Source organism: Coregonus clupeaformis, chromosome 7 (genome assembly GCF_020615455.1).
Source record: "Coregonus clupeaformis isolate EN_2021a chromosome 7, ASM2061545v1, whole genome shotgun sequence".
In the NCBI taxonomy this organism is placed as follows: Eukaryota; Metazoa; Chordata; class Actinopteri; order Salmoniformes; family Salmonidae; genus Coregonus; species Coregonus clupeaformis.
Window position 1 is genome coordinate 6,084,009 of NC_059198.1, and position 72,089 is coordinate 6,156,097.

At 44.5% G+C, this 72,089-nt stretch overlaps 2 protein-coding genes across 2 annotated transcripts; both read left to right on the top strand.

Annotated features, from left to right (window-relative positions):
* Positions 1 to 23,147: 23,147 nt before the first annotated feature.
* LOC121568857 (phospholipid phosphatase 3) lies at positions 23,148 to 48,207 on the top strand. Its single transcript, XM_041879315.2, has 6 exons — positions 23,148 to 23,960; positions 41,788 to 41,945; positions 43,496 to 43,782; positions 44,111 to 44,168; positions 45,763 to 45,939; positions 46,361 to 48,207. Exons 1-6 carry the CDS (start codon positions 23,756 to 23,758, stop codon positions 46,460 to 46,462), a joined length of 987 nt encoding a protein of 328 aa, XP_041735249.2. The 5' UTR covers positions 23,148 to 23,755; the 3' UTR covers positions 46,463 to 48,207.
* Positions 48,208 to 62,329: 14,122 nt separating this feature from the next.
* LOC121568854 lies at positions 62,330 to 69,651 on the top strand. The gene is made up of 14 exons (XM_041879311.2): positions 62,330 to 62,498; positions 63,134 to 63,264; positions 63,519 to 63,653; positions 64,228 to 64,270; positions 64,405 to 64,458; positions 64,593 to 64,661; positions 64,835 to 64,913; positions 65,194 to 65,247; positions 65,406 to 65,489; positions 65,846 to 65,974; positions 66,198 to 66,263; positions 66,364 to 66,474; positions 66,610 to 66,772; positions 66,889 to 69,651. The coding sequence occupies exons 1-14, from the start codon at positions 62,447 to 62,449 to the stop codon at positions 66,931 to 66,933; spliced, it is 1,215 nt and encodes a 404-aa protein (XP_041735245.1). The 5' UTR covers positions 62,330 to 62,446; the 3' UTR covers positions 66,934 to 69,651.
* The last annotated feature ends 2,438 nt before the right edge of the window (positions 69,652 to 72,089 follow it).

Here is a 72,089-nt window from a genome sequence, read left to right on the forward strand (position 1 = left end):
CAGTAGTTTATGTGTCGGGGGGCTGGGGTTAGTTGGTTATACCTGGAGTACTTCTCCTGTCTTATCCAGTGTCCTGTGTGAATTTAAGTATGCTCTCTCTAATTCTCTCGTTCTCTCTTTCTCTCTGAGAACCTGAGCCCTAGGACCATACGTCAGGACTACCGGGCATGCTGACACCTTGCTGTCCCCAGTCCGCCTGGCCTTGCTGCTATTCCAGTTTCAACTGTTCTGCCTGCGGTTACGAAACCCCTACCTGTCCCAGACCTGCTGTTTTCAACTCTTAATGATCGGCTATGAAAAGCCAACTGAGAGACCTGAGCCCTAGGACCATACGTCGGGACTACCGGCCGTGGTGACTCCTTGCTGTCCCCAGTCCGCCTGGCCTTGCTGCTATTCCAGTTTCAACTGTTCTGCCTGCGGTTATGGAACCCCTACCTGTCCCAGACCTGCTGTTTTCAACTCTTAATGATCGGCTATGAAAAGCCAACTGAGATTTATTCCTGATTATTATTTGACCATGCTTGTCACTTATGAACATTTTTGAACATCTTGGCATGGTTCTGTTATAATCTCCACCCGGCACAGCCAGAAGAGGACTGGCCACCCCTCATAGCCTGGTTCCTCTCTAGGTTTCTTCCTAGGTTTTGGCTTTTCTAGGGAGTTTTTCCTAGCCACCGTGCTTCTACACCTGCATTACTAGCTGTTTGGGGTTTTAGGCTGGGTTTCTGTACAGCACTTCGAGATATTAGCTGATGTACGAAGGGCTATATAAAATAAAATTGATTGATTGATTGATTGGAGAAGTATAGTATTGAAGAATCTGTCAATGGAAAATGTAACTGTGGTGGGGATCATTCTCCGGACTTCCTTGAGTTCCCTGTTAGGGTGAAGGAGGTCGAGGTGTCAAGGATCAGGGCTGTGCAGCAGATCTCTTATATGGAGGCGGTGAAGAGAGTCGAAGGAGCAAGAAGCAACAGTGTTGAAGATATGGCGGTGGATGCATTGCAACCAGTTGCTAGTGTTTTAAGTCAATTGAGTGATCTGGATCCACTCATTGTGAAGAAAGGGATTTTGTGGCATTTATAGCCACAGTGATTAATTGTACAGCACAAGTGTCTGAGAAGTCCAAGAAGCTGGACATCATTATATCTGCAGGCGAAGTTGTTGGGCTCCAAGACTTCACGGCAGAAGCACTGCAAGGACTTTTGTCGCTAGGAAATGTCCCACCCTCACAGGAGTCTTTTGAGCCTGTGTAGGGACCTGACTAGAATTTTGTTTTTTTTAAACAGAAAAGCAGGTGGATTATGTTTAGTTAATTTCTTTTTTGATAGTTTGTATGATATTTGATTTATTTTTACCCACATTATTTCATTTTTTGGGATCTTATTATTCACCCGCACAGTAGGTGGTGGAATGCACATCAAATTGTTGCGAACGCCATTATACCATAGAAGAAGAAGAATGGCCTGAGTAAACTATCTTCATTTATCCACCATTTTTGGTATCTGTTCAAGAGAGCTTTTTGTCCGTGAAGAGAATTTGGAGAGGTTGCACTGTATTAGTGCTGAGCAAGTTTATGTTCGAGGGCAACCATTTTGAGAACCATGCTGACTTTTTGAAGAAGTGTATAGGGTGTGGTCAAATGTGCTCTGAAGGTATGTTTGTTACATTATCTGTATCAATGTTGTTATATGTGTGACAATATTCCAAATGTTTTATTGTTCTGTGCTGCCACTGCAATAGTGGATTTATTTTTCAGTTGGTTGCAGACCATTCTGTGTTTGGAGAGGCTTTGGGGGTGCAACCAGTATAGTGACTCAGACTGACTCCATTAAGGTGATTGTTTATTCTGTTGTGCGTTTTATATTTCAGTGAATATTTACTGTTTATTTATGCAGTGTCCAACAAGCAAACCTAAACCTCTTAAGCTTAATAAATGTTGCTTATTTTTTTTTATATATCTGCCACTGTACTGTTTCCCTTTAATGGGCATAGTAGAACCTGTAGTTATTGTATTACTTACGTCTAGATGTTACATAGCCCTACCAAGTTTGCTGTCACTTGTACAGTTATTTTAACAGTAATGTTCCGTCTAGGGCAAGGATGGGCAACTTTGATGGGGATAGGGGCCAAAAACAATCTGAACTCATCATGAGGGGCTGCAGTGGCTCGCAGGTCTGTATACCCACATCCATATCCACACATGCAGACAGAGCTGGCCCGACCCATTTGGGGGCCCTAAGTGAAATGTAGTTGGGGTGGCCTCTTGACAGCAGCACTAATGTTTTAGTTTTAGAGTACATTTCCTGCAATTCTACAAATTTTGCCATAGGGTGCAGAGAAATGTTTGCAGTTTAAGCAAATTTCCTGAAATTCTATGTTAATATGATATCTGAGTGAGAGTGATTTACAAAATCATTGGGGGTCCCCCAATGACCGATGGCTAGACAAATGTAGCCATCTAAATCGTTAGACAGTTCTGATGGAAAGCTTGTAGTTTGCGTCACTGAGCAGTGCCCAAGAAAGTATAAAATCCAGTTGTTTTATGCTACCCCCACCCCCAATCTAATTCAAAGATGGATTCCACAACTGTGCGCTCGCATAGCACACACTCGCCTCTAGACAAGTAAACCGACTGTTCGAAGTCATGCCACTTCCTGCCTGTGGTTCACGCTCAATAGCCCACCCACTGGTCAACATAAGGACATTGATGTGTATTGCAGCCTCTGGCTAGTGCTCGTGAACCGACAGGAAATGTAATGATTGCAGACAGTCTGTGTTTATCTGTCTAGAGGCGAGAGCATGCCATGTGAGTGCTCAGTTAGGGAATTCATATTTTAATTAAATTGGAGGGGGTGGGGTTTGCATCAAACGATTGGATTGAATACTTTCTTGGGCACTGCTCAGCGACGCAAACAACAAAGTTTCCATCAGAAATGATTACGGACCCCATCCAACACCGGACACATGCTGCTAAAACATGTACAGCAACGGGTTGGGCGATTTCTCGCAAGATGTATGGAATGCCCTTAGACCCGGCTTATTAATAAATACAATAATTAATATAGGTGTCTAAATTTGGGCTAGATGTTGGATGACTACCACATTTAGGAATGAATTTGAACTAGTTACCGCCCTTAACACTTACTAATGGAGTATGCCACACGTTCATGATCGTAAAACAGAGATTGAAATCTGATTTCAGAGAAGGAAAATCATGAAAAAAGAGAAAGTCGAGAAGACAAGTGGCACAGTGGTATTTCCCTGCCTGAGGTTATGATGTTAAGACATGTCACCCTTCCCTGCAGTGCGGTGAGGCTGGTGGTTGAGTCCTCTACTGTCAGAGAGCCTGGAGGATGATGAGTCAGACAGAGAAAGCAGGACTGACGAGGTATGACCTAGCCTAGGCTCAGGTCCTTCCATGATGCATTCAAGTGTTAGGATTCTATTCAAAATGATCTATTGCAGGGTTTCCCAACTCGGTCCTGGGGCCTCCCAGGGGTGCATGTTTTGGTTTTTGCCCTAGCACTACAGCACTACAGCTATGTAGTGCTAGGGCAAAAACCAAAACGTGCACCCCTGGGAGGCCCCAGGACCGATTTTGGGAAACCCTGGTCTATTGTATATCCTGTCATCATTGGCAGGCCAAGAATATCATGATGACGTTATGACTACTCTCGGTCTTGGAGGAGGCAAAAATGAACAAAATGTTTGCATGGGACAAAACTTGTTTTGAGGTTGGAAAACATGTTTAAACCCATCTTGTGGTTAGCCTACCGGAGATGAGTCTGCTGTGGGTTTTGGAGCTGAAACTATTTCTGACAGAGGCTGGGGGAGGGAGAGAGGACAATCGTTGTGATATTTCCCATCAGTAACTATGTTGTAAGTAACAACATTTTGCCTGAGCAAAACATTTGTATTAAGTGCTACTCTAGGCTATATGAAACAGTGTTAATGTAATACACACATTGATAATTCAGTAGCACACACCCAGCCCTTTCATATTGGAGAACAGGGTTCTGATGTCACCAGTACTATACCACACATAGTGATTCGTTTCCCCCACCAGCTGTGATGCTACTGAAACCACTTCAGAGGCTTGTACTCAACAGGTGCAACAGGCAGGTGTTACCACAGCTACAATACACCGCTCTATTGACACACATTGATCCAACTTCATGATCTCATCTTATATTTACACCGTGAGCTACAGTACATATCTCAGATTTAATTCAACTTGATTTCACTAACTATGACCCTCCCTAAGTCGTGATGGTCAGGGGCTCTTTGTCAAAAAAAAATCTAGTATAACTGCACATGACAAACTTCTCACTGTCAACTATCAGCTAATTTACAACTGTCAATAAATTCATAGGTGATAACCTCACTTTCTAGCAACAGCATTAAATATTTAACACACACCAGAGAGTGAGTATGTGTAAGTGTGTGTGTGTGTCTATGCAGGTTAGCAGTCTTACCGGTACGTGTGGCCTGGTGATGATGAGCAGGGTGATGGAGACCACGTGGCTGACGGTGAGGAGACAGACCCAGAGAAGGAGTCCACTGACCAGGCGCCGCTGGCTCCCCTGGGCCCCGGGGCCATGATGGTGGCAGTTCTCTGAAACCTCACAGCGGTCCATCGACTGCTGCGGCATCATCAGTCTGCAACGTCCGGCCGTGGGGGAGAGAGAGGCTCGGGGCAGAGCAACCTCAGTCCCCTGAGATGCAGCAGAGGGAATGCAGGAAGACCGAGAGATGGAGCCGCTGTGTGTTTGTCCTCTTGGCTTCCTCTGCTGTGAAACCTCAGAACACTGCTGTGTGTGTGTTGTGTCTGTATCCGAGGACGTCTTTATGTCTGTGTTCGGCTCTGTGTTCCTCTGCAGCTGTCCAGGACAGGAGGCAGGTTGGGCTGGTACTTTCCCCCTGAGTGACTGAAGGAAAACAAAGAGACTAGATAACTCTTCACGTAGGGGAATGGCCCTCCTACTATTCACACTACTCTCATAGAGAAAGAGGAACACCACTCACAACCAATGAGAAAGTGAGGGCGTGATAAACATTGACCTTTTAATCAAGTGAAAATGAGTCATTCACTTCCTTCCCCTACATAGATTTTACAATATGATTTGTCAGCTACTACTATAAACCAAATCAAACCAATTGATTTTGATAGTGTTATGGCACTGTTCAATGTTTACATGTCCATTCACTTTTCTGACGTGTCAGTGCGCATTTCACATTATTTTTCTATTATTTTCCTCTTTCTGCTCAAAAGTACTGTAGTAAAATACAGGTCAAGTCAACATATTCAAAACCCCACTCATCAGCACATTAATAAGATGACAGGTTTCAGATGTTTGCATCTCTAAAATCTCCCAGTCTCAAGTGGGAGATGGATCCTACTATCCATTTCTAACGTTGTTTAGGTCGTAATGGAAATAACTGACCTTTCCTTTCTTGTGGCTGGAATGCGGGTAAAATAACCATGTTTATCTGATATCATGGGTCAAGTGCAAAGTACAGATGATCACATGTAGGAATTAGTAACAGCGCCACCCTCGGGCACTCCAGGTAAGTACATGTAAATTATTGACATCTCCCTTTCTTTAGATAATTTTCATCTCAAAACAATGTTTTCAACAATATGCAAACAATAAACTATTTTTTTTCTTAATAACATAACATAGACATTTCAATTGTCATCACATTGTTATTATCAATGTCTTGTCAATGTTTAATTTTTTTCTTCTATTTTTTTGTTCAACAGTCTCTGTTTAAACTATAAACACTGACAGATTTCTTATTTTATTTTTGGGGGTCTTTTCACTATAGTCTTTTCAGTACTGGTAGCATTTTGGCATTCTGATATGTCTTCCATAACGAGTTGAATTCACATTACATTGTTGCTTTACCCAGTATTTCAAGGCCTACCTTCAAACCTCAAAACTTTGTTTTGTTTTACCCCATATGTAACTCTGTGTTGTTGTTTTTATCGCACTGCTTTGCTTTATCTTGGCCAGGTCGCAGTTGTAAATGAGAACTTGTTCTCAACTGGTTTACCTGGTTAAATAAAGGTGAAATAAAAATTAAAAAAACTCAGTGCCTCTTTGCTTGACATCATGGGAAAATCAAAAGAAATCAGCCAAGACCTCAGAAGAAGAATTGTAGACCTCCACAAGTCTGGTTCATCCTTGGGAGCAATTTCCAAACGCCTGAAGGTACCACGTTCATTTGTGCAAACAATAGTACGCAAGTATAAACACCATGGGACCACGCAGCCATCATACCGCTCAGGAAGGAGATGCGTTTTGTCTCCTTGAGATTAACGTACTTTGGTGCGAAAAGTGCAAATCAATCCCAGAACAACAGCAAAGGATCTTGTGAAGATGCTGGAAGAAACAGGTACAAAAGTATCTATATCCACAGTCAAATGAGTCCTATATCGACATAACCTGAAAGGTCGCTCAGCAAGGAAGAAGCCACTGCTCCAAAACTGCCATAAAAAAAGCCAGACTACGGTTTGCAACTGCACATGGGGTCAAAGATCGTACTTTCTGGAGAAATGTCCTCTGGTCTGATGAATCAAAAATATAACTGTTTAGCCATAACGACCATCGTTATGTTTGGAGGAAAAAGGGGGTTGCTTGCAAGCCGAAGAACACCATCCTAACCGTGAAGCACGGGGGTGGCAGCATCATGCTGTGGGGGTGCTTTGCTGCGGGAGGGACTGGTGTACTTCACAAAATAGATGGCATCATGAGGAAGGAAAATTATGTGGATATATTGAAGCAACATCTCAAGACATCAGTCAGGAAGTTAAAGCTTGGTCGCAAATGTGTCTTCCAAATGGACAATGTATACTTCCAAAATTGTGGCAAAATGGCTTAAGGACAACAAAGTCAAGGTATTGGAATGGCCATCACAAATCCCTGACCTCAATCCTATAGAAAATGTGTGGGCAGAACTGAAAAAGCGTGTGCGAGCAAGGAGACCTACAAACCTGACTCAGTTACACCAGCTCTGTCAGGAGGAATGGGCCAAAATTCACCCAACCTATTGTGGGAATCTTGTGGAAGGCTACCTAAAACGTTTGACCCAAGTTAAACAATTTAAAGGCAATGCTACCAAATACTAATTGAGTGTATGTAAACTTCTGACCCACTGGGAATGTGATGAAAGAAATAAAAGCTGAAATAATCATTCTCTCTACTATTATTCTGACATTTCACATTCTTAAAATAAAGTGGTGATCCTAACTGCCCTAAGACAGGGAATTTTTACTAGGATTAAATGTCAGGAATTGTGAAAAACTGAGTTTAAATGTATTTGGCTAAGGTGTATGTAAACTTCCGACTTCAACTGTAGATTTCTGGGTATTTTGAGTAGTAATCCACACATCGTAGATATTCTGTGTCATTGAAATGGAGGGTTCCACTCCAACTTTAGCCCAAGCTCTCTCTGGTATTGTGTGTGCTGCAGACTGCACATTTTGTTACAACATCTTCAATCTGCCATGCCTGGCCAGAACAGAACATCCCTTGCTCGTTCCTTACATTTTACGATTCCATGTGTGCTTCATGGATTTTTTCAATTTCTTTTCATTTTCTGAGGAACGACAAGTTTTCAACTTTTGAACAGCAGTCGATCTGAGTATTTCAAGTCCTCTCTGAAGGTGCAGTGGTGCTGTATTTTCTTTGCAACTTTCCCTCTCGTGTCTGGCCATCCTTTTTTAACGGTTTCTGTGACCAGTCTTAACTTTTCATCTTCTGCTGTTTTGAATTGCTGCAGTTTCTCTTCTGAAACAGGAGGTTGTTGAGCGTTGTAGTTTACATCCAGCTCAGCATCCAGCAATTTATCTCCCTGTTCCTTCAGGTATGCTCGGCTCAGTGCATCAGCGATGTGTATCTCCTTTCCTGGTTTGTATGTCACATGTAGACTGTGTCTCAGTAGTCTCATCAGCATTCTCTGCAGTCCGGCTGGTACTTTCTGGAGCGACGACTTGAAGATTGTTTCCAAGGGCTTGTGGTCTGACTCCACCTGGATCTGTTTTCCATACAGGTATTGATGAAACTTCTCGCAGCCATACAATATAGCCAGTAGCTCTTTTTCAATTTGACCGTATCTCTTTTGACAGTCTGTGAGGGATCTTGAACCATATGCGATTGGCTGACCATGTTGCAGGATCACAGCTCCCATGTAACGATCCCGGCAGTCTGAGTCGGGTCCTGTCTGTGGACTAGTTGTTATGTTCGTGATCTCCAGTTTCCCGAGGGTTCTGGAACGCTCCGGGGAGCTCTCTTGATTTCCGCACCTGCATCCCATCAGCAATCTGCACACCTGGTCCTGATCATCACCCTTCTTAGGCTCTGGCCTAACATCCATTCCCCTGCCGGATCGTTAGCCATGAACAGTAGGTTTACCAGAGTATCAGTCTTAGAGCCTAGCGTTAGTTTTGTTGTTTTTGCACCTTGTTGGTTTGTTGCTTACTTACCCCCGTTTTGTTCCATCTGCAGTCACCCGTCCGGAACCTTCATCCAACCTCTGCCTGGTGGTCGGCGGCTGCCGACCCAGGATGGGATCAACCACTGCACCCCCAACAACTAATCAACGCCGCCCGCTCTGTTCCCTGGATTATTCAGCATCACTCTTGAACTTGTAAATAAACACTCACCTTCGTTTCAACTTACCTTGTCCTGGTCTGCTTCTGGGTTCTGGCTTAGCAACTCGTGACAGAACGATCCGGCCAGTAATGAACCCAGCGGACCTGGACTCTGTTCGCCATGCCATTACCCAGCAGGAGAAGATGTTGGGCCATCATAGCACGGTACTACAGGAGATCGCGTTGTCAGTTCGGAACCTTTCTACCGGTCTGACGGAGGTCCAGAACCAACGCAAGTGTCCGGTGGAAGATCCACTACCGGTTTCACCCATCTCGCCTGCCGCTTCTGAAGCTGTGTCCTTCCGTGAGCCCAAGGTTCCGACACCGGATAAATATGAGGGGGAGCTGGGAAGATGCCGTTCCTTCCTTATGCAGTGTGGATTAGTGTTCGATCTACAGCCCTACTCTTATGCCACAGACAAGGCTAGGATAGCCTTTGTGATTGAGTTGCTGCGTGGTCGAGCGCTGGAGTGGGCTTCAGCCGTTTGGGAACGACAGGATCCCTGCATGGCTTCATACCAGGGGTTCACGGCCGAGATGAGGAAGCTCTTCGACCATTCCGTCCGAGGGGGAGGGACGCAGCTAGGCGCCTGTTTTCGCTTCGCCAAGGAACTCGCGCGTGGCCGACTTCGTGATCGAGTTCAAGACGTTGGCTGTGGAGAGTGGGTGGAATGAGGAGGCTCTGCAAGCGGCCTTTTACCAGGGTCTGTCGGAGCAGCTCAAGGATGAGTTGATCTCCTATCCGGAGTCTAGTGACCTGGACAGCTTGGTAGCCTTGTCTATTCGGGTGGATAATCGAGTCCGAGAGCGAAGGAGGGAGAAGCAATGGGCTCCGTCCAACCGATCAGCTTCTCAGGTTCCAGTCGGGTCGTCAAACTGCGCGGCTCGCTAAAGTTGGGAGGACTTTTAGCGAGCCAGTTTCGACCTCTCAATACCTCTGTCAGACCCCGTTTCCCGGCTACCCTTATGAACAGGAATCAGAGCTTAGCGATTAACGCTTTTATCGATTCAGGTGCCGATGGAAGCTTTCTAGATGCCGAGTTGGTGGAACAGCTGGGGCTTTCCAAGGAGCAATTGCCGGAAGCCATTGAAGCTACCACTCTGGACGGCAGTAGTCTGGCACGTATCACGATGAGGACTGAACCGGTTAAGATGCGGTTGTCGGGAATCATTCTGAGATGATTTCATTCTTCATTCTGCCGTCTTCCCAGGTTCCTCTGGTCCTTGGATACCCCTGGCTGAAGGAACACAATCCCACGTTCGATTGGGTGACGGGCAAGGTAACGAGTTGGAGCCTTGATTGTCATGCTAACTGTCTCAAGACTGCCTGCCCCCATTCGGTTCCCAGTCAGGTGATTGAGGCTAAACCCCCAGATTTGTCCCTGGTTCCCGAGACATATCACGATTTGGGGAAGTTTTCAGTAAGCAGAAGGCTCTGTCACTCCCTCCCCACCGACCATATGATTGTGCCATCAACCTGTTCCCTGGAGCTGTCTACCCCAAGGGGAAGGTTATACAGTATCTCCCGACCTGAACGTGAGGCTTTGGAGACCTACATCAAGGAGTCCCTAGCTGCTGGTCTCGTTCGTCCCTCGTCATCACCCCTGGGGGCAGGATTCTTCTTTGTGGGTAAGAAGGATGGCTCTCTTCGACCGTGTATTGATTATCGGGGGTTGAATGACATCACGGTCAAGAACAAGTATCCCCTGCCCTTGATGAGTTCTGCCTTCGACTCCTTACAGGGTGCTACGGTGTTCACCAAGCTAGACCTACGCAATGCGTATCACATGGTCCGGATCAGAGAGGGGGACGAGTGGTTGACGGGTTTCAATACACCGATGGGTCACTTCGAGTATCAGGTGATGCCGTTTGGACTGACCAATGCTCCAGCGGTATTCCAGAGTATGGTGAACGACGTCCTGAGAGATATGATCGGTCTCTTTGTGTTTGTTTACCTGGATGACATTCTGATCTTCTCGAAGGAACCTTCCGACCACGTCCAGCATGTCCGGCAGGTTCTGCAGCGATTGTTGGAGAATCGCCTGTTCGTGAAGGCCGAGAAGTGCGAGTTTCACGCCCACACGACATCCTTTCTCGGGTACATCATCTCCAGGGGAGAGATTAGGATGGACCAGGAGAAGGTTAGAGCGGTTCTGGAATGGGCCCAGCCCGGTACGAGATTGCAGCTCCAGAGATTTTTGGGGTTTGCGAATTTCTACCGCAGATTCATCCGGGATTACAGCCGTGTGGCCGCTCCGTTAACTGCCTTGACTTCCAGTATCAGGACCTTCAAGTGGAATCCGGAGGCGGATCGAGCGTTTCTGGATTTGAAGAGGCGATTCACCAACGCACCGATTCTCTCTCAACCGGACACGGCCCGTCAGTTCGTCGTTGAAGTGGACGCGTCTGATGTGGGGAGTTGGCGCCATCCTGTCGCAGCGATGCTCCACGGACAGTAAACTCCATCCCTGCGCCTACTACTCTCGTCGCCTTTCGCCTGCGGAGAGGAATTACGATGTGGGTAACCGGGAGCTTCTCGCGGTGAAACTTGCCTTGGAGGAGTGGCGCCACTGGTTGGAGGGGCGGAGCAACCGTTTATTGTCTGGACTGACCACAAGAATCTTGCTTACGTGCAATCGGCTAAACGTCTCAACTCCCGTCAGGCCAGGTGGGCGTTGTTTTTGGACGATTCAAGTTTTCCCTGACGTTCCGACCTGGATCTAAGAACGGCAAGGCGGACGCCTTGTCCCGGATGTTCTCCAAGACGGAGGAGAGTGGGTCCAAGACCGAGACAATTCTCCCCCCGGAACTGCGTCGTGGGAGCAGTTATGTGGAAGATTGAGGAGGAGGTGCTGGCGGCCCTTCGGACTCAGCCCGGTCCCGTAACGGTCCACCCGGTCGGTTGTTTGTGCCTGAGTCGGTTCGTCCTGCTGTCCTCAAATGGTCCCACGCCAGCAAGATGGCTTGTCACCCTGACGTGGCTCGGACAATGGCGTTTCTTCGCAGACGTTTTTGGTGGCCTGCCATGGCCGAGGATACTCGGGGTTATGTTGCTGCCTGTCCAGTGTGTGCGCAGAATAAGAGTACCAATCGGCCCAGCTCTGGACTACTTCACCCCCTTCCTATTCCCCGGCGACCATGGTCGCATCTGGCCCTGGACTTTGTCACTGGGTTGCCCGCTTCTGAGGGGAACACGGTCGTTCTGACTATCGTGGACAGATTCAGCAAGTTCGCCCACTTTGTGCCTATTGCCAAGCTTCCCTCTGCCTCGGAGACGTCCGAGATCCTGGTTAGGGAGGTTTTCAGGGTCCACGGGTTGCCCAGTGATATCGTTTCCGACCGTGGCCCTCAGTTTACCTCTGCTGTCTGGAAGTCCTTCTGTTTGGCCATTGGAGCTACAGTCAGTCTCACATCTGGTTTTCACCCCCAATCTAATGGTCAGGCGGAGAGAGCCAACCAGAAGATGGAATCCACGCTACGCTGTCTGGCCTCTTCCAACCCCACCTCCTGGGTCTCTCAGTTGCCTTGGGTTGAGTATGCCCACAATACTCTCCCTACATCTGCCACTGGGATGTCTCCCTTCCAGTGCCTGTATGGCTACCAACCTCCCTTGTTCCCTTCTCAGGAGAAGGAGCTCTCAGTGCCTTCTGTTCAGGTCCATATTCGTCGTTGCCACCGGACCTGGCATCGGGCCAGAAAAGCACTCCTTAGAGTTTCGGACCGGTATCAGCTCCAGGCGAATCGTCGCCGGATCCCCGCTCCCACCTACACCATCGGAGATAGGGTCTGGTTGGCCACACGGGATCTTCCTTTACGGACTGAGTCTAGGAAGTTGTTACCGAAGTTCATTGGTCCGTTTGTGGTGGAGAAGGTGATCAATCCGGTGGCAGTTCGACTCAAACTCCCGAGGACGCTCAGAGTCCATCCCACCTTTCATGTCTCCTGCCTCAAGCCTGTTTTCCTCAGTCCTCTGTTGCCTCCTCCGCCTCCTCCTCCTCCTCCTCGGATGATCGGAGGTGGTCCTGCCTACACGGTGCGTCGTATCATGGATTCCAGACGGCGGGGCCGGGGTTTCCAGTATCTCGTGGACTGGGAGGGGTATGGTCCTGAAGAGAGGAGTTGGATTCCGCGGCGACAGGTCCTAGATGCTGACCTCATCAGTGACTTCTACCGCCTCCATCCTGGCGCTCCGGGAGTCCGCCCGGTGGCGTTCGTCGGAGGGGGGGTACTGTAACGATCCCGGCAGTCTGAGTCGGGTCCTGTCTGTGGACTAGTTGTTATGTTCGTGATCTCCAGTTTCCCGAGGGTTCTGGAACGCTCCGGGGAGCTCTCTTGATTTCCGCACCTGCATCCCATCAGCAATCTGCACACCTGGTCCTGATCATCACCCTTCTTAGGCTCTGGCCTAACATCCATTCCCTGCCGGATCGTTAGCCATGAACAGTAGGTTTACCAGAGTATCAGTCTTAGAGCCTAGCGTTAGTTTTGTTGTTTTTGCACCTTGTTGGTTTGTTGCTTACTTACCCCCGTTTTGTTCCATCTGCAGTCACCCGTCCGGAACCTTCATCCAACCTCTGCCTGGTGGTCGGCGGCTGCCGACCCAGGATGGGATCAACCACTGCACCCCCAACAACTAATCAACGCCGCCCGCTCTGTTCCCTGGATTATTCAGCATCACTCTTGAACTTGTAAATAAACACTCACCTTCGTTTCAATTTACCTTGTCCTGGTCTGCTTCTGGGTTCTGGCTTAGCAACTCGTGACATCCCAAGCCTTCTGAGCTTGCATCCACAGATAGTGTCACTGTTTTTTTTCACATCGTAGTACTTTAACACTGGCGCATTGCTGACAAGTTTTTTTTCAAGCTTTTCAAGCTCTGTCCCTGTGCAGACTCACAGTCCCACTGAATGTCTCCTTCCAGCAGTTGTCTCTGGTGTGCTGACATTTGAGAGATTTGGGATGAACTTTGCGAGATACAGCAACGTTCCCATGAACCTCTGAAGCGCTGCTTTGTCCTCTGGCTCTGGCATTTCTTGTATTGCTCTGATCTTTTCGGAGACTGGTTTTAGGCCTTCTTTGCTTAACACATGTCCAATGTAGTGAATTTCTGTCATTCTAATTTTGCACTTGTCCTTATTCAGTTTCAAGTTGATGCTTCTCAGTCTGTCTAGTAGCTGTCTTAGTCTCCGGTCGTGCTGCTCTGTGTCATCACCCCAGACAAGAATGTCATCCATGATGTTTACAACACCTTCCAGACCTTCCAAATGATGGGCAAGGCACCTCTGGAGTGGACGCGATTCCAAACAGCAGTGTCTTGAATGAATACCTCCAAAACTGCATATTTAACGTGCAGTCGGGAGCTCTCTTCATCCAGTTGGATTTGCCAGAATCCTTGGTTTGCATCAAACACTGAAAATACCTTGGCGTTAGGCATTTCAGCAACTACCTCTTCTCTTCAATGGTACGTAAAGGATAATGTTCTCTCTTGATGGCTTTGTTAAGATCCTGTTGGTCCATGCATATCCGTATTTTGTTTGGCTTCACGATTGTCACCAAGCTGTTTACCCATTCAGAAGGCTCAGTTTGTCTGACAACAACATACATGTTTTCCATGCGGTTCAGTTCCTTTTCAAGTTTTTATTTTAGTGCTACAGGCAATTTTCTGGGTGAGTGAACCACTGGTGTGACGTCTGGGTCTATTTGTATTTGATGAACTCCTGGAACACATCCAAGTCCTACAATACAAAATGTATAAAACCACCTTACAACAATATTACAATGTACGTGTGTGTAGAGTGCGTGTGCTAGCATGTGTCTGTGCCTGTGTGTGTGTGTCTTCACAGTCCCCGCTATTCCATAAGGTGATTTTGATCTTTTTTAAATCCGATACTACTGCTTGCATCAGTTACCTGATGTGGAATAGAGGTCCACATACTGTAGTCATGGCTCTATGTAGTACTATGTGTCTCCCATAGCTTGTTCTTGACTTGGGGATTGTGAAGAAACCTCTGGTGGCATGTCTTATGGAGTATGCATGGGTGTCCGAGCTGTGTGCTAGTAGTTTAAACAGACACCTCGGTGCATTCAGCATGTCAACACTTCTTACAAAAACAAGTAGTGATGAAGTCAATCTGTCCTCCACTTTGAGCCATTTAAGATTTACATGCATATTATTGTTAGCTCTCCGTGTACATGTAATGGCCAGCCGTGCTCCCTGTTCTGGGCCAATTGTAATTTTCCGAGGTGCCTCTTTGTGGCACATGACCACACTACTGAATAGTAAGTAGTCCAGGTGCGACAAATCTAGGGCCTGTAGGACCTGCCTTGTTGATAGTGTTGTTAAGAAGGCAGAGCAGCGCTTTATTATGGACAGACTTCTCCCCATCTTAGCTACTGTTGTATCAACATGTTTTGACCATGACAGTTTAAAATCCAGGGTTACTCCAAGCAGTTTAGTCACCAACTTTGTTCAATTTCCACAATATTCATTACAAGATTTAGTTGAGGTTTAGGGTTTAGTGAATGATTTGTCCCAAATACAATGCTTTTAGTTTTTGAAATATTTAGGACTAACTTATTTCTTGCCACCCATTCTGAAACTAACTGCAGGTCTTTGTTAAGTGTTGCAGTGATTTCACTCGCTGTGGTAGCTGACGTGTATAGTGTTGAGTCATCCGCATACATAGACACACTGGCTTTACTCAAAGCCAGTGGCATGTCATTAGTAAAGATTGAAAAAAGTAAGGGGCCTAGACAGCTGCCCTGGGGAATTCCTGATTTTACCTGGATTATGTTGGATAGGGTTACATTAAAGAACACCCTTTGTGTTCTGTTAGACAGGTAACTCTTTATCCACAATATAGTAGGGGGTGTAAAGCCATAATACAAGTCTTTCCAGCAGCAGACTGTGTCAAAAGCCACACTGAAGTCTAACAAAATAGCTCCCACAATCTTTTTATTATCAATTTTTCTCAGCCAATCATCAGTAATTTGTGTAAGTGCCGTGCTTGTTGAATGTCCTTCCTTATAGGCATGCTGAAAGTCTGTCGGTTTGTTTACAGTAAAATAGCATTGTATCTGGTCAAACAATATTTTCCAAAAGTTTGCTAAGTGTTGGTAACAGGCTGATTGGTCGGCTATTTGAGCCAGTAAAGGGGGCTTTACTATTCTTGGGTAGCGGAATGACTTTTGCTTCCCTCCAGGCCTGAGGTTACACACTTTCTAGTAGGCTTAGATTGAAGACATGGCAAATAAGTGTGGCAATATTGTCCGCTACTATCTTCAGTAATCTTCCATCCAAGTTCTCAGATCCCGGTGGCTTGTCATTGTTGATAGGCAACCATTTTTTCACCTCTTCCACACTCACTTTACGGATTTCAAAATTACAATGTTTGTCTTTCATAATTTGGTCAGTTATACTTGGATGTGTATTATCAGCGTTTGTTGCTGGCATGTCATGCCTAAGTTTGCTAATCTTGCCAATGAAAAAAATAATTAAAGTAATTGGCAATATCAGTGGGTTTTGTGATGAATGAGCCATCTGATTCAATGAATGATGGAGCTGAGTGTGCCTTTTTGCCCAAAATTTCATTTAAGGTGCTCCAAAGCATTTTATCATTCTTTATATCATTTATCTTTGTTTCATACTATAGGTTATTTTTATTCAGTTGGATAGGAAGAAAATTATGAGATATTAGAAATGTGAGTTGGAGAATGAGGAAGTGAGAATGGTATAAGTATACTTTTCTCAGGAGTAAGAATAAGATTGGCTTTGAGTCTTTGAAAAGGACAGGGGAAATCTTGGAGCTACAGTGGGGAAAAAAAGTATTTAGTCAGCCACCAATTGTGCAAGTTCTCCCACTTAAAAAGATGAAAGAGGCCTGTAATTTTCATCATAGGTACACGTCAACTATGACAGACAAAATTAGAAAAAAATTCCAGAAAATCACATTGTAGGATTTTTAATGAATTTATTGGCATATGATGGTGGAAAATAAGTATTTGGTCAATAACAAAAGTTTCTCAATACTTTGTTATATACCCTTTGTTGGCAATGACACAGGTCAAACGTTTTCTGTAAGTCTTCACAAGGTTTTCACACACTGTTGCTGGTATTTTGGCCCATTCCTCCATGCAGATCTCCTCTAGAGCAGTGATGTTTTGGGGCTGTCGCTGGGCAACACAGACTTTCAACTCCTCCAAAGATTTTCTATGGGGTTGAGATCTGGAGACTGGCTAGGCCACTCCAGGACCTTGAAATGCTTCTTACGAAGCCACTCCTTCGTTGCCAGGGCGGTGTGTTTGGGATCATTGTCATGCTGAAAGACCCAGCCACGTTTCATCTTCAATGCCCTTGCTGATGGAAGGAGGGTTTCACTCAAAATCTCACGATACATGGCCCCATTCATTCTTTCCTTTACACGGATCAGTCGTCCTGGTCCCTTTGCAGAAAAACAGCCCCAAAGCATGATGTTTCCAACCCCATGCTTCACAGTAGGTATGGTGTTCTTTGGATGCAACTCAGCATTCTTTGTCCTCCAAACATGACGAGTTGAGTTTTTACCAAAAAAGTTATATTTTGGTTTCATCTGACCATATGATATTCTCCCAATCCTCTTCTGGATCATCCAAATGCACTTCAGACGGGCCTGGACATGTACTGGCTTAAGCAGGGGGACACGTCTCGCACTGCAGGATTTGAGTCCCTGGCGGCGTAGTGTGTTACTGATGGTTGGCTTTGTTACTTTGGTCCCAGCTCTCAGCAGGTCATTCACTAGGTCCCCCCCGTGTGGTTCTGGGATTTTTGCTCACCGTTCTTGTGATCATTTTGACCCCACGGGGTGAGATCTTGCATGGAGCCCCAGATCGAGGGAGATTATCAGTGGTCTTGTATGTCTTCCATTTCCTAATAATTGCTCCCACAGTTGATTTCTTCAAACCAAGCTGCTTACCTGTTGCAGATTCAGTCTTCCCAGCCTGGTGCAGGTCTACAATTTTGTTTCTGGTGTCCTTTGACAGCTCTTTGGTCTTGGCCATTGTGAAGTTTGGAGTGTGACTGTTTGAGGTTGTGGACAGGTGTCTTTTATACTGATAACAAGTTCAAACAGGTGCCATTAATACAGGTAACGAGTGGAGGACAGAGGAGCCTCTTAAAGAAGAAGTTACAGGTCTGTGAGAGCCAGAAATCTTGCTTGTTTGTAGGTGAACAAATACTTATTTTCCACCATAATTTGCAAATAAATTCATTAAAAATCCTACAATGGGATTTTCTGGATTTTTTTTTCTCAATTTGTCTGTCATAGTTGACGTGTACCTATGATGAAAATTACAGGCCTCTCTCATCTTTTTAAGTGGGAGAACTTGCACAATTGGTGGCTGACTAAATACTTTTTTGCCCCACTGTATGTCTTAGTTTATGAGGATACCAAACGTGATGGAAAGATAAGAGGAACCAGAGCAGTTTGATTGGTTACATAATCATACCGTAGTTCTGTATTCATGGTTGATGTACTACACAGCAACAGATTGCTGGCATGGAAGCTTCAAACGTCATGAATTGGAAATAAAATGCTAGGTTTCCATGCAATTGGCACAGATTTTCATGCAGATATTCTAAACTCTGCATAAAAACAATAGGGTAGTAGTGGGTAACTAGCACCCAGGGGTAACTGCCCCCCTCCCCGTAATTCACATAAAGACCACAAGATATCACAATTATTTCCCCAACACTCCCTGGCTGTCACTGTTCTTGCTGAACAAAAAATGTCCTCTGTATCATCACAACTTCTGGAGATATTTCAACAAAATGATTTTGTAGTCAGTTGATCTAATTTTTGTAAATTTTGAAAAAGTTGTAGAGGGGAGGGGGGCATTTTTTCCCCTTTATAGTTTATTCGCCTAAGCATGACCTTCATCCACATACCAATTTGTGTCAGCAATTAGACATTGTTCTTAGGGGGGGTCTAGTTACCCCCTAGTACCCTATGCGCATTTTCCAACCAGAGATGTTTCCATCAAATTGACTTGTTGCAGATAAGTCTCTGTGTCCTGATGTATTGCACACATAAATACCTTTTGCGATTAAATTCCCATGTACCCAATAAAAAAATTAAAGTTAAATGGGTTTCCTTTCAACTCTACTGATGGTTTTCTCACACAAAAAATTGCGTTATATAGCAAGTGTGCCACTCTGGTATTGGCACCTGCGCTCTAGCCAACAGCGCTATCTACACGCTGTTGGCTAGAGCGCACGTATAGACTATGATGAGATTATTATTATTATTATTATTATTATTATTATTATGGACAAAAGAGTGAGGTTATTTGTCAAATGGCAGCCAAGCATCGATTATCATGTCACCCTCAATATTTATTGGAAAGGAGCACCAAACTCATCACTTTGCACTTTCACCACCCTGTGAAATTCATCATAATTTGTTTAATCCGTAGCCTAATAAACTGCATGCTTTCCCGACGAGTCGTAGTGGGAGGACCACACAACATGTCATCGCGTGACTCCAAGTTTACTTTGATATGATGGTTATTATATCAATATTTGCGCATAAAAGCGTTTCCACCGACCTGTATCGCATAATACATTTTTACTGACACACAAAGATCCCACCTTGTCTAGAATATTCTGTTTTGTGGACATTTACAAAGTTTACAGAAAAATGTTCTGTTTCCATTAAAATGTTTTATCTGACATGTACTTTACTCGCATAAAAAGGTTAATGAGTGTGGCCTACGCAACGTGCGGTAAATTTTCCCTCGTTCCCTTCTTTTTTATAACTACTCTACATGCTGTGGCCATAGTTTATCATGTTGCCATGGTGAGCAGGCCCATTGGGAGTTGGGGCAGAGAGTTCCGTGTAAAAGACAGTTAGCTAATTATCGATGTCAGTTGGTGCTGAGCTCAAACGTGACCTTTGGTAGGACATGGTTACCTGTACAAGGCCAGAGTACCTTTATTGGTCCGTGCTATCTGGTTGGGACGTCCCTACCCCATTGAAATTTACATTTTAAATGGGTAAGGGTTATGGTTAAGTTTAGGCTAGGGGTTAGGTTTAGGGTTTATGGTAGGGACGTTCCAAGGATCCCAGATAGCAATGACCCTCTCTTAGTGGGGTGGGCTGACAGTTGATCAGTGTCATCTGATGTGTGCTGGACTCAGGGTTGGGTAGGTTACTTTCTAAATGTAATCCGTTACAGTTACCTGTCCCGAATTGTAATCCGAAATGTAACTTTTGGATTACCCAAACTCAGTAACGTAATCTGATTACTTTCAGTTACTTTTGGATTACTTTCACTTTAGAGGCAATAGAAGAAGTCAAAAAGGTGTGTCATCAAAGTGGTCTCTGACTTGTGGTCAGACTCGCTCAGGTAGAACGAACTTAAACTTGTACTTTTTGTCAATGCTCAATTTAATATAATTGAGAAAACAAAGGTGTCATAATGTATGTTTTTGCAAACATATTTTCTGAATTTAAAGGTAATCCAAGTAGTAATCATCTAGTTCTTCAAAAGTATCTGTAATCTGATTACAATATTTTTGCTGCTAACGTAACTGATTAGAATTTTTTGTAATCAGTTTACATGTAGTCAGTTACTCCCCAACCCTGGCTGTACTGAGTAGCCTGTGTTAGGTGTATAGTGGTTGTCACTAGGGAGTGCCAATGTCACTGGACGCAATTAGAAAACTTGTTTTGGGGGGAAACTCATTTCTCTCTTAGTTTTGTTCTCAGACATGTAAGCCTGGCAAGCAAGCTTAACTTTAATCACTGCTAAAGCAGTGGAGGCTGGTGGGAGGCGCTATAGGAGGACAGGCTCATTGTAATGTCTGGAATGGAATAAATGGAACACATCTAACATATGGAAACCACAAGTTTGACTCTGTTCCATTAATTCCATTCTAGCCATTCGAATGAGCCCGTCCTCCTATAGCTCCTCCCACCAGCCTCCACTGTGCTGCAGGCTTCTCATCTCTCCTGGCCCACCTATCACACAGTAAATTACTTTCTGCAGCCATCTAGTGGCCATCAAAATTACTGCTAACTGCTTTAGGCTCTTCTATTGAAGACACAGTGAATTTATTAACCTTTCTATCTAGTCCACTTGCTGGGGTCAGGAATCATCCCATGACCTTTGAGTCTGACATTTGAACAGAAAAAGAGAAGTAAAGGTAGACCTAGAGGGGTGGACTGGCGGGCTGGTCCATTTTTTGCCTATTGGGCCTGTCTAACTTCGTTTTATTTTTGTATTTTTATTTTCGAAATGATGATTATCTGGCTAATAATGGGGGGCCTCAAGGAATAAAATGGGCCAGTGTGGGGGCCCCAAGGAAAAAAATGGGCTGTTGTGGGGCCCTCCAAGGGAGAAAAAATAGTCTGGTGTGTTAGAAATGCAAGAGTTTATTTCTGGTCCCAGTCTGCCCCTGTAGACACGTACTCTGTAGGTGAGGCAGGGGACACTGTATGTTCTTCCAAAAGGAGGTGTCATTCCTGTGGATCATTGAGCGGCGGGGATGATGATGCATTGGTGCATGATACACTGTCATATCACCTCTACAGATCGATGGTTGAGGGTTTGATGCTTTTTTCAATAGGCCAAGAAGGAGGTAATGGCACAGACCTGTCAGCCTAAATAATTTGCTGTTAGTTCCTTATTTTTATTTTGTTTGATCATCTCTTCTCTCAATTTTGTTCTATCATCTTTTCTTCTCTCACAATACTGTAGTATTGCTGAGAATGTTACGCGAGAGGAAGTACCCTTGCATGCCATCAGGCACCTAGCCACGGCTGACTGGAGTATTGCTGAGAATGTTGCGTGAGAAGAAGTAACCTTGTACGCCAGGCTCCTACCCACAACTGGTGAGGGACTTGAGAAACATATTGGCCTGTGTGTGAGTAAATGTGTTTGATTCATGAACATAGCTTCCTGGTTTGATGTTTCCTGTGCAAGCAGTTGTAGACCAATCATGTAAAACTACTGCACGAATTTGAGTTATTTTACCTTGTGATTATAGCACTGTAGTCTGTCTCTAATAAACCTTAATATACAGTCCTGAAAAGAAAGAGGTGACCATTTCTGTACTTCTCACCAGGTGGTGGCACTCTCCTCCCTCTTGTACCTGCTATTCCATACTGAGTAAGGAAAAATCTGCGACTGATCAGAAAGTATACATTTGAAATAATTATCATCTACAAGCCAGTCATGAGATATGCTAATAACTGTGTTGCTAGAGATACATCCATTTATTTGATCAAAGGAAGGATTAGATATTGCTGGGCAAATGATGACATTTGAAGTGTAAGGCAAAGGGCAAATTTTTTTTATTTATTAAGTAGGCCTGGGAAACGTAATGGAATCTCTCATTACACATTACACACATCTACTCACACACTCACACATACTTAGACTGACACCCCAACACACACACTACATACACCCACACACATACCATGCACACACATGCATACTGACACCATACACACATACTCACACACATACATTGGTGCTACTGTCTAATCTATCCTGTTGCCTAGTCACTTTACCCCATACCTATATGTACAGTACAAACAGTACCTGTCTCAATTACCTCGTACCCCTGCACATCGACTAGTACTGGTACTCCCTGTATATAGCCATGTTATTTTCTACTCCCTATATATAGCCATGTTATCTTTACTTGTTATTTTTATTTGTTATTCACTGTGTATTTATATCTCGTGCCATTGTTTCTATTTAATTTGATATTATATTTAACTCTGCATTGTTGGAAAAGGACCCTTAAGTAAACATTTCACTGTTAGTTTACACCGTTGTCTAAAAAGCATGTGCCAAATAACATTAATTTGATTACAAACCTCATTTAATACACATACCACCGTTCATCAAAGCAAACTGAAATAAAAATGAATGCAATAAAATAAACCTTCATATATTTCTCTATATTCTTAATTATCTATCAATAATAGTATTGATTCTAGCATGCCATAGATATTGGCAAATAAAACAAACAAACAAAGCTATTAGTGTAAAAAAAAAAAAACCCCGAAGAGAATCAAATAAAATTGTATTCGTCACATGCTTCGTAAACAGCAGTTGTGGACTATCAGTGAAATGCTTACTTACGGGCACTTCCAAAGAATGCAGATAGATGGGGGAAAAAATATAAATAATATAAAAGTAAAACACGTAATAATAGATACACAATGAGTAACGATAACTTGGCAATATACAAGGGATACCAGTACCGAGTCGATGTGCAGGGTACGAGGTAATTGAGGTAGATATGTACTGTACATAAAGTGACAGATAGTAAACAGTAGCAGCAGTGTATGTGATGAGTCAAAGTTAGTGCAAAAAAGGTCAATGCAGATAGTCCGGGTAGTTATTTGGTTAACTACTGTATTTAACTAACAAGTGGGGGTGGGTTGTCAGATGGTGCGACTGGAGCAAAAGGAGATTTAAACATTTTGCAAATCAAAACAAACTCCTGGGGGTCTGCCTAGTTTTGGGGAGGGACAAAATGCGAGGGAACAGGAGGATAGAACAGAAAATAGTCCAACACATGGAGAAGGCATTTGGAATAGTTGAATGAATTACATATGGGCAAGTTTGAAAGTTGACAGACGAATTGAGCAATGCGTATTTGCAAGTTATTCTTTTAAATATTGATTTGGTTGGTTTCAGGGTAACTTATCTCATGATGTAACGTGGCTAGCCAGCTAGCTGAAGACTTTGAACAGAGGAAACACGATACAGTGTGAAAGTTAGCTAGCGCTTTAGTGAACTGCCAGCTTTGCTAGACTAGCAATAACTTTTCTCTTTCAGTTTATCTTTACTCTGTTGAACTTGTCTTGAATTTCACGGACAAGCGTGTTGCTCACGGTTTGATACCTGTCACGTTTTACTTTTGTGGTTTTTGGACATGGTTTTCAGTAACAGCTAGCTAGCTAAAGTTAGTCAGTCATCAATCATTTGTATTTTTCAACCTTGGACGGACTGAATGTTCACCTTTGGGATACTTAACGTTACTGTCAGTAAACAGCAGCAAGACAACATCAACGTTGTATTTTAAAAACAAGAGACAAGATGCAAAAGTTCAACTCGACACACACCAATACTCTTCCTCGGGACGCTGAACTTCAGCAGCGGTTAGCCGACAACGGGGGAGCCGGGGAGGCGATGAAGGAAAACGGCGCTGGGAAGAATCACATCCTCGCAGAACCTGCAGACAGTTCTCTCTGTACCAAGAGAAAGATGCTGGTCGGCTTGGATGTTTTCTGTCTGTTTGTAGGTAAGAATGATGTTGAACCCTCTCTTTGCGTGTTATTTCACCCTTTCACCCGTTTTATTTGACTGAAACTGCAAAGTAGTAGCATGACATGATTGTCTGCATTGCATTAATTTAATTAATAGCCTGTCTCAGTATTTCCATCTTATTTTCGAGGAAAAATGCAGAGGTCAATGACATTCCAATGAATATCACTAATAGTATGCATGCCACAGGATGGGCAATTATTGCACATAAATCAATGACTGCTCACTCTCACTTGTCACGTTGTCCAAGAGATGATATACGACCATTTAATTAAACATTGCATTACATTTATTAGCACCAGTAGTTAAGGAGAAGAACCAACGGCAAAGTGCAACAGGTCTAGCTGTTCAACAGGTCACAATACAAGAATAAGTTATTTCAAAAGCCAATTCAGCACTTTACAAAAATGGCAAAAAGTAGTCTAAGCTAAGCACTGAAGAAAAGCTGGCAGGAGAGTTATCCCGGGAATTCTTGAGTTCCCATGACAACCATCCATGGGGTTCTCAAGAAAAGAACATGGGAATAAAACATGTTGCTGCCCCCTCCCTGCTTGTGTTCTAATGCCAAAATTACATTTGTTAATTGTTTGCCTTGATTCGCTACAGCATTATCCCCTGCCAAGTACCTCAACTCCTGAGTTGAGCACAGACTAGAGCTTTTGAAATGAACCTCTGACTCCTTCTGGTCTCTATGCCTCGATACTTAAAAAAAAAATCTTAAACCCTTACCTCGTAGGCCTACATATGTTTGTCCTTTGTTGAGTGCATTTCATAGCTGAAATCCATGAATTTGAATAAAACGTTAATCAAATACAACCACCGACTGTTTCCTTGTTGATATTCTATTGGCATTCGCGCTGAGTTGCCATCTTAGAGCACCAGCAATGAGGAAACAGTCAGTGGTTGTATTTGATTAACATTTTATTAAAAAGTATGGATTTCAGCATACGAAGAAAGGCATGCAACAACAGAGGACAAACATAGGTACATGGTAAGGGTTTAAGAATTTACATTTTTTAAAGTATCGTCATATAGCGAGTCTTGGAGGTTCATTTAAGAAACTCTAGTCGAGTTGGAGGAGTTGAGGTATTTGGCAACAATATCCCTAATGTGTGCAACAAAGTTACTCTGCCAAATTAGGAGGCTATTATATAATTCAGTAAAGCATCAGAGAATGGCCCTACAGTTTGAATGCTGATAGGGTTAGCAGTGTTAAGCCATAATGTGGAACATGAGGCAATCTGACAATCACGCACAAACACAGAGGGACTATTGGGTTGCTACTTTGTGGTAGTTATCGTTGGTTACTCAACTAACATGAGTGAAACAACAATTGTGTGCCTAACGACACCCCTGAAATGAAATGGGGGATGTCGATCAGCCTCTCTGATGCTGCCTAGCTGGCACCATGTGAGGGCAGGGAAAAGTGGTTTGTTTTGGAGTCGTTATCTTGACACAAACAGGAGTATAAGGCGGAACCCGTCCAGGCAGACAGACAGGTCTGCCAGCGCACAGTTGGCGGTTACAAGCTGCCTGCTGCTGCCCTGACAGACACACTGACAGACAGGTTCACTCTCAACACACAGCCTGTTATTCCTCCTTGCCTGCAGGTACCATATTGCCACCTCCTCTGCTAGCTAGCATGCTTGACACTCACCTAAATGTTTTGGAAGTGGCTGGCCCAGAGTCAGAAGATGGGAAGGAAATAGACTTTCTCAGTTCTTCTTAGCTCAGCCCAATGAGAACACGTGGGCTGGTGTTGACTTTCCTTATCCCTGACTGCTTGTTGCATTGCAACACTGGGAATGACTCGATCACCGGGTTGCATGCTTGAAAGAACATGAGTGAGAGGAAGTGAGAGATTTAGAAAGTGACTTATTAAAGTCTCTCAAGACAAAGGGCAAAGGGACATTACTATCATCTGGCATCAACATCTTCCCCCATTCACCTCTGGCATCATCATCTTCCCCCATTCACCACCATCACATATGACATCAGCCTTGTTAATTTACTGGTGGGTCTTTCTTGATGGATGTGATTGGTGTCACTATCATCAGCTGTATTGTGAATTAACAGTATGCCTTGTCTCTAGTTGTCTCTGTCTCCTCTCCAACAGTATGCCTTGTCTCAGGGAGTTCAAACCTAATTTTCCCTAAATGTCAGCAGCAGATTCCTTAGGCTGTTGACCCCTCGTTATCTGCCCCGTCAAGGGACTCATTCATTACTGTCGTTCTGGAATTCCCCCAAGGCATCGCAGTCTAATGGCCTTAAGTTAAGAGTGAATCCACTTCTTTGCTCAGTGTGGTCCCCTCTGTCTCAGACAGTATTTTCCTTCAAAGTGTTTACTGCTATAAATTGAAGTAAACACTTTAACACAGTGGTATGGCATTATGAATTACTGTTATTAACACGGTGTATGGCATTATGAATGACTGTTAACACGGTGGTATGGCATTATGAATGACTGTTATTAACACGGTGGTATGGCATTATGAATGACTGTTGTTAACACGGTGGTATGGAATTATGAATGACTGTTAATCAGAGCCTAAAGCCAGGATCACGTCATAACGAAGGCTTTCACTGTGGCTTTGACTTAAATACGTATACAGTGGGGAAAAACAGTATTTAGTCAGCCACCAATTGTGCAAGTTCTCCCACTTAAAAAGATGAGAGAGGCCTGTAATTTTCATCATAGGTACACGTCAACTATGACAGACAAATTGAGAATTTTTTTCCAGAAAATCACATTGTAGGATTTTTAATGAATTTATTTGCAAATTATGGTGGAAAATAAGTATTTGGTCACCTACAAACAAGCAAGATATCTGGCTCTCACAGACCTGTAACTTCTTCTTTAAGAGGCTCCTCTGTCCTCCACTCGTTACCTGTATTAATGGCACCTGTTTGAACTTGTTATCAGTATAAAAGACACCTGTCCACAACCTCAAACAGTCACACTCCAAACTCCACTATGGCCAAGACCAAAGAGCTGTCAAAGGACACCAGAAACAAAATTGTAGACCTGCACCAGGCTGGGAAGACTGAATCTGCAATAGGTAAGCAGCTTGGTTTGAAGAAATCAACTGTGGGAGCAATTATTAGGAAATGGAAGACATACAAGACCACTGATAATCTCCCTCGATCTGGGGCTCCACGCAAGATCTCACCCCGTGGGGTCAAAATGATCACAAGAACGGTGAGCAAAAATCCCAGAACCACACGGGGGGACCTAGTGAATGACCTGCAGAGAGCTGGGACCAAAGTAACAAAGCCTACCATCACTAACACACTACGCCGCCAGGGACTCAAATCCTGCAGTGCCAGACGTGTCCCCCTGCTTAAGCCAGTACATGTCCAGGCCCGTCTGAAGTTTGCTAGAGTGCATTTGGATGATCCAAAAGAGGATTGGGAGAATGTCATATGGTCAGATGAAACCAAAATAGAACTTTTTGGTAAAAACTCAACTCGTCGTGTTTGGAAGACAAAGAATGCTGAGTTGCATCCAAAGAACACCATACCTACTGTGAAGCATGGGGGTGGAAACATCATGCTTTGGGGCTGTTTTTCTGCAAAGGGACTAGGACGACTGATCCGTGTAAAGGAAAGAATGAATGGGGCCATGTATCGTGAGATTTTGAGTGAAAACCTCCTTCCATCAGCAAGGGCATTGAAGATGAAACGTGGCTGGGTCTTTCAGCATGACAATGATCCCAAACACACCGCCCGGGCAACGAAGGAGTGGCTTCGTAAGAAGCATTTCAAGGTCCTGTAGTGGTCTAGCCAGTCTCCAGATCTCAACCCCATAGAAAATCTTTGGAGGGAGTTGAAAGTCCGTGTTGCCCAGCGACAGCCCCAAAACATCACCGCTCTAGAGGAGATCTGCATGGAGGAATGGGCCAAAATACCAGCAACAGTGTGTGAAAACCTTGTGAAGACTAACAGAAAACGTTTGACCCTTTTTTATTGCCAACAAAGGGTATATAACAAAGTATTGAGAAACTTTTGTTATTGACCAAATACTTATTTTCCACCATAATTTGCAAATAAATTCATTAAAAATCCTACAATGTGATTTTCTGGATTTTTTTTTCTCATTTTGTCGGTCATAGTTGAAGTGTACCTATGATGAAAATGACAGGCCTCTCTCATCTTTTTAAGTGGGAGAACTTGCACAATTCGTGGCTGACTAAATACTTTTTTCCCCCACTGTATGTGTGTCACCGTGTGTGTGTGTGTGACCAGGTAATACTCTCTCCCAGATCAAAAACAAGTCAAAGTTGTTTATGGAGGCACTCTGACACACTGGGATGGTTGATGTTTCACAGAGAGAGCATTTTTGTACTGTGTCTGAATGCCTCTCAAGCATACGGATGTCTCAATCTGTGTGTGTGTGTGCATTCCTCCGGCCCGCATTATTGAGCTATCTAAAGACGAGCTCAGGTCTGAATAGAATCCATGCCCTGTGGCCATGCTATGCTAGAGACATAGCGTCCAGCAGCATAGGCAGGGTCAGAGGTGAGAGGTCAGTCTTTGACATACCTGTGGGCAGGCTGAGACAAGTCTGCTTGACTGCCTCCTGCACGGCTGCCTGTCTCTCTCCAGCACAGGTGGTCCTCCCTCTGTCATCACCATTATAAAGGACAGTTATTTGGGCCCTTAAAGGTAATCGGAAGGTGATCTGAAGTCTTGAGTGGTTTGTGAAAACCTTCAATTACAGTGACCACACAGTCCATTCATATTTGCTCAGGATAACATTTCCTAGATGAAAATCAGACCCAAATCAATAGCAAAATTAGAGCATGGATTTGAACTTCATTGCCTCGTCTAGGCTAGGTCAAACGTTTTTGAATAGCGCTTAAGCTTTCCCTGAGAGACAGCTTAATTCAAGGCTTTATTGTGAAGTAAAAGTGCCTGGACTCTGGAGTAGACAGCTCCAAAACACCGCATGAGTGACCAGTAGACACCACAGAGACGATTACTAGTTGTGTGTGGGACTGAGTGTGTGTGTGTGTGTAGGGGGGTAAGAAGACGTGAGGTAGCTTGCCAGAGAGGAGGGCCTGTATCTCCCAGAGTGATCAGAGAAAGGGTCCTTGCTATCTGGGATCCATGGGACATCCCTACCCCATTGAAGTTTACATTTAAAAGGGTTAGGGTTAGATTAAGGATGGGGATTAAGGTTAGGGTTTAGGGTAGGGATAGCACTAACCTCAGAGAGAGCTCAAAGGGCCACCTCTTTCCTGCTTATCTCCGCTCTCTTTCCCGTCTCTTTCTTCTCCTTACCATTTTGGGATGGAAGGTGTCCCAGAAGAGGGGAGGACACATGTTGAGGCGCGTGCGTTTGCGTGTGTGTTTTCTTGGGCATACAGTATGTTTGTGTAAGTGGGTTTGTGTTTCTGTTCAGCTGGCAGGGAAAGCTGTCGAGTGAGACAGTGAGAGGGCCAGCATGCTGTAGCATGCCACTGGGTCAGGAATATTTTAAGCAATCCTCTCGCTCTGGGCCTGTGTGTGTGAGTGAGTTTGTCTCTGTTTTTTGTGCTCTTGCATGGTCATGTTGAACAGTATGCGCTTGTGTGCATGTGCCTCTGTTCACAAATTCACTGGTGCATTTTCATTCAGTGTTTTTAGCCCTAATCAAATACATGATGAAGTCATTACATGGAAACATGGCAGTATTCTGACATTGACAGATGCAGCACCCAATAAAAGAAATGCAATCAAACGATTAGCTAAAGGAAAAAGCAATGCTTAACCCAGTTACTGAAGGGCATTTCCATCTAAAATGACTTATGAGCACCAACATGTGAAGTTCATAGGAGCATGTCAAATTGGGTGTCAAATCAAAACTTAGTGTCTATATATTTTTTTAAAAAATTTTCCAACTATTTTCCATCCCAAAAATTAGGAATAAGCATCAAAACACAATATTGAAGTAAAGATCCCTGTCAACTAATATCAACACTCATATTTAGTTTTGTAGAAATTATTTGCCTCCTGTAAGTTGAAGAAACATTGTCTTGTGCCTTGTAATTCCGTTACCAAAAACCCACATTATCTTTAAGATATTTTCTAATTTCTCTCCCTCGTGAGGAGGGAGGATAATGAAAGGTCACAGAAGTAACAAGTAAAGGTAGACCTACCAGTTAGTTATAGTGTTTTTACTGATATCAAGTTTATGAATTATTAAGTGATTAAAACTAATAATTCTCATAATTCTGTTATTGAGTTGGCTACAATGGGAAATCATAGTAGTCACAAACCACAGTTGGGTCACCTGCTACTGTCTTCCCTTCCACTGGCGTACTGTTATGTTCAACTCATAACTGTTTTTTTTACTCTTTCTGTCTGGTGGTCAAAGCAAGACTGTGAAAACAGTCAGGACAACCCCTCCCTCTCACTCTCCCTCTCTCTCTGCCACACTCTCTTCTCTCTCTCTCTCTCTGCCACACTCTCTTCTCTCCCTCTCTCTCTGCCACACTCTCTTCTCTCCCTCTCTCTCTGCCACACTCTCTTCTCTCCCTCTCTCTCTGCCACACTCTCTTCTCTCCCTCTCTCTCTGCCACACTCTCTTCTCTCCCTCTCTCTCTGCCACACTCTCTTCTCTCCCTCTCTCTCTGCCACTCTCTTCTCTCCCTCTCTCTCTGCCACACTCTCTTCTCTCCCCTCTCTCTGCCACACTCTCTTCTCTCCCTCTCTCTCTGCCACACTCTCTTCTCTCCCTCTCTCTCTGCCACACTCTCTTCTCTCCCTCTCTCTCTCCCACCTCTCTTCTCTCCCTCTCTCTCTGCCACACTCTCTTCTCTCCCTCTCTCTCTGCCACACTCTCTTCTCTCTCTCTCTCTCTCTGCCACACTCTCTTCTCTCTCTCTCTCTCTCTGCCACACTCTCTTCTCTCTCTCTCTCTCTCTGCCACACTCTCTTCTCTCCCTCTCTCTCTGCCACACTCTCTTCTCTCCCTCTCTCTCTGCCACACTCTCTTCTCTCCCTCTCTCTCTGCCACACTCTCTTCTCTCTCTCCAGTTAATGTCACCTCTCCCGGCTCTTACTGACACCTACCCTCTTTCCATTTACTGTAACGGGCATCCTCACCCACTGAACATCGACTGACACCGGATGTCCATTGACGTTGAAAAAGAGTAGAAATTTGGTCAGTCCGCCCTGGTCGGACCACATCTGAACAAATCATAGGTCTAAATCTATGCTTCGCAAGTTTGGACAGAACAGTGAAGCGTAGAGTACAGTAGTTACTGTACAGTAGAGTAGAGTTCCGTACAGTAGAGTAGAGCACACTAGAGTACAGTGCAGTATAATGTATTGCCGCATAGACGTCTATGATTGTTTCTGATTTGGTCTGGTCCAAACCAACCAAATGTGGTCTTGTTTGGGGGCGGAGCTCATTGCAATAATAGCCAGTGTGTAGAATAATACCCAAATATGCAAAATAAGGATATTGCATATTTCTACCTTAGTGTACCTATTCAGGATACATCACCATGAAGATAATTATCTTCGTGTCCATAAATATGCATTTCTGTAAAGTCCAGATCAGACCCCCATGATGTAATTCCGTTACTGTAATATCCAAAATATATTTTTTCATACTCAAGGTGGCATGTCATAGCTGACACCCCAATCTTTCTGCAGACAGCTTTGAATCTTCATTTGGAGTAGATATTAGATTTTTTTGAAAACGTGGTCGCATAAAAAACTTCTGTTACCAAACTTTGCATCTGCACAGTTCTTCCAGTAAATGTGTTTTTGAAATTGTCTGTGTAAATTGTTCAGAGCAGTCCTTGTTCGTGGAGTTGTATGGTCTGTTAAACTTTGAAATCAATGGTTTTTGTTTGACATACATTTTAAAGTGAAACCGTAATTACATTACCATGGAATTCGGGAATTTTTCTACCATTGAAATTATTGGGTGGGCCACAAGTTTTTTTTTCGGTAAGAAAAATATATTTTCAGGATGGAGAAACGCTTTCAGTGTAAACTTAAATGACTAAAGCTGTATGTAGAAAATACAATGGAGCTATATATTTTTAAATACCCTAAAACTTCAATGAATAGCTTAAATCACTGAACACAACAGGTGCTTTTAGAGATGGGCATCTATTTGAGTCAGGTGTCAGCTTTTGCTAATTTACATAGTTAATTGTTTAATTCCAGCATTCACTTCCATAATTGTAATACATTTCTCATTTCCTGCACAAATGTGTTATCATTTACACACTGTCACGTTTATTTTGTCTTAGTATGCCTCTCTCTCTCCCCCAAAAATATTTTCCTTGACAATAATTATTCTCCTTTGACTGTGCATTTTAGGCAGTTCTTACTTTCGCCACTAGAGGCAGTTTGTCTGATTTTTCTAGGGTTCTGTATTCTCAAAGTTGTTGACTGTTTTTGTGCTTGCCAGTTAGCTAGCAGTTCTCAGCTGTTAGCAGCCAATGGCTATAAGTAAACAATTCATTTAGACTCGCAGTGTCTTGAAATGGGCGTTCATTTGCTGAAATGTGTGCCGTTGCCCGGCTATTAAAAGGGACAGGTGGCTATTTGAGACTCAGCGTTTTAATTGAAGTTTTACGGTACTATAATCTTTGAGAACTAACAATCACCAAAAGAAAAGCTAGACAATCATGGAGAATTGAAAATTCCAAAAACAATGAATTTATCAGTATTCATTTTGTTATTATGTTTAAGCAAAAGAACACAGCATTAGTTATGACGAAATGCATAGAATTAGATTCAAAACGGCAAACAATTCTCTACACCGCCAAGATGGGGGCCTCTAAAATTGTATCTGAAATTCAGCCGTGGGCCGGTCGTGGCCATTGCCACGCCCCCCTGCCACGCCCACCACCTAAGCTCCTTTTTGATCCAGAAAACCCCCAGGAATTGCCCTGTATCAACCATTTATTTTATGTCAGTAAGTGATATTTCAGTGCTCCATTAGTACAACCCCATCCTGGGTAGCATTAGCCCAGATACTGTACCCTGCAGTCGGTCCCACTCACCCCTCTCACTCTTTCTCACTCCCTCTCACACCAAGTCCATTAGTGTTATCTAGAGCCAGCCCTGACCTGAGAGGGGCTGGGCAGGGGGGTGGGGCAGGGTGGGGAGTGGGAGCAGTGGCTGAGGGCTATCTCCTCTAGAGGTAAGGATCCACAGTAGGGGTCAGAGGTCAGCCTGGGGTATCTCCCACACCCAAATTGCTACAAATTCTCCCTTTGGTGAAGGTCCTGTAAGTACTTGATTGAGTCTTTCCATACAATCGGTGTTAACAGTGAAGTGTAAAGCCTAGGCCCATTGTGTGTCTGTTTTGCGGTCTCTGGCTCTTTTTGCAATGGTAAATGTGTCAGTAGACAGTCCAACATACCGGTCGGATCGCCCCCTCCTGCCCTCACCCCCCAATTCCCTGTCTGTCAAAACTAATGAGTCCTCCTTCTGCCCCCTGCTCCTCCATGTTTGCTTTTAGACATCCCCCCTCCTGCGCCCTACGAGCATGGCCCCCTATCTACCCTATCATCCTATCCTCCTGACACATTTCACCTGCCGGATCCCCCTTTATCCACCTCAGCCCCTGCCCTCGTCTGTCTGTCTGGCTGTCTGAAGCTCTTTAAACCACAGACAAAACCACTAAACCAAACAGTCTGACAGCCCAGTCCTCACTGTACATATCTTACATTCATTAACCCCCCCCATACTATTGCACTGCAGACAGACAGCCGCCTCTCCAGCCACCCAGCCTGAACCACACACACCCTTACCTTCACGCTACGCCACAGACCACCAAACCCCTTTACATACATACCACAGAGACCGCCAGGCAGGCAGGCCCCTTTATGTTCCCCTACTCTCCCAGTCAGCCATCCCTCGCCACACATGCCCTTAACTCCAGAGCACGGCTGCAGTGCTGCAGGAAGAAGTCAGTGGAGAGAACAGAGAGGCTAGGGGAAGCGTGTCTGGACCTGGCGACAGCTACAGTAACAGTTACACAGCCTGGAGACTGGAGACAGCACTACCGATGGTGGGAGGGGGATTGAGGGGGAGGGGGGTTGAGAGGGGAACAAGCACCTATGGCTTGGAAATTGGAAGTAGGCTATAGCTACAGTCTCATCTCTACCTCCTGACTTGTTTTTCGAGTTAGCTCTGTTGTTTCGTAGGAACTATGGACAGATAGTGTTGCTGCCTATGGATAGACTGTGTATCGAGTGATTATGTTAGTGATTATGTGTACAGTAAATAACATTCTGGTTGTGTGTGTATGTGAGTCCAGCTGCAGCAGATGCTGCTGATATCAGATAGTCAGTGAGATGCCGCAGGGCTGTTTTGGTTTCCCAGGCTTTGTCCCTCGATGATCAGTCTTTTTGTGTAGCCATCAGGGCAGACAAAACAGTGAACAGTGCACCCAGTTAGAACAATCCAGACAATTTAGGAGAGGGGGCGGCAACGTTCCCACCACCGTTCCCCCCTATCCTGTACCACCTGGATTGGCCACCAAGTAAAAGCTGGGAGAAAGGACACTGTAGTGCTCATCCACACACACATTCGCACAGGGCAGACACACACACACACACACACACACACACACACACACACACACACACAATACCTATAATTAGGAGGATGGTGGTTTACTAATCATAATCACAGCCCTGGTGCCAATGACTTCATTTCCTCCTGTCTGAGGTGTACCTGGCTCACCCCTGTATAGTGTCCGTGTGTGTGTGTGTGTGTGTGTGTGTGTTGTACACCCAGCTACTATTTTATACAAAGACTCTTTGTCTTTAAATGTTAGGTGAAACACAAAAGACGTCTGGGTCTACTCTGTGACTCTCACTGACTCAACCCAGATAGATATCACACACACTATGTTGTGGCCAGGACACATTGTCTAAGAACAGGGAATAAAAGTCCAGCTCTGTATAGTAGACACAACTACCAGTTACAATATAGTAAGACAAACTCTCCTACGGTGCTATTATTAGGGATTACAGCAGGGCTTACTAAAATTAGAATAACAGCACCTCTCCATGTAATGATTCACTACACCAGTAGCATATTCGTTTCTCTGCAAGATTGACTGCTGGATAAACAAGCAGCTTAGACCTGAGGTTGAGAACCAGAGGCCCTGGCACTGCTCCTAGAGGCCTGCCTGGCTGAAGAGAGACGGACCACCCCTGGAGGGTAGTAGGGTAGCGTTCTCCTCTCTGCCCCAGTGACTGTCCCCTCCCCTGCCCCAGCCCATGACAGCAGACCAAGTGGGTGGTTGGTTGGGGTCACCCCTCAAGAGATCAAGTGGTCACTGGTCACTCAGCACCCATGGAGGGGGTTTGGAGTATCCTATAGTGACTGTCACCTAAAACGTTGGTTGATGCGTTGTTGAGTAGTAGGCTATGTTACAGTCTAGTATTGATATTCATGTGTTAATAATATACTAGTACTGTTTAGTGAAGCTATTCGTTTGGGTCTATCTGTGTGTTGGTTCAGTGCCTGTCTAGGTTGTTTGGTTTGCTGTGGTTTCTCTGGCTCCAGGGTGCTTTATTTGGTTGGCTATGGTTGATTTAGGTTTTTGTGGGTTGTTTGGGTTTTTGTGTGGCTTGTTTGGTTGCGTGTTAGTCGGTGTGGTGTTTTGTGGGTTGTTTGTGTGTGTGTAAGTGTGGTTTGTGTGTGTATTCTGCTGGACGAGGCGAGGTCTTGTTTACAGATCAGATCCCAACAGAGCCCAGTTCTCTGACCCTCACATTCCAGAACCACCGCTAATCGTCTCCGTCTGTGAAACACTTCACCACATCTCTCAATTCTCAATCTCTCTCTCCCTCTCTAGAGCACCCCAACCCCTTATCCACCCTCCTCTCTCTCCCTTTCTCTGTTTGTCAATTTTCCGTACCCCCTCTAACCATGTTTTCTACTCTTTTGAGTTTGACGCTGTTTTATTGACTGGTACACATTATGAGCAATATGCCCACAAAGCATCCGCATAAATAACTGACATAATAACTAACATGTAACATCTGCCCCCCCCTCCTCCCTCCTGCTCTCTGCTCTCTCTCTTTCTGTCTTTATTCTTGTTCTCTTCTCACAGTGAGCTCATTCTGGGCTGTGGTCATAGAAGTGTAAATTACAACCAGAAGAGTTTCTTAAGAGTGAGGCACATTTCCCCTCTCCTCTCATTCCCTCTCTCTCTTCCTGTTTCTCCTCCCTCTCTCGGTCTCTCCCTTTGACTATTTGAAAGCATTCCCTCTTTGAGAACTCCGTCCAACAGCACATTTGGCCCGTGTGTGTGTGTTTCTCTCTCCTCTCTGGTTCTCTCTCTCCCTCCCCCTCTCTCTGCTCCGCTCTGCTCTGCTGCTGTGTCCTCTGAGGCTGCTCTTGGCCAGGTGCAGCGGTTTGCTCACAGCTGCCTGACAGTTGAGGTGAGGGGCTCTGGAGTGTCTTTTGTGTCTTGTTGTGAAACCATTTAGAGCCCGTGTAAACCCCAGTGTAAAGACTGGACCTCTACTGGGACTGGCTGATACCTCTCAGACCTCTGAGGTTGTATAGGCTAGGTGCAGGCTCGGTTGACGGTGTGTGTTCTGCTGCAAAACATATCACATACGTGTTCTGTGTGTTCTCCCTGGTTTCACAGTGGTGTGCATTTGGGAAGTTTGTATAAGATGTGTTTTGTGGATTGAGGTCAGTATGTGGCAAACTGGCAGCCTCTTTTTTTGTGGACTGTGTTGTTTGAGAGTAGCATTTTGAGGAGCTCTGTAAGCAAGGAGTGTTGTTGGGTCCCGGCCATGTGAGCCGAGACTGTTTATGGACTTTAACACACATGTGGAAATGACAACGCACACATTTACAGAGCGGTCAATACATCATTGACAGGGTCGCGGTCATAAACCATTAAGTTTGCCTACTGAGTGGTTGATGGCTCCCATTACTGTGAGAAAGTATTGAAAATGGCCATCTAAAGGATCCGGCGCTAACGGCTCAACCAGCCAGCCCCACACTTTTATTATGGCAGTAATGGAGACACTGTCCATTAGCAGACTGACAACCCAGAATAGCATTGATTATTCTCAGAAGACCCATTATAACCATAACTCTGCCCCAGATACAGAGGGAGAGGGAGAGAGATAATTGTGGTAAAAAAGTAGCCTATTGTGGTAGATGGACAGAGCGTAGACACCACCATGACCATGTGTTTTCAGAGTAAAGCTATAAACCCTATATAGGGTTTCAGCCCCCTGACCTTGTCAGTGTGTGGTTGAGTCAAGAGAACCACATCTCTCTTCTGGGTCGTTCCATATGATTTCAATCACTTTCTGACTGCATCCCTTTTGATTTGAACAAAACCTTCCATACTTGTTTGCCCATGTTGGAAGTGGTCAGAAAGTGACTTTTTGGACCTGAATGCCAAAACATTAAGAAGATAACGGTGCTCAAAGTTGACCCATTTTGCATACCATACCATGAGACATCCATGTCTTCATCACTGGAAAAGATAAACGGTTGAGTTTGATATAATTTAAAAGCTTACAAACAGGGTTGTCAAACTGTTTTATGATTTATAGATTTGTTTTTTGTCGTCAATTATCTAAAAACGCGTCAACTCCAATTTTTTTGGGGTAGCTTACACCCTATTTTCCATCATCTTGTACCTGCCATTGGTTGACACACAGCACAGTCTTATGTTTTGGCTGATACATATACTAAAATGTGAGTAAAGTTTAGTTTTCAACTTTCAAATGGTACCACAAAGATTGTGGGAGGTCCACACGTTAGAGAATGTTGACTTGACAGTTTATTTTATAACAACGGATAAGGAAATCTATTGAAATCATAGAACTATAGGAAATAGAATATACATTCCCATTCAAGTTGACGTTAAATGGTGGGTGGACTGGCGGCCATCTTTCTGGTAGTAATTGGAAGTTAAAGTTTCAATGTCAATGGTGTACCAGTTAAATTGCAGGGGTCTGAAGGGATAGGTCCATTCTATTAATTATATTTCTATGATTTGAAATGACACCCAGCCTGTATTCAAGAGTAGGCTGTCTCAACCGATGACGGGCACAACACAAAATCCACAGATGTAAAATAGGTCTAAGCTACAACATTTGTGGAAAGAAAGAAAAGTCTGAGTTTACCAATTACCAAGTCATTGGTTCATTCTGGACCTTAACAGGTGTGATTGGTTCATTCTACAGGTATGTGACAGCCAGGGTTAAGATGAGTTTAGGCAGAGAGGAAGAGGTGAAGCGAGAGGCATAACTGGTCCCAAAATCTGTCTTCTCCAGCAGGTGCCTTTTGAAATGTCCCTTTAAATTAAAACCAAAAATCTAATTTTTGTTTCATGAATTTTTCGATATAGCGAATTTTGACTTTGTGGCTGTGGTAACTAGTGGAAACCGTTGTGCCTGTTGTTCACATGCGTATCTGCCCTCTCATTGGCTAGAATGGTCCCACCTGATCTTGCCCCCATCCCAACTCATTTTTTAAGAAATGTATTTTAATTGTTAGAGCGGCCACTAGAGTATCTGGTCAATATAATAGATAATCTGTGGTTTAGGGCATATCTCGCTCTTGAGTCTCTTCACTCTATTTCCCAGCTCAGGCGTAAATACATACCTAGATCGATAAGAGGATTAAGGTTAGAGAGAGATTCTGTTTGAAACAGGTTTGGGACCAGCAACCCTCATCATGCTGTACAGGGTGTTCACCAGGGGACATCTCTGGGGAACTGAATGCCATAGTGATGCACCGTGCTGATTACTACAGGGCTAACCCAAAGCAGGTGGTTCATATTCCAAATGTTTTTGTGTTGTGAATGATCTAGGCTACCTCACGCTTTTTGAGTTTTCTCATGACCCAGAACCACCAAGTAAACAAAATCAGGGTTTCTAGCCAGGCCATCCCATATCATCTGTGACCCACAAGGTCTATTCAGTAAACACATTTCTTAGACGAATCTCCTCCTCCAGAGTATTTAACCTGATTAGACCACAGTAGTCATGCCTCTATTAGATTGACCTGACTGACTGGAACTCTCTCTGTTTGGGGTGGGGGGGTTCAGTTCATCAAAGGAAGCTGGAAGGCCTTCAAAGACACTTAAAGGGATAGTTATGGATTTTGCCATTGAGGCCATTTATCTACTTCCCCAGATTGGAATGAACTCGTGGATACCATTTTTATGTATTTGCATCCTGTATGAATGAAGTTAGAGGTAGTTTCGCAAGTTGTTAATCTCTGTCTTTGTACTGAGTCATGGTTTTGGGTCCAACTCCAGCCAGCCACTATCTCTCTCTTTGGGAGAGATCTGACCTTTCTACAGTGGTCTGGAGTTAGGCCCTTGCGTGATGTTAGAGGCTCTGTAGAGTGTTTATGTGCGTGCCGAGTGTGCATGTCATGCACGTGTTTGTACAATGTGTGTGTGTAGTCTAAACGCGTCTGAAATGAGGAGCATGTGATTCTGGCAGGAGAAGTAGATCAGGTAGAGATCAGGGTCAGGTGAGATTTTTTTCTCTCTCTCTCTGCTCTCTCTCTTCTTTCTCTCCCCTCTTATCTTCTCTCTCTGCTCTCTCTCTGTCTCGCTCTCTCTGTTCTTTCTCTCCCCTCTGTCTCTCTCTCTGCTCTGTCTCTCTCTCTGCTCTCTGTTCTTTCTCTCCCCTCTGTCTCTCTCTCTGCTCTCTGTTCTTTCTCTCCCCTCTGTCTTTCTTCTCTCTCTGCTGTCGTCAGAGCCTCTGCTATCTGCCTGCCTGCAACGTGTTTCCCTCTCCTCTCCCTCCCTCCCTCCCTCTCTTTCTGGCTCTCCCGTGCCTTCTCTTAACCAGAGGATATGTCGTTATCTGTGTTTGGTCTTTCTCTCTGACAAACACATACTTCCAGTAATAGCAAAAGTCACAAGCAGACATTGGCTGTATACTACAGTAACTTTACCCTGTTTATAAGCCAATGACGCTACACTACTTCCTTGTTTTCATTCATAAATTGTATTGGTGCTTAGGTACATTGATATGTGTGTAGGTTCTTAAGTGTATGTCTTGGGGTGAAAGGGTGGGTGGATGGATGGATCAGTTTTGGTAGTATTTATGATTGACTGACTGGGACTGTGAGTGAGATATATCTGCAGAGTATTCATGGTTATATAGTTCAGGTAGACTGAAACCTTTTGAACTCTGGTAGGGTCACTGAAGGTCACACTGAAGGTCAGTGAGCCATGTCCTACTCACCATCTGCTACTATTGATATACTGTCTCTAATGGTGTGTGTGTGTTGTCCTCTCCTCCTGTCACGTAGTCTCTGAGATTTCCTGGCAGCAGCAGTGTTTGCCTGGGCCCATTCCAGTTCCAGGCTCTATGATGAGGGAGAGGTTAATCATTAGTCCCATGCTCTCCCTGTTCTATGGGGGAGAGGGCCATGGGGGCATGGGATAGAGGACTACATGATGGGGTAGAGGACTACATGATGGGGTAGAGGACTACATGATGGGGTAGAGGACTACATGATGGGGTAGAGGACTACATGATGGGGTAGAGGGGCTGTGGGGAGCAGAGAGAGGAACTAGAAGGATCGTTTGGAAGTTCAGAATGAGTATAGTGGGGTAGATTTAATTTCAGATCTAGCTTTGTATTTGATTTCGTCCGCCCGTGCTGTGTGACTGTTGCCAGTATCATAACGAGGTTGCACAATCTTTACCCAGTGAACTTTCACCAGCAGCAGGGCAGGCTGCAGCGAGGTTTGTTTGCTTAAGAAAGCCAGACCTTGACCACCCTCCTTTACGCCTTCCTTGCACACTAACTTTTAATTGGTTAGCCAACCAGGAAATGAACTTGATACAGTATTAACAAACCTTAAAATAGGAAAGGAATGTGTTACTACATGGATTTAATAAATATTCTGCCAATACAGTGGTAGTTAATGGTTAATGTTGTACGCTCCTTGTGCGTCTCTGTGCCACACTACACTATTTCTATTCCCTTATTATTGGACACAATAGACTACTCTATTCCCTTTCTATTGGAAGTATCTGCAGTCACAGTGTAGCCTATACTGTAGCTTGGCTATTAGTTTACTGTAAAACTATTTGGCTTTCACCACATTGTCATTTTCTGTGTAATAAACTCTCTCGGTCTCCTCTGTTCTCCTCTCCTCCTGAAAAATCCTTCATTCTGCACGGTTCTCTCTCTCTCTCTCTCTCTCTCTCTCTCTCTCTCTCTCTCTCTCTCTCTCTCTCTGCTCTCTCGCTCTCTCTCTCTCTCTCTCTCTCTCTCTCTCTCTCTCTCTCTCTCTCTCTCTCTCTCTCTCTCTCTCTCTCTCTCTCTCTCTCTCTCTCTCTCTCTCTCTCTCTCTCTCTCTCTCTCTCTCTCTCTCTCTCTCTCTCTCTCTCTCTCTCTCTCTCTCTCTCTCTCTCTCTCTCTCTCTCTCTCTCTCATATCTCTCCTTCCTCCAGCCTCTCTGGTGGAACTCCAGTATGTAAGGAATGCCAGATCCTTTGGGAGATCTTGAATCCAGTCAGTGGATGACTGACAGGCCTAAGACCTGCCCCCTCCTCAGATTGCACCCAGGCCTATATCCTGTCTCCTAAACCCTTCTCATATAGAACAGGATCAGGGACCAAGGATCAATGACACCTCTTTGTCTTGGCTCACCGTGTGATGCGTTATGAACTTACTCTTTTCTCATACACACGTGTGCTTGCCCCACCCACCCACCCACACACATCTTAACCTTCTCTCCATATCTTTACCTCTTTCTATTCTGTCTATCTCTTCATCTCCCTCTTAACTGTGTCTAAACCCTCCTCTCTCTCCCTGTCTCTCCAGCCTCCATCCCGTTCTTTGCATGTGAGCTGAAGGCTGTGACTCCATACCGGAGGGGTTTCTTCTGTGGGGACCAGAGCATCACCTACCCCTACCTGGAGAGAGAGGCCATCCCTGACACGCTGCTCATCGCTGGGGGCATCATCATCACTGGCCTCACGGTGAGATTCACACACAACACAACACAGCACAACACACACTGTAGGATCTTACTGAGTATATACACATGACATACTATCACCACTTACACACTCACTGGAAGTACAGTGAGGGGAAAAAAGTATTTGATCCCCAGCTGATTTTGTACGTTTGCCCACTGACAAAGAAATGCTCAGTCTATAATTTTAATGGTAGGTTTATTTGAACAGTGAGAGATAGAATAACAACAAAAAAATCCAGAAAAACGCATGTCAAAAATTTTCGCAAATGGAAGAAACACAAAAGACCTGTCAATCTCCCTCGGCCTGGGGCTCCATGCAAGATCTCACCTTGTGGAGTTGCAATGATCATGAGAACGGTGAGGAATCAGCCCAGAACTACATGGGAGGATCATGTCAATGATCTCAAGGCTGCTAGGACCATAGTCACCAAGAAAACAATTGGTAACACACTACGCCGTGAAGGACTGAAATCCTGCAGTGCCTGTAAGGTCCCCCTGCTCAAGAAAGTGCATATACATGCCCGTCTGAAGTTTGCCAATGAACATCTGAATGATTCAGAGGAGAACTGGGTGAAAGTGTTGTGGTCATATGAGACCAAAATGGAGCTCTTCGGCATCAACTCAACTCGCCGTGTTTGGAGGAGGAGGAATGCTGCCTATGACCCCAAGAACACCATCCCCACCGTCAAACATGGAGGTGGAAACATTATGCTTTGGAGGTGTTTTTCTGCTAAGGGGACAGGACAACTTCACCGCATCAAAGGGACGATGGACGGGGCCATGTACCGTGAAATCTTGGGTGAGAACCTCCTTCACTCAGCCAGGGCATTGAAAATGGGTCGTGGATGGGTATTCCAGCATGACAATGACCCAAAACACATGGCCAAGGCAACAAAGGAGTGGCTCAAGAAGAAGCACATTAAGGTCCTGGAGTGGCCTAGCCAGTCTCCAGACCTTAATCCCATAGAAAATCTGTGGAGGGAGCTGAAGGTTCGAGTTGCCAAACGTCAGCCTCGAAACCTTAATGACTTGGAGAAGATCTGCAAAGAGGAGTGGGACAAAATCCCTCCTGAGATGTGTGCAAACCTGGTGGCCAACTACAAGAAACGTCTGACCTCTGTGATTGCCAACAAGGGTTTTGCCACCAAGTACTAAGTCATGTTTTGCAGAGGGGTCAAATACTTATTTCCCTCATTAAAATGCAAATCAATTTATAAAATTTTTGAAATGCGTTTTTCTGGATTTTTTTGTTCGTTATTATGTCTCTCATTGTTCAAATAAACCTACCATTAAAATTATAGACTGATCATGTCTTTGTCAGTGGGCAAACGTACAAAATCAGCAGGGGATCAAATACTTTTTTTCCCTCACTGTAGATGTATTTATAAGCCATTCAATATTTAGCCTTTATTTAGTCAGGTCATTGAGAACACATTCTCTTTTACAATATGCTGAGAAAGTGTGGCGTCATTTCTCTAGCGGTGTCTACCTCAGCTTATTGACTAAGAGGACTGCTTCTAACTCTTGCACCTCCTTTTCTTCCCTGGCCAGATTGCGCTGGGCGAGTGTCACCGGGTTCGATTCCGTGAGGTGCACTCGCGGGCGTTCGTGCGCAACCTCTACGTGTCCTGCCTCTACAAGGAGCTGGGCAGCTTCCTGTTCGGCTGCTGCGTGGGCCAATCACTGACCAACATGGCCAAGCTGAGCGTGGGGCGCCTGCGACCTAACTTCCTGTCGGTGTGCAACGTGACATACGCCTCGCTCAACTGCGTCCCCGGCTCCTACATGGCCCAGGTCACCTGCAGGCAGCCCAAAGACAAGATGGTGGAGGAGGCCAGGTCAGTCCTGAGAGAGACGCCTCCCTATTCACACTATAGGGCCAAGCCGAGCCAAACCTGGCCAAACTGCCCTGGCCTGGTTATGTATCCACCATAGTTACTGGAACCGTGGTGTTGGGCTGAATTTTTCCATTGTTATGCAATCCTGAAAAGTCATGAACTGACTGGAATTTAGATGGAATAGACCCAAACGCCGAAAGCCTAGTCAAAGTGAAAGTTTGTCTTTGTTAGAAACTGTTGGTTTATTGCCATAGATTGAGATGGAGCAATATTGACACTAGATCACTGGGTTAATGATTAACATCCCTGTTATCCCTTTATGTTTCAGGAAGTCCTTTTTCTCTGGCCATTCCTCTTTTGCCATGTACACCATGCTCTACCTGGCGGTAAGTGTCACTGGCGATTGGGGAGACACACGTGCCTGTGGCGACATAGAACAGCACACCTGCCAAGTAACATTTATACACCTGAAGTCACCTGCTTTAGCTGGGATTACTGCATATTTGTTGAAGGAATGAAATAATGATTTATGACAGTTTTTCACTTTCACTGCAGTTATGAAAGAAAATATTGGACACTTTGTTCCTGTAGAGACAGAGTGCACACTCACTCACACACGCACGCACAAACGCTCAGACATTCAAGCACACTCACATACACACATTGTACATGCAAACTCTGAAAGAAGAGGCCTCTGAGAAAAGCAACTTTTCAAAAGGCATCCTGCCTCAAATGAAAAGAGAGAGGGAGAAAGAGTGAGGAAAGGTTTTCCACAGGGAACATGAATAGATGGAGAGCAGACAGAGCACTCCTTGTTTTGGGTCGGGGGAGGTGGGGGGGGGGGGGGGCTGCTGAGAGATCGACAGGCTTCTTTCAACAAGAGAACCCCACTTCTCTCTCTCTCCTCTCTCTACTGGACCATTGGTGAGGAACACATTGTGGGGGGAGAAATGACAGAGGAAGACAAAAGCCCATCATGGCTCAAGCATTTGTTCCCGTAATGTATTCATTGACATTCTAAATGGTATTCCTCCTCTTCATTAAGTCTCCAATGGTCTGGAATATGACTGGAATAATCGCAAAACTATTTACGGGAAATATATATGAACATTTCTATCTGAGAAAAGGAGAGAAATCACCATTCAAAAACATTGTTAATAGATTTCTTGGGTCCTCCACTCACCTCCTAATCACCTATTAATCAGAAAGGGACAGAGAGAAAGAGGGAGAGAAAGAGAGTGAGGCATTGAGAGCAGTTGAGTGGCCTGAGAAAAACGGGGGGCCTCGTTCTTCGTTCTCTCCTCCCTCCCTCCATCCTCCCGCCGTCCCATCTGTGGCGTATAGCTAGTGTTACTACTGCAGACTGACTGTATCCTTTAGAGTGCATGGGACCTGCAGTGACATGCAGCCAGGGCCCTGGGCCAGCTGCTGGGGTTGGAGGGTAAGAAGAGCGACACCTGCTTCCAGTCAGTGAGCCAACCCCCCCTAACCAGCTCCCCTCCCCCTCCAGAGGAATGTGTTCCACATGTTCCAGTGACAGGCCCAGGCAGCAGTCACCTCATAAACAGCACCATGCATCTCCGCAGTTAACCCCTGACCCCCCCAGTCAGTCTCGGTCTGGTCCCTGACTGACACTCCTCCTCTACTGTAGTAATGATGGGGCCTGGAGGGCGAGATGAGATGGAAGAGAGGTTTATTAGGGTGCTGAGCCCAGTGTGGATGGACTAATGCCAGGTCCTCTTCCTTACCCTCTGGACGTCTGTGTGTTAACTGTGTTTAATGTACCATGTGACCAGATCACTGTGTAAAGAACGAACTACATTGCAGTTTATGCACACACCACAGACGCATGCAAACATGTATGATAGTGCCTACGCACGCGCACACACACACACACACACACACACACACACACACACACACACACACACTCCTCATATTTGAAGGCTCTAAACATGTGACCCTGCTCTCCTTCTCCAGTTCTACCTGCAGGCGCGGTTGTCATGGCGAGGGGCTCGTCTGCTGCGCCCGCTGCTGCAGTTCCTGCTGGTGATGATAGCCGTGTACACCGGGCTGAGCCGCATCTCCGACTACCGCCACCATCCCACCGACGTGATCACCGGCTTCATCCAGGGAGGCCTCACCGCCTACTGGGTGGTAAGTGTCTGTCTCTCCCCTCCCTCTGGCTCTATGGAGCTGTGGGACTGCAAACAAATGTGTCCATGTATGATCTCCTATGTAAGTCAGGCTTACAGGATGAAATAATGTCAACAATGCCTGCCTAAACAATGACGGGGCATCACATGTCCTATCTATCTGCCTATACAATCTGTATTTGGTGGGACCTTATCTGGCTCAGGCTGAGCAGTATAACCAGTCTCTCTGGTGGTTGGGATATCTGTCTTGTGTTTGACGGATTCTCTTGGTTGTCTTTGTGTGTTTGACGGACGGTGTTCAAACTCTATGTATCTGTTTGACGGACAGTGTTCCATCTCTATGTATCTGTGTTTGACGGACAGTGTTCCATCTCTATGTATCTGTGTTTGACGGACAGTGTTTTATCTGTCTCTCTCTCCAGGCCTTCTATATTTCCTCCATGTTTAAGAACAACCGTCCAGACCTGTCTCCCACCAGCATGTCCCTGGAGAGCCCCCTGTCCAGCCAACAGACCGTCTGCTAGCACCACCTAACCCAACACACCCCTCCTCACCTACCTGGACCCGGACGGATGGGAGAAAAGAGAGAGGGAGTGAGGGAGAGAGGGAGCGAGAGACAGTCAGATAGCAGAGGTGAGCAGCACATGGAGGGACAGGGAGGGAGAGAAAGAAATGGGGAGAGGTGTGTGAAAAGGGAGGGAGATGAGAGAAGAGGTAGATGGAGGTAGAGAGCGTTCTAGCAAGCACACACATGCTCTGATGAATACGTCAAGACACATGCACGCACACACAGTGCCACCTCACTCACTAACACACACTACCATCTAACACACACACCCACCAAATCACAGCACATTTGACTGTAGAGTACAACCCGTCCATATGGAGATATGCATAGTAATTTTACAGATATTTTTATATATGAAAAACAACAAAAGTTTCTATTTTTCAAATGGGAGTCGTAGATGAAGCTGCTAATGATAATGATTTTTGTCCTGTTCTAAGTAGAATATGTTTTAAATGTGATGGTGGTTAGTGGGCAGTGCATTAGGTTAGCTCTCTCAAACACACAGTCAGTGAGTGTCACTAAATGATCTTCATTGGTCATCACTTCGTTGGTCATCCTCTGACCAGCCTGGACAATGACATCATCAGCTGGACTCTGTGGATGGTCTGTGACATCATGTAAGGGCTCCACCTCTTCACCTTGACGCCCCCTGACTCTAATTCTGTGGATGTCTCACTGTGTGAAACGACAAAGTCAGAACTGAACTGTTATTTCAGACCTCTACATGGAACAACAGCCCTGCAAGAAGTGAGGAACCTGGCAACAAATAAGGAACAAGCACTGGCCTCATGTACCCTCTCCATCCTTCACCATTAACCATGTAACCATTGGCCCTCATTCAGACTGCTCTCTGCCTCTAACTACACAGCAGCTAGTAGAGGATGTCATGGACAAAGACAAAAGAGAAAACATTTTGTATTAAACCAAGTATCTTATCTTAACTTCAGTTACCCAGGAGTGATAGGGTGGAAATATGCTTTGCCCAGGTTACGTCCCCTCACCTTCACTCCCTCTCTTCTCCATGTCTGTACTAACCACTTATTACTGTGTCTCAGAGGCGGAGCTATGACTGAACCCTGTAACCTTTGACCTATTACCCTGACCTCCGACCTCTGAGCTGCACCTTGTGTTATGCCACTCTCACAGGGGAGCCAAAATGGCTGCCTCGTGTCGCCCATGGCACTGGTCCCCTGTATATTCCTATTAATAGCACTTGAACTACATAATGGAACCTACTCTGATAGTATAATTGATATTATATATATTTTATCTAAAGTTTTAATAATCAGTGTTTTTTATTTCCCTTAATATGTCACTCTCATACAGTATATATGTTTTAGTTTTTTTCCAAATGATAATTATTCAAATTGAATGTAAATATATATGTCCTTTTATAAACCACACAGAATTTCAAAAGTATTATTAGTGCCATTTTTTGACCGTTTTTACATGTTTATATGTGTCTGTGATGTTGATCAGGTACGCAGAGTTGTTGTTATTGTCATAACGACTAGACTGAGCCAGAGCTATTATCAGTTGTCATAATGACTAGACTGAGCCAGAGCTATTATCAGAAAGCTATATTTCTTGTTTCCAGTTTTACTTGTGTTTTTTGTTTTGTTTTCTCTGTGAATGCCAGTATGGCTGAAAATAACCACTGTACTCAAAAAACCAAACCATTAAAATGAATGTTGAATCTTTTGACGTCCTATTGTCCACTGATATTCCTTAAAATGTCTTCACGTTGTAAAGTTTATTACATTTTAAAGCTGCAATATGTAACTTTTTGGGTGACCCGACCACATTCACATAGAAATGTTAGTTATACAGTCGAGGTAATATGTACATGTGGGTAGAGTTAAAGTGACTATGCATAGATCATAAACAGAGTAGCAGCAGTGTAAAAGAGGGTGATGTTATCCCATCTGATAGTATGCAAATAGTCCGGGTAGCCATGATTAGCTGTTCAGGAGTCTTACGGCTTGGGGGTAGAAGCTGTTAAGAAGCCTTTTGGACCTAGACTTGGCGCTCCTGTACCGCTTGCCGTGCAGTAGCAGAGAGAACAGTCTATGACTAGGGTGGCTGAAGTCTTTGACAATTTTTAGGGCCTTCCTCTGACACCGCCTGGTATAGAGGTCCTGGATGGCAGGAAGCTTGGCCCTAGTGATGTACTGGGCCGTACGCACTACCCTCTGTAGTGCCTTGCGGTCGGAGGCCGAGCAGTTGCCATACCAGGCGGTGATGCAACCAGTCAGGATGCTCTTGATGGTGCAGCTGTAGAACCTTTTGAGGATCTGAGGACCCATACCAAATCTTTTCAGTCTCCTGATGGGGAATAGGCTTTTTCGTGCCCTCTTCACAACTGTCTTGGTGTGTTTGGACCAAGATCGTTTGTTGGTGATGTAGACACCAAGGAACTTGAAGCTCTCAACCTGTTCCACTACAGTCCCGTCGATGAGAATGGGGGCGTGCTCAGTCCTCTTTTTTTTCCTGTAGTCCACAATCATGACATTTCTTCCTGGCTGTGATTATACACACTTTTTTTCTTACCCCACACAGACAAACAATATTTATGTCATCTGACTGTTTATATGCTCAACAGAGTAGAGTAAAGAGTCAGTTGTTCGTCACACACATGACCAGTAAGTAAGTTCAAGCTAAGTTCAAAATATTGAATTCTAAAGTCACAAGTGACTTCACCTTTAGTTTCTGACTGGGAAACTTCTAATAGAACACTCCTAATGTCTCCCACCACCACCCCTCTCCCCTTTCTCCCCCCCCTTCTCTACCTCCCTCCCTCTCTCTTTCAATCCTTTTGGAGTGCAGCAGGGCGTGCTGGGCTTTTTCGGCGGTCATGCTGCCATGGCGATGCCTGGCTAGATAGAGGGCTGGGAGGTGGAGGCCTTTTTATTTATTCTCTTTCTTTTCCAGTCCACTTCCTGGCTGAGTGAGGAGAATGAAAGGCAGCTGAGATCAGAGCCAGAGAAAGGGAAGGCTGCAGTAATGGGTTTGTATGGAGGTGAGGAAAGGAGAAGAGGGGAGGGCTGGCATGCAGCGGGAAAAGAGGGGGATGAAGGGAGAAGCTGGGGTTCAGTAATGAAGGGAAGGAGTAATGGAGCAGTGGGGATGGGGGAGGAGGGATTTGGGTGTTGGACTTTGGTTTTCAGGCCTGTTTTGTGTCAATACTGTTACTAAGAGACACGTTTAATTCCTCAGCACTGTATATGCCTGCGCTTGCGAAGGTGTTGTCTATCTGTTTTTGTCTAGGTCATCATCATGTATGTGTGTTTTCTTTTTTGGTGAGCAGGAGAGAAAAGTAGGTCCTCTACTAAGCTTACAACACAGCCTCTCAAACATGACATCTTGTTTGCTCTGTAGATGTCTTCCTTGGTGACCCTTTGACCTGGTTCAAGTGAATGGGATTGACAAGCGGAGGCCGATTCTCCCTCCAGTCCATAGAGCGGAGGCCAGACTAACTGAGGCGTGTGTCCTGTCTATCTGAAAGGTCCCACTAGCTCCAGCCCTCTCCACTGTGTGAGCTGTGACTGTAGTTTAGTATACACATGAGAACAGTAGTCCCAGCCGGCCTGTGGGTATTTAGATGGGCTGATTGAGCCCTAATCTCAGCCTGTGAAACACGTTACCGTCTCCACGCTCCATTGTGAATGAAAATAAAGCACACTTTCTCCCTCTTCCCCATACTTAGGGCTGGGGAATTCGGTTGATAAGACTTTACGTCTTCAGATAAAATACAGGTCTAAAAACAGAATAGTTCCATGGGCGGATGTTTGGGCGGGCGATCAGAATCAATGGTGTGGAGATAGGGAACCCTGTGACGTGTTGCTACTGCAGGCAGGCTGTCAGGCAGACAGACAGGCACGTAGCTCACCTGCATACCTGTCTAATGGAGGTGGAGGTGGAGAGGACACCTGTATCATACCTGCTGTCTGCCTATCATACTATCAGATGGGATAACATCACCCAGGCATTTAAAACTCCCCCACCAGGCTTCCTTTGAGGGCTTCTTTCTGGTAATGTAATAACCAATAAACTTCTATAGTCCACCAAATACCTCTCATGATGAGGCACAGTTTCAAGCAGCTTAATGTTGTACATTGAATCAACTGTTGAGAAAGAGGAGCTATTTCTTCTTTGCATATACATTTTTTGGAAAGTAAGCGTTTACATTTTTTCTCCCAGGGTCGGTCTCCATGGCATTACAGTAGTAGTCTCTGGATTGGAACTTAGTGGGATTCTTATCCGTCTGCAGCTCAATTCTTGATAGAATTAGAAGGGATTAATGGGCTCTTTAGTACGCTTGAGTTGAGACCTGCTGCTGCTCAGCTCCATTGGACTGCATATTCCTCCATATACTCCATCTATCCCAGAAATGACAGTTTGTGAATGCCTTGGCTTCAGCCATTAAGACCTGAGACTGGAGGGCAGAGCAGAGTGGGCACATTGTGTCCTGACTCCTGATATGGCCTGTGGAAGGCATTAGTTTCTCTCTATGCTCCAGCAATACAGCGCTAGATTAATCTGCCTTCATCATACTGCACCGAGGGGATTAGACCAGGCCAGATCATTTGGTATGCAGAAAGAGAAGAGAATACCCCAAACGGTGCCAGAAATAGCTTTTCGGGCCTTGCGGGTGGACGGACGTCAGGTCTGCAATGGCAATTAGTGTGACGTGGAAACTCTGCAGAGGGTGTGTGTGTAGTCTCAGACACATAGCATCACACACCCCACCTGCATACTCAACCCACTGGACGACCACATACCTCAGAGTCCACACCTGTATAACTATGAAATATCTGATGGGGATAGTATGATAGCGTGGGCATTTGGGCATGGCCACACCGCCTCCAGGATAGCCAATTGGGTGGACCGAGGCGGGGTAGAGGGGGAGCCTTTGTAATCTTTGAATATTGATGAGTGAAGTTGCAGTATTTTTGCATATTTGTATCACACCGTTGAATGTTTGATTTGTGCGTGAGAAAGAACTGTAAAAAATAGCCAATCTTAACATAATCAATTTAGCAGCTTCTCAAAACACATTTTTGGACATGGCTGCTGTGCCAGCCCAAACAATACTAAAGTATGCAGCAGGAAAGACGGACTATAGTATTGCCTTTCCTGTTCGCTGCCAAGCCTTTAAACTAAAGAAGGATTGTAACCTTTATCTAGCATTTCAGTATTTGATATGTAAAAAAATCTCTATTTCAAATGTTGTTGCATAGCAGCAGTTGTGGCCCCTGGGGCCTGGGATGTCTAATAAACACAGCCTAACACTGAGGACGGTGAGGATGTGTAATAAACACAGCCTAACACTGAGGACGGTGAGGATGTGTAATAAACACAGCCTAACACTGAGGACGGTGAGGATGTCTAATAAACACAGCCTAACACTGAGGACGGTGAGGATGTGTAATAAACACAGCCTAACACTGAGGACGGTGAATAACACCACAGGCCCCTATTTACCTACCTGGAAGTCATTCTGTCGGATGTATATGGCTGCTCAATGTGAGGATGTTTATTTTACACTGTCTGACGGTGTGAAGGAGAACGTTGCAGGGTACATTACCCTGAGGGAGGTATGCTATCAAGTGCTACCACTATCTATGTCAAGGTTATCGGGGCCACTTTGACCCCTCAGTACACACATAAACATAAACAGCTAGATTAGTCCGACAGGTAAGAATGTCTAAAGGTTCCTAAGGAATGTGTTAGACTATGACAAAACATGGAGCTAAAAAACTATGTTATCTGTAGGACAGAGACAAGACACCATGTTGATAGAGATATCAAGCAACGTGTTTAAACTGCAAGGTCTGAAGGATGAGAGACTCAATGGGTGGGTGGGTGGGTGAGTGCGTGTGTGTGTGTGTGTGTGTGTGTGTGTGTGTGTCTGTGTGTGTGTCTGTCTGTCTGTCTGTCTGCGCGTGCCTGCATGCCTGTGGGCGTGTGAGTGTGTTTACATACTCAAGTACATGCATGCTTGTGTGTATATACTATACGCCAGGCATTGTGGGTCGTTGAGGACAGATTGGAATGTGAAAACAAGGGCTGGAGAGTGAAAGCATGGTAAGGAATAGTGAGGTGTCAGAGGAGAGGGAGGAGAGACAAACCAACCATCTGGATCCCAGGTTCAGGGTCAGTCCACAGAGCCTCACACTCCCTCACAATCTGACATGTTATCATGACATGATACTCAGGGCCTATATCTCAAATGGCACCCCATTCCCTAAGGGCCAAAAGTAGTGCACTAGGTAGGGAATAGGGTGCCATTTGGGACGCAAGCCGGGTCTGTTTATAGAGGCAGAAGAGCCATGTAGAATAACACATGTATCTGCTCTGCAGTTCTCCATTTCTCTGGGGTCAGAAACAACTGACTGAGGCACTTATTCATCTGCAATCTGCCAGGGATGTGCTGACAGTAGACTAGTCCATATTAGAGAATGTTGCGGTCTGCAAACAATTATGTAGTTGACATTGACATAATGGCTTACCGGTACTTGTTGTTGTTGCGTGGTGCTGTGAGATGTTTATTTTGGGTCATACAGTATGTCAACTATTACAAAGAATTGTAGTACAATGTGTGTGTGTGTGTGTGTGTGTGTGTGTACAGTATGTGTGTGGTGTCAGTGATGGGAGGAAGGTGGTATCAGTGCAGTGGTAGTACCAGTGATTCCAGTCCACTCCCGTGTTCACAGCTGAAACAACAAGGAGGACTGGACAACCTAGTGAGGCTGAGGTCACACTTATTACAGCTTTCACACTTCATCAGCTGTACTCCCTCCAGTGACCAATGTGTGTGTGTGTGCATGCGTGTGTGTGTGTGTGTGTGTGTGTGTGTGTGTCTTGGCAATGAGTTAAGCCAAGATGTAGGAATGGCTTGGATACACTAGGTGTTGTCATGCTGAGTGCTGATCCTCTGGCAGTAGATACAAGACAAAGACAATAATCAGTGTTAAAATGGGGTGACATCCACACGCATGAGCCACATATATTATCCCTGTACTTATTAGATCAGTGGCAAACATGTCGCTCAAGCGCGTAGTTTCTATACTTTTCTTAAACTGTACAGCCTGCTTATAACAGACCCTATTCTAAAGTAGTTGTGCAGGCACACTAGGCCAAAGGCCACAGGACGTGACATATTTGTAGGGGAGTGTTAACAGCTATTGTAGTAATTGGCCTAATGACAGAATGACACGGTCTCACAGCGATCCGTCTGCCTGCTGTTACCATGCTGTTACCATGGTTATTAGTGTGACCCGAGGGTGTTGAGTTGTGACAACGTCTCTCTTGTAATTATTGTTCCTCTTCCCTTTGGTGGCCAGTGATGGATGGGAAAACCGATGTCGGAATTCTCTGGAATCCTCCGCAATCACCGGGAATGATGAGGAATGATGAGAAATGATGACAGCAGTATGGAAGCATTCCACGCACCAGGAGGAGCCTGCCTGTCTGGACAACACCTGCCACCCACCCTCCCTCCCTCTCTTGGCCTAGAGTTCCAACTTCCATCCGTGACGTGTGCTCACCTGTCCCCCCTCCATTCAGGTGAGTACCTGAGCACCTCACTGATCACGCGGGACAATAGAGTATAGACAATGGTTGTGGACAGCTAAAGAGCTGGGTCCCATATATAAACAAGGGAGTGAGAGAGAAGAAGGACGTTCCCATTCCAGGTCATTTCCAACCACTGTTACTTCTGCTCCCCATTCCCAAACTCTGGTGTCCGTCAGTCATCGGTGGTGAGGTCTCTAGCTGGCTTTAGCAGTGAAAGAGAGGAAGTAGTGCACCCCAGGGTAAGGCATATATACAGTACAAAGGAAGGAAAACAACATGTAGAGAGTTTGTAACCTGATGTGAGTTTTGCCCTGGCGTTTACTTCCACCACAAATTAATATATAATAATATGCCATTTAGCAGACGCTTTTATCCAAAGCGACTTACAGTCATGTGTGCATACATTTTTACGTATGGGTGGTCCCGGGGATCAAACCCACTACCCTGGCGTTACAAACGCCATGCTCTACCAATTGAGCTACAGAGGACCACATGAGTGCAGTGCACAGTAATACATGACATAATACATTCTCTGACTTGGAGCGTCTGTGTGTTTGAGCGATTGTGCGCTACGTATGTTTGGCTGTATGGGAGTGTGTGTGTGTGTGTGTGTGAATGTTTAGGGACTGCAGAAATTCACACAGTGCTGTCTGTGTGAAATCCTGATTGTTTCTGAGGCTTATCCTTCACAATACTGGGCTTTATCAGAGGGGCCAGTACTGGTGTAACAAGACACTCTTTACCCTGGGTTCACTGAGGGAAGGAACAGAACTAGAGCCCATGCCAGCCAGGCTCTACAAGGGAGAGGAAGAGAGAGAGGGGGGGGAGAAGGGAGAGCAAGAAGAGGGGGAGAGAGAGTAAAAGGGAGAAAAGAGAGGAGAAGGGAAGGATAGAGAGAGGGGGGAGAAGAAGGATGAGAACAGAGAGAGAAAGAGAAGGGGAGAAGAGAGAGGGGGGAAATGACACAAAAAGAGAGAGTTTAACAAGTTTACCATAAGGCAGCGGTTCAGAAAGAGAGTGATTTGTTTGTTTGACAGAGATCCCTCTCAGGAGATTCCTCTCTGGATAACAGATTCATAGGGGCTGTCCAAGTTGCACAATAAGTGAACTAACTGTATGTGATAAGCAGTGCATCACTGTGACATATAGTACAGGAAATGACTATGACATGAGTAGCCTATACTACATTCAGTGTTCCTGTAATCTATGCACGTGAGGATAGGCCCCTGGGCTGGTGTACGTGCACACAAAAGCACGCACAAACAGACACACACACACACACAGACAGGTTGTCTTCGATGTCTCAGATCAGCGTGTGAGGGAGAGCTGGTCAATGTGCTTGATGTGATTGTTTTATTCGCTCCCTTTTATAAGACTTTCTCAGCGAGCTCAAGTTGCTCTCCTTAATCGCTGAGAGAGAGAGAGAGAGAGAGAGAGAGAGAGAGAGAGAGAGAGAGAGAGAGAGAGAGAGAGAGAGAGAGAGAGAGAGAGAGAGAGAGAGAGAGAGAGAGAGAGAGAGAGAGAGAGAGAGAGAGAGAGAGAGAGAGAGAGAGAGAGAGAGAGATTTGGTTTCTGGGAGGTTTGGCTCGGTCTAGAAGGGGCCGAGATATGGGGTAGAGGGGAAAGGGTGATGTGGTGTGGGGATTTGTGGGTTAGCATATTCCCATGCCACCTCTACTCATAGCACCCTTAAAGAACTCTCTATGACTATGTAATTAACTTAATTTTGTCTTACATTAATCTTACATTAATCTAGACATGTAGGCTACATACTAACTACATGGTGTGTGTGCGTGTTTATGAAAGTACATTTATCTTGTTTATGTGTATTACTGTGTGATTACTGTGAGTGTAGTGTGTTGCTGTTGGCCCCAGCCACAACACAGACCTAGTTGGAGCTCCAGAACACAGACCTGGTTGGAGCTCTACAACACAGACCTGGTTGGAGCTCTACAACACAGACCTGGTTGGAGCTCTACAACACAGACCTGGTTGGAGCTCCACAACACAGACCTGGTTGGAACTCTACAACACAGACCTGGTTGGAGCTCTACAACACAGACCTGGTTGGAGCTCTACAACACAGACCTGGTTGGAGATCTACAACACAGACCTGGTTGGAGCTCTACTACACAGACCTGGTTGGAGCTCCACAACACAGACCTGGTTGGAGCTCCACAACACAGACCTGGTTGGAGCTCTACAACACAGACCTGGTTGGAGCTCTACAACACAGACCTGGTTGGAGCTCTACAACACAGACCTGGTTGGAGCTCCACAACACAGACCTGGTTGGAGCTCTACTACACAGACCTGGTTGGAGCTCTACAACACAGACCTGGTTGGAGCTCTACAACACAGACCTGGTTGGAGCTCTACAACACAGACCTGGTTGGAGCTCCACAACACAGACCTGGTTGGAGCTCTACTACACAGACCTGGTTGGAGCTCCACAACACAGACCTGGTTGGAGCTCCACAACACAGACCTGGTTGGAGCTCTACAACACAGACCTGGTTGGAGCTCTACAACACAGACCTGGTTGGAGCTCTACAACGCAGACCTGGTTGGAGCTCTACAACGCAGACCTGGTTGGAGCTCTACAACGCAGACCTGGTTGGAGCTCTACAACGCAGACCTGGTTGGAGCTCTACAACGCAGACCTGGTTGGAGCTCCACAACTCAGACCTGGTTGGAGCTCCACAACACAGACCTGGTTGGAGCTCCACAACACAGACCTGGTTGGAGCTCCACAACGCAGACCTGGTTGGAGCTCTACAACGCAGACCTGGTTGGAGCTCTACAACACAGACCTGGTTGGAGCTCCACAACGCAGACCTGGTTGGAGCTCTACAACACAGACCTGGTTGGAGCTCTACAACGCAGACCTGGTTGGAGCTCTACAACGCAGACCTGGTTGGAGCTCTACAACGCAGACCTGGTTGGAGCTCTACAACGCTTACCTGGTTGGAGCTCCACAACACAGACCTGGTTGGAGCTCCACAACACACACCTGGTTGGAGCTCCACAACACAGACCTGGTTGGAGCTCCACAACACAGACCTGGTTGGAGCTCCACAACACAGACCTGGTTGGAGCTCCACAACACAGACCTGGTTGGAGCTCTACAACACAGACCTGGTTGGAGCTCCACAACACAGACCTGGTTGGAGCTCTACAACACAGACCTGGTTGGAGCTCTACAACACAGACCTGGTGACCAAAGCACTTCAGAGGGCCGTGGTGGGTCTGCAGCCAGCCTGCCCTTCCTCCGGAGCTGGTGCTCATCTTTCATCCCACACCATGAGAATAGGGATTATGCTGAAGACTGTTTTAGTTGAATGGAGTCCTCTCTCTCTCTCTCTCTCTCTCTCTCTCTCTCTCTCTCTCTCTCTCTCTCTCTCTCGCCTCTCTCTCTCTCTCTCTCTCTCTCTCTCTCTCTCTCTCTCTCTCTCTCTCTCTCTCTCTCTCTCTCTCTCTCTCTCTCTCTCTCTCTCTCTCTCTCTCTCTCTCTCTCTCTCTCTCTCTCTCTCTCTCTCACTCTCACTCTCACTCTCACTCTATCAAAGCAGCCCTAGAGGCTGACAGTCAGTGGGGTTTAAGAATATCCATTCACAGCTGCCTCTCTGGAAGTACGTAATACCTTATTGGTCTGTTAACATGATATTGTTTTCAGAAATGGAACCCATCCAGGCCTGCTGTGTGTTTTCATTGTGGTCGTTTTTCCACACGGTGTATTTTAAAACTGTGCTTCTAAGCCATGTAAACACTGGTCAAGTAGGGTTCCCAGTCCCAGTGTAGGGTAATGCTATTGTTACCACTAAGTATTCAGGCAGGGTAAGGCTATACTGCCTCAGCACTAGTCAACTCACACTCCCAGGCGGGATTGGTATTATTTTAATTTAACCTTTGTTTAACCAGAGTGTTACCTGAATAGAGGTACAAGGCTTTATATTAGTTAGACTGTGGAAGATAAGAGGACAGGGTTAACCAGTTGGCCTAGTATAATGTAGCTTAGCTTAATCATGAACACAGAAAGGTGTGGTACAGCAGAACTAGCAACACAGACCCTCCATTCACCCTACCTCCCTCCCTCCCTCCCACTCCTCTCCACCAACCCCCATTATTCAAAATTCCTCAGAATTCCAGAAGTGAAACCTGCTACCCTCTGTATCCTCCCACCCCCAAACATTGAAAAAGAAGGATGGATAATATGCCATTTAGCAGACGCTTTTATCCAAAGCGACTTACAGTCATGCGTGCATAGATTTTTGTGTATGGGTGGTCCCGGGGATCGAACCCACTACCTTGGCGTTACAAGCGCCGTGCTCTACCAGTTGAGCTACAGAGGACCACAGACCTGGTTGGAGCTCTACAACACAGATGGATGGAGGGAGGAGGTGAGGAAAACAATTTATCTCCCATCACTACCTGGATGGTAGGAGGAAAGAGGGAGGGAGAGAGGTGGCAGGATGAAATAGAGGAAGAGAAACAGAGTGGTGTTGGTGGACAGATATTTATTGACATCCCATCACTTGGCCTGTATTAGTGTGTTGATATTTATTGACATCCCATCACTTGGCCTGTATTAGTGTGTTTATTGCCATGGAGCATTCATCTGGGTGGAGCCCCATAGAACGAAAGCCAGGGCTGTTCTAGGCTGTTTGTTAGCCTGGGCCTGGGGAGAGAGAGACATGCAGCTAGCAGCTCCTTGTCTATAGGCAGACCTGCTGCATTCCCCCTCTCCTCTACGTTCCTCTCTGCTCTCTGTTCATGCTGCTGGCCCTGTCCTCCAGCAGAGGGGCTCTGTCTCTATCTCTCTCTGTCTGTCTCTCTGTCTCTCTCTGTTTATGCTGCCTGTCCCCCAGCAGAGGGTCTCTCTCTCTCTCGCTCTCTCTCTCTCTCTCTGTCTCTCTGTCTCTCTCTCTCTCTCTCTCTGTCTCTCTGTCTCTCTCTCTCTCTCTCTCTCTCTCTCTCTCTCTCTCTGTCTCTCTGTCTCTCTGTCTCTCTGTCTCTCTCTCTCTCTCTCTGTCTCTCTCTCTCTCTCTCTCTCTCTCTGTCTCTCTCTCTGTCTCTCTCTCTCTGTCTCTCTCTCTCTCTCTCTCTCTCTCTCTCTCTCTCTCTCTCTCTCTCTCTCTCTCTCTCTCTCTCTCTCTCTCTCTCTCTCTCTCTCTCTCTCTCTCTCTCTCTCTCTCTCTCTCTCTTTCTTTCTGGAACACAGCCTGGGCAGGATGTGAATACCTCCTACTGTCACTTGATATCTATGGAAAATGGATATCTTCCCCCCCAGTCCCTTCCCCTCTGGAAACGCTGGCCAACTCAATCAGGTAGTAGGCCTATGTAGCATGTTTAGGAACTGAGAACATGTCATGTTCACTTGGAGTGTAATTCAACATTACTCTATGGATGGGCCTTTGGTATGGACATGCCTGAAACAGAGTGAGGGCAAGAGAAAGATGGGGAGTTTGGGAGAGAGAGAGAGAGAGAGAGGGAGGAAGGGAAGGGGCCAGGTTGAGTGACACAGGCTCCTGTCTGTGTTTTCTCGCTGGACCAGTGAATCTGCAAATGAAGCATGCTGCTTCTGGCAGCCCTGCTTTATCTCTGTACGTGTGTGTGCGTGAGATAGAGTGAGTGAGAAGGGGCACATGACAGAAGGCCCTTTGAGTGCCTGCTCTCACGGCCAGAATCTGATGGGAGGGTTGCCACTCTCTCTCCACAGACCAGCTCCCAAAGACAACAGGAGGATGTCCTGTGCTATCACACAATGGCGCACACAAACACACACACACGCAAACACATTATCACACACAGACACATACATACACGTGTACACACACACAGTGACCATATGTGCCACGCATTAATGCTCCTGGTTTCTACAGTAACTACTGTAGACCCTCACAGATGTGATCATGTACACAGACTGTATGGAGTCTGAAGTATGGTATGTCTGTCTTTGTGGGATGTCTGATGTGTTCACCCAAAAGACAGTGATAGCTATGGAATGGATGATGAGTTTACTGATGTTTTCCCATGTCTTCCCACTCTGAAATTAACCACGTGATCACAATAATTATATTATTTTCAATATCCACAATAGCCACACACCCTCCACTCACTGAGGGTGAAATGTCACAGTCAACCTAGAGTGTTCATCATCTTTATAAACATGTTATGCACCATAATTTGACCTATTGAATCATTCAAACAGTTATATACATTGAGGTAAAGTTCAACATGACTCGAATCAGACGAAAGCTTCTGTTTCATTTCTTCAAAAAGAGCCCCTTCTAGTGGTTAGAATGATGTAGCACTGAGTGTTTACCAGCCATGTCACCTACAGTGGGGAAAAAAAGTATTTAGTCAGCCACCAATTGTGCAAGTTCTCCCACTTAAAAAGATGAGAGAGGCCTGTAATTTTCATCATAGGTACACGTCAACTATGACAGATAAAATGAGGGAAAAAAATCCAGAAAATCACATTGTAGGATTTTTAATGAATTTATTTGCAAATTATGGTGGAAAATAAGTATTTGGTCAATAACAAAAGTTTCTCAATACTTTGTTATATACCCTTTGTTGGCAATGACACAGGTCAAACGTTTTCTGTAAGTCTTCACCAGGTTTTCACACACTGTTGCTGGTATTTTGGCCCATTCCTCCATGCAGATCTCCTCTAGAGCAGTGATGTTTTGGGGCTGTCGCTGGGCAACACGGACTTTCAACTCTCTCCAAAGATTTTCTATGGGGTTGAGATCTGGAGACTGGCTAGGCCACTCCAGGACCTTAAAATGCTTCTTACGAAGCCACTCCTTCGTTGCCCGGGCGGTGTGTTTGGGATCATTGTCATGCTGAAAGACCCAGCCACGTTTCATCTTCAATACCCTTGCTGATGGAAGGAGGTTTTCACTCAAAATCTCACGATACATGGCCCCATTCATTCTTTCCTTTACACGGATCAGTCGTCCTGGTCCCTTTGCAGAAAAACAGCCCCAAAGCATGATGTTTACACCCCCATGCTTCACAGTAGGTATGGTGTTCTTTGGATGCAACTCAGCATTCTTTGTCCTCCAAACACGACGAGTTGAGTTTTTACCAAAAAGTTATATTTTGGTTTCATCTGACCATATGACATTCTCCCAATCCTCTTCTGGATCATCCAAATGCACTCTAGCAAACTTCAGACAGGCCTGGACATGTACTGGCTTAAGCAGGGGGACACGTCTGGCACTGCAGGATTTGAGTCTCTGGGGGTGTAGTGTGTTACTGATGGTAGGCTTTGTTACTTTGGTCCCAGCTCTCTGCAGGTCATTCACTAGGTCCCGCCGTGTGGTTCTGGGATTTTTGCTCACCGTTCTTGTGATCATTTTGACCCCACGGGGTGAGATCTTGCGTGGAGCCCCAGATCGAGGGAGATTATCAGTGGTCTTGTATGTCTTCCATTTCCTAATAATTGCTCCCACAGTTGATTTCTTCAAACCAAGCTGCTTACCTATTGCAGGTCTTCCCAGCCTGGTGCAGGTCTACAATTTTGTTTCTGGTGTTCTTTGACAGCTCTTTGGTCTTGGCCATAGTGGAGTTTGGAGTGTGACTGTTTGAGGTTGTGGACAGGTGTCTTTTATACTGATAACAAGTTCAAACAGGTGCCATTAATAGAGGTAACGAGTGGAGGACAGAGGAGCCTCTTAAAGAAGAAGTTACAGGTCTGTGAGAGCCAGAAATCTTGCTTGTTTGTAGGTGACCAAATACTTATTTTCCACCATAATTTGCAAATAAATTCATAAAAAATCCTACAATGTGATTTTCTGGATTTTTTTCCTAAATTTGTCTGTCATAGTTGACGTGTACCTATGATGAAAAATACAGGCCTCTCTCATCTTTTTAAGTGGGAGAACATGCACAATTGGTGGCTGACTAAATACTTTTTTCCCCCACTGTAACTAGGTACAACTCTGGTTCTCTGAGTTTGTCCTGGTCCTAGACAGGTCACGTGGGCAGGAGAAAGGTCATCTGGACCTAGTAATGAATTATGGACCTCAGACATTATGTAAAACCACCTACAGTGCACTGAATCATGACACTATTATCAGACTGCCTCACTAGTAGGAATCAGGTCCATGGAAATTGTGAAAGGAAAACAGGGTTTCAATTATTTGCAGGTTTTTAATATCAGTGCTAGAGCTCAAACAGATTTAGCATAATGATGATGCAAGACTTCCGCAATGAGTCAGATGTCATTGTTAACTGTAGCTCTTCCTGTATCATAACTTTCACTGTGAGTTAAACCTATCTCTTCCGCGTTTGCACTTCACGGTGGCAGGCACACAGTTGGTTACAGCAGAAAGTTGTTTGCAATACCACAATGTCTGTTGCAAATCTTGTAACTTTTTTGCTGATCCTCTTGTCAAGTCAAGGTAAGAAGATAGTGTTAGCATTGTATTATCTATTGCTGATGTTTGAATAGCCAGAGGCCACGCTTTGTGTTAAAGTCTTCTCTGCCAGATTTCTTTAGACACACTTTCAGGCTAGTCGTATTGCTTTTTCGATTATATGAGCATTTGTTTATGTATTTTCTATTTGCCACTCTCTTGAGAAAGTTACTTATTATCTATGGAAAGAGATAACATTGCAAAATAAAAACTGCGCCACAGGATTGCAGAATTTTTCAAAATGGCAGTGACTCATTCATTGTGGGGCCAGCCGAATATTAGTTGTTGTGAAATGTCTCTCCTGCACTCCCACTTCCTGTTTATCATTATCTTATCAAGATCTGAAAACTTGAACTGTTCTTATTCATTCAAAGCATTGTTTGTGACATTGTGAGTTTAAAATTCCTCAAGAAAGAAAAAACATACCTACCGAGATTGTTTCCTACATCCAGTGATGCAGACTATTTCCATCTTGTTGATATGCTATTGTGTTTATACAGTAAGCTGTTTCTTCTGGACATTTTTATCTCTTCAACAGCAGTAATTAAAGATATGTGCTCTAGATGGCTGTGGTAATTGTTTTTCAGCATACAGTATATCTTCCTCCTTTTTTTATACAGGGTGTCGGGGCGAAGAAGAAACAAAGAATGTTAGTTGTGCAAGCCTCCGAACTGGAAATACTTACAAATACTGTGTAGATGAGAAGGAGAAACCTAAATGCGTGGAGTGGGAATCAGTGGATTCCAATAATGTAAGATATCTGTTTATTGTATCTCACAAGACTCTCGTGACTACAACTACAGATGATGTACGACTTGCAAACCGGAGTTTCAACATGATTCACAGGCTTCACTATCAGATTACTATAGAATCAGGAATATGACTGTCTTTCACACTTCAATATAGACAGTAGAAACAGTTTAATGACAAATGTATTCAAACATGTAGAAGATTGTTTTTGAGTGGTAGATTTTTAACTTAACTTTTGTATTTTTTCTTCCACAGACTTCTATGTGGCTTGCGGAACTTTGCCAACACAAAAAGACTACATCAGCACCCAATGTGATTGATGTCAACTACTCCTGTATCACCCTCCCAGAGTGTGTGAACGTAAACCATATTGCCATAAGTGGTTTGACTGTGAGTATGTGTCATGGTTTCGGCCGAGGCTGCTCCTCCTCCTTGCTCGGGCAGGCTTCGGCGGTCGTTGTCCCCGGAGTACTAGCTGCCACCGTTGTATGTTTTCGATGTTTGTTTGGTTTTGTCTTATTTGTACACCTGTTTCCGTTTAGTGTTAATTATGTGTCCTATAAGTTCTCGTTTTGTTAGTCGTGTGTTGTGTGTAATTGTTCCGCATGTCAGCAGGTGCTGTGATTGTTTTGCTCCATTGTTTGAAGAGTTTTCGCACTTGTGTGCGCGCTTATTGTATTTTGGTGTTTACTCACGGTGTGCGTAATCGCTCGCCTCCGGGCTCTTTTGAGGCCCGTTTGTATTTCGTTGTCGTCTACTAAAGTCTGTTGGACGAAGCTTCTGTGTCCTGCGCCTGATTCCTGCACCACATCCACGTTCAGCATTCTGACAGTATGGCTATTTATCACTGCCGTTTAGGCTATGTACAGTTACCTTGTAAAGTACAATACCAGATCAAACATTCCAGTTGCATGTTAACGATTTGATTATAAAATGTAAATATATTGATGTTATCATATTTCAGAATCAGGAGCATTGGACCAATATCATTGTGTCTGGTGCATCAGGTGAGATGTGTATTTTGCTTTTCAAGTTTGTTGTTTTGTTTCACACATTCATATATATACAAAATATATATATATATATATATATATATATATATATATATATATATATATATATATATATTGTCTTGTTCTAGATGAGCCAAAGAAGCCTTTGGAGAAATCGCCTGAGTGGCAGAATAAAACTACAGGTGAGTGTTCCTTTGTAACTACAGAGCATAGCATATTGAAGGAGGGCTGTTGTTTCCAGTGGCTCTCTGTTGGGTAGTTATCAAAATGCTTCTCTGTTATGAATTTCATTAACTATGTCTTTTTTTTTTTTAAGATAATGTGAAGCAGGATGCCGACCAGAAAAACCAAGACCATAACAACACTCACCCATGGCTCATCCCAGGTGAGTGAGTCCAGGTGATCATTGTGTGGTAAAGTAACACTCTCTTATTAAGCTTAAAAACATGAAATAGTTGAAACAATATCATAGCTATTATCAATGGGCAAAACTGTGTTCAACCATTTAAACAATTAGGATTGTTGCTTTGATTGTAAACCCTGTCTCTTGTTTTTCAGTTGTAATTGCTGTTCCCATTATAATTTTGATTATGTTGCTCGGTGTTGGTTGGATAGTGTACAAAAAGCCGAAGAAGGGGTAAGGGCAGTTTCATTATGACACAACAGTACATTCCACATACAACCACTGGCACACAATTCTCACCCCTTCGTATTAAAACAACTTGACTGAAAAAGGTTCTGACCCCAATCACAAGTTTACTTTACAGACCACCAAACTGTTGTGTTCTCAGAAAATTACGTCAGAAATCTTCTGTTTATTTTATTACCATCTACAAGTTATTTCCTTGCCCTTTATAGTGTTGTGTGTGCACTAGAAATGTATCCTGATTTAATGCATACTGTGTCTTACTACATAGGTTTCCAAGCCAGACCAATAATGATATTGAGATGAACAATATGGGAACAGACAGGTAAACTTTTCCACATCAGAATCCCTTGATATATATTGATCCCAGGGGTCATGTTAGTTTCTGTTAGTTTCTGTCTCCATAGAGGACATTGTGGTGGTGGAGGAAGGGGTCATAATAAATGTGAACTCTGATTACTGTATGTCTTATTACTCCTACAGCACTAACGACCATACTGATGACCTGCCTCCTGATGCTGAGACTCTGGTTCAACCTCAGACGAATGGACAGGTGCTCTCTGACCGGTGAGATGCTGGCTTTTACACTGTTCTGTGTGTATGTCACAGGCAGGATCGAACACGGGTCTCCCATGGGAGAAACCAACGTTTTGACTGTTAGCCCAAGCAGAAATGTCCTGTTGGGCCGTGGGTGACACTTATTGTGAAGTTGCAGGCAGGGCTACCTCATCACGAGACCATGAGCCCTACTCATATCCACTACATGTAGCAGCAGCCATCTTTTGCCTTTAAAGTTGCATGTGATGCTACACAAAATGTAATATTTGTGAATCAGTCCTCTGTAATGTAGGCTTTGGACATGGACAAAATATTACCCCTCCCAAACAATATCATTAAATGCAATGTAATAATCTCTCCTTTAGCGACCAAGGAGAGGAAGGCGTACTAGGAGTGGAGGACGGAAAGCCGTCAGACAATGACCAAGCAGACACTGAATCCTGTCAGAAGACACATGCTGATTCCCCTCCACTGAATGTACCCAAGGTTGTCAGGTAAATTCTCCACACGAGAACTCCTTTAATAGATCCTCATTATCCATTGAATAACAATCTAATTTCTCCCTTTAGAATTGATCCCATGGATCATGTTAGTCTCTGCCTCTATGGAGTAAAGTGTTATGTGTGGTGGATCAAAAGTGTTGCAAGGGATGGTAGAGGAGGTTCAATAACTGTTTGAGTTCCTGTTTCCTGATCCAGTCTGTATCTTACTCCACAGGGAATCACACCTGACCGATGGGGCTCCAGGTCAGGGTGCTGGTGAGACTTCACCCCTCCTCTGCAGGTGAGTCACTCCTCTGTAATTTAGGCCATGAACATGTAGACCATGTATACCCCTCTAAAACAGATCCTTAAATTCTTATCCATGTAATAATCACCCTTAGAAGCCCAGGAGAGGAAGGCGTGCTAGAAGGGGAGGACAGGAAGCCAGCAGACAGTGGGGGAACAGACCCTGAATCCTGTCAGAAGACACATGCTGAACCCCCTGACATCAGGTAAACTTCACTACATCCAGTACTCATTGGATGATAACCTCACCAACCCCATCATCCCTTGGTTCATGTTAGCCTCTGTCTCTATAGGGGACAGTGTTTTGGTGGATCATGAATGTGAATGTTGTCTTATTTCAGGGTTAATGACAAGACTAAGGAACCGACTCCTAATGCACAGAGTCCAGGACCTCCTCAGATGAATGGACGACATCCCATGTCTAACAGAGTAGCAGAGGAGACCACTGGTCTATTGGACAAACAGACCTTGGACAAGGACCAAGTCAGAAAACCTGAGTTAATAGTAAGTACTGTTTATGTCCTCTGCCAACTGGTGAATTGTTTGGCTTGGTATCTAAAATAATGGGTCTGGTTGTATTTTTGCTCCAGTATATTTGTAACTCTTGTGTTTTTCCCAAGGACAAAGGACATAATAACATGGAGTCAAAAAGAGGAGAACTGTAACAAGCGGTGGACGTTTGTATAACAAAAGAGAACCTAATAAGATATGATAAAATACAGTAATATATGATATACAGTACATATTATAAGATACACATATGTGACTAGCTTCATCATAATCAGTCATATCAACCCCAAGACACATTCTGAACAGTGTGCTTTACTGAACAGTGATTTTCAGAAACCTCAACAGTTTGTTAAGTTAATTCTCTATGCGACAGCTGTAATCTGGATAGGTTAGGAAACATATTCTAGTGAAATCAGTTGAAATTCAAAAACAGCCCAAAACTTTTAGATAACTTATCTAAATTATTATGATCTAAATTATTATGATCTAAATGTTTAATTACTATTATCTGAAAATGAGTGAGTGCGACTTATAACTGATTATGATACAACACGTCACATATTAGCTATACAACATTATATATAAAATGATATGAAAGTATGGTAAGATCATACAGTACTTACTAGTATGATATACTATACATACAAGCAATTATATGTAACATACACATGAAAAGATTATTAAAACATGAACCTCTCTGGTATAGACATTTCCAAGGTCATGAGGTCTCAATGTCTTATGGACATGTCAAAGAGCTAAACATTGACTAGGTGTTATTTAGAGTAGGCCTCATTCTCACAGGGCCCAGTCTCAGATGCTCTATTTTACTGAAGCAATTATGCATTATTTCTGAATTGAGAGTTAGCATGTCAGTGTTAAAAAAGCTTGCAAAATTTGTCCCAATTCAGCAACATTTTCACAGACATTTAACACACACCTGTAATTCTACTTTCAGTAAAGAAAGTTAATGCTCCATTTTAGACTCTAGATGATATTACATCAGACTTTATTTAAACCACTATTTTCATAGGAAATCATGATTGGTCAGTTCAAACAGGGAACACTTCATATGGATGTTCTCTTTATAATGCATTAAAGGTGCATTAATAACACCTTCTATGCATAATGCATCATGATGCACAACATAGGTGCTAATAGCTGCTCATGAACATCTATAACTGCATAAAGCATTATCACCAGGATGTGTAATGCCTTATGAAGCAAAGTATTACTATGCCAGATGCCATATTTGAAAAGCACATTAGGAACATTATATTATACATTCTGTGCTCATTAAATGGTAGGCTATATTCCAATTGCACTGCACACCCTTTTTCACCTATGTACTCTGTCTTGAAGGCATAAAGGGATAATTCACCCAAATTGCAAAATTACATATTGTTGTTCTTACCCTGTAAGCAGTCTATGGACAAGGTAAGAAAGCAATCCATGCTTTGGTTTTGTGTACTGTACTTGGTCACAGAAAAGCAAACGTTGTAGCATTTGTGGCACAAATCCAAGTCAATAACCCTGATATAAGCATTTTTCACAAATCATCCTAAAGTGTCTACAATTGATTGTGTAGCTCAATGAAGTTATTTTACGATGATTTGGACATGAAGCTCGAATAAAATGCTATAAAGGGGATATTGGCTTAACATTACTTGACATTGGATTTGATCTACAAAGTTAGCATTTGAGGACAGTGGCCAGGTAAACAAAACCAAAGCATGGATTGCTCTCTGAGCTTCTCCATGGACTGTTTACAGGGTAAGGAAACCAAATGTAATTTGTCATTTGGGTGAACTATACCCTTTAACGGGAGTGTGGAACTCCTGCTTGAAGTCGTTACAGTATACCCCTTTTTCTAAAGAGCATTACAGTTTACACATTTCCTAAAGAGCATTTCATGTATGTCTTATCACTTAGCTTCATAATCATAAGGCATTATGCTGCCTGCTTATAATGCTGTAGGAATATACATACATTTATTAGCAGCCATTAGAGCCTATGTCATGCATTATAATGTATAATGCATAGATTATAAGGTGTTATAAAGGCACTTATAACGCATTATGAAAAGGGTATTCATAGGAAGTGTTACCCACAATTATTGCGGAAGGAACTGTACCCCACGTCCCCACCTACTAGTGACATTGTGCAAAATACCAGACCTTTAGACAGTAATTGTGTAGCTATGTTGATATTTGTGTTCACCGTTTCATTAGAATGTTTATCACGTTTATCACATTGAGAGTATCTGTCAGGTCAAATGACTTAGGCAAATTACATACCCACTTACTTTGAGACCTTATAACCTTGGTGTCAGAAAAGGTTCATTTTCTTCATATTTTGATGATGGTTATTTTACTTACTTGTAATGTATTTGATATGTCATGTCTGTGGATTGGTCCCATACATGTATGAATGGCTTTCGCCTGATGCTTTTTATGGTTAGTTAACTTACACATGTATTTAGTTTGATTTCCTTATTACATTTTCATTACCAATTTATGGTACTATGCATTTTGACTGTTGGATTGACAGTCTGCTCATACATTGCTTATAATCAACCAATACAAGTGAGCGAGTTACTTAAGACTATTGTTTAATGAACGACTCAGGTCTGATGTATGCAATTGTCCCTCATAATCTCTTGTATTATTTGAAACAAACCTTCTGCATGTATTTGTATGAAGGAACCTCCACATTATTGTCATTGTCATATATACATATATACTATAGCCTGCAAATTTAGGAAGGCTATTCTGCAGAATTTTGTGTTTTATATAATAGAAATGTAGAACCTAAGATTACTTCTTAATATTATAATATGCGTTTCATTCCTTTTATCATTAAAATATTCCTTTCCAGCATGTGGTCGTGTTTTCTTCAAATTAGACACTCTGGAGGAGAGGGAAAGATCAAACTCTGATTTATTTAGTCTTCTGTCACTCTTACGCGAGACAGCGGTGCTGGAGAAGATGGCTGCCGTTTTACAGCCCTCTAACCAATTGTACTATTATGTGTGTTTTTCCGCGTTATTTTAATTTATTTTGTACATAATGTTTCTGCCATCGTCTCTTATAACCAAAAAGAGCTTCTGGATATCAGGACAGCGATTACTCACCTCGTATTGGACGAAGATTTTTTCTTCAACGAGGCGGCCGCGAAGGATATCCTACAGACACCCGACAAGGCCCAAATCCCCGTCATTCGCGTGAGGAAGAGACGGAGATGTCGTGGACGTAGATCGGGGTGCCTTGTAAGGATCCGACGGCGGCGAATAAACTGCCTCTTCCATCAATCCTATTAGCCAACGTTCAATCATTTGAAAATAAATTGGATGACCTAAGATTACGGTTATCCTACCAACGGGACATTAAAAACTGTAATATCTTATGTTTCACCGAGTCGTGGCTGAACGAGCGACATGGATATCATACAGCTAGCGGGCTATACGCTACATCGGCAGGATAGAACGGCTGACTCCGGTAAGACAAGGGGTGGCGGTCTGTGTATATTTGTAAACAACACCTGGTGCACAAAATCAAATACTAAGGAAGTCTCGAGGTTTTGCTCGCCTGAGGTAGAGTATCTTATGATAAGCTGTAGACCACACTATTTACCAAGATAATTTTCATCTATATTTTTCATAGCTGTCTATTTACCACCACAAACCAATGCTGGCATTAAGATTGCACTGAATGAGTTGTACAAGGCCATAAATCAACAGGAAAACGCTCATCCAGATGCAGCGCTCCTAGTGGCCGGGGACTTTAATGCAGGGAAACTTAAATCCGTTCTACCTAATTTCTACCAGCATGTTAAATGTGCAACCAGAAGAAAAAAAACTCTAGACCACCTTTACTCCACACACAGAGACGCATACAAAGCTCTCCCTCGCCCTCCATTTGGCAAATCTGACCATAACTCTATCCTCCTGATTCCTGCTTATAAGCAAAAACTAAAGCAGGAAGCACCAGTGACTCGGTTAATAAAAAAGTGGTCAGATGACGCAGATGCTAAGCTACAGGACTGTTTTGCTAGCACAGACTGGAACATGTTCCGGGATTCTTCAGACAGCATTGAGGAGTACACCACATCAGTCACTGGCTTCATCAATAAGTGCATCGATGATGTCGTCCCCACAGTGACCGTACGTACATACCCCAACCAGAAGCCATGGATTACAGGAAACATCCGCACTGAGCTAAAGGGTAGAGCTGCCGCTTTCAAGGAACGGGACTCTAACCCGGACGCTTATAAGAAATCCCGCTATGACCTCCGACGAACCATCAAACAGGCAAAGAGTCAATACAGGACTAAGATTGAATCGTACTACACTGGCTCTGACGCTCGTCGGATGTGGCAGGGCTTGAAAACTATTACAGACTACAAAGGGAAGCACAGCCGCGAGCTGCCCAGTGACACAAGCCTACCAGACGAGCTAAACCACTTCTATGCTCGCTTCGAGGCAAGCAACACTGAAGCATGCATGAGAGCACCAGCTGTTCTGGATGACTATGTGATCACGCTCTCCGTAGCCGATGTGAGTAAGACTTTTAAGCAGGTCAACATTCACAAGGCCGCAGGGCCAGACGGATTACCAGTACGTGTACTCCGAGCATGTGCTGACCAACTGGCAAGTGTCTTCACTGACATTTTCAACATGTCCCTGACTGAGTCTGTAATACCAACATGTTTCAAGCAGACCACCATAGTCCCCGTGCCCAAGGACTCTAAGATAACCTGCCTAAATGACTACCGACCCGTAGCACTGACGTTTGTAGCCATGAAGTGCTTTGAAAGGCTGGTCATGGCTCACATCAACAGCATTATTCCAGAAACCCTAGACCCACTCAATTTGCATACCGCCCCAACAGATCCACAGATGATGCAATCTCTATAGCACTCCACACTGCCCTTTCCCACCTGGACAAGAGGAACACCTACGTGAGAATGCTATTCATTGACTACAGCTCAGCATTCAACACCATAGTGCCCTCTAAGCTCATCACTAAGCTAAGGATCCTGGGACTAAACACCTCCCTCTGCAACTGGATCCTGGACTTCCTGACGGGCCGCCCCCAGGTGGTAAGGGTAGGTAACAACACATCTGCCACACTGATCCTCAACACGGGGGGCCCCCTCAGGGGTGCGTGCTCAGTCCCCTCCTGTACTCTCTGTTCACCCATGACTGCATGGCCAGGCACGACTCCAACACCATCATTAAGTTTGCCGACGACACAACAGTGGTAGGCCTGATCACCGACAACGATGAGACAGCCTATAGGGAGGAGGTCAGAGA

Excerpts from the sequence above, each read along its gene's own strand:
- LOC121568854 (XM_041879311.2), top strand. The coding sequence starts at position 62,447 with ATGTCTGTTGCAAATCTTGTAACTTTTTTGCTGATCCTCTTGTCAAGT. Across the intron at positions 64,914-65,193 it reads TACAAAAAGCCGAAGAAGGG|GTTTCCAAGCCAGACCAATA; the intron begins GTAAGGGCAGTT and ends CTTACTACATAG. Across the intron at positions 66,264-66,363 it reads ACTTCACCCCTCCTCTGCAG|AAGCCCAGGAGAGGAAGGCG; the intron begins GTGAGTCACTCC and ends AATCACCCTTAG.
- LOC121568857 (XM_041879315.2), top strand. The coding sequence starts at position 23,756 with ATGCAAAAGTTCAACTCGACACACACCAATACTCTTCCTCGGGACGCT. Across the intron at positions 43,783-44,110 it reads AAGATGGTGGAGGAGGCCAG|GAAGTCCTTTTTCTCTGGCC; the intron begins GTCAGTCCTGAG and ends TTTATGTTTCAG. Across the intron at positions 45,940-46,360 it reads GCCTCACCGCCTACTGGGTG|GCCTTCTATATTTCCTCCAT; the intron begins GTAAGTGTCTGT and ends CTCTCTCTCCAG.